The 71,673-nt window shown below is 45.2% G+C and overlaps 7 protein-coding genes across 7 annotated transcripts in view; 1 reads left to right on the top strand and 6 right to left on the bottom strand.

Moving 5' to 3' along the window:
* The window catches only part of rfx5 (regulatory factor X, 5), a 16,786-nt gene extending 9,558 nt beyond the window's left edge, over window positions 1-7,228 (bottom strand). Inside the window, exons 1-3 of the mRNA XM_034544540.1 lie at window positions 7,167-7,228; window positions 2,843-2,991; window positions 1,130-1,163 (exon numbers count right to left, since the gene is read on the bottom strand). Of these exons, the coding sequence (XP_034400431.1) occupies window positions 1,130-1,163; window positions 2,843-2,955 (147 nt within the window). The 5' untranslated portion in view covers window positions 2,956-2,991; window positions 7,167-7,228. The remainder of the gene's footprint in view (window positions 1-1,129; window positions 1,164-2,842; window positions 2,992-7,166) is intronic.
* A 603-nt stretch (window positions 7,229-7,831) lies between these two features.
* Window positions 7,832-10,861, bottom strand: psmb4 (proteasome 20S subunit beta 4). Its single transcript, XM_034545699.1, has 8 exons — window positions 10,699-10,861; window positions 9,508-9,634; window positions 9,346-9,425; window positions 9,102-9,248; window positions 8,540-8,621; window positions 8,327-8,443; window positions 8,165-8,253; window positions 7,832-8,000 (listed from the first exon to the last, which is right to left on the bottom strand). Exons 1-8 carry the CDS (start codon window positions 10,818-10,820, stop codon window positions 7,988-7,990), a joined length of 777 nt encoding a protein of 258 aa, XP_034401590.1. The 5' UTR covers window positions 10,821-10,861; the 3' UTR covers window positions 7,832-7,987.
* Window positions 10,862-16,888: 6,027 nt separating this feature from the next.
* Window positions 16,889-18,783, bottom strand: LOC117738602 (saxitoxin and tetrodotoxin-binding protein 1-like). The gene is made up of 6 exons (XM_034544539.1): window positions 18,664-18,783; window positions 18,068-18,213; window positions 17,803-17,882; window positions 17,605-17,730; window positions 17,407-17,526; window positions 16,889-16,956 (listed from the first exon to the last, which is right to left on the bottom strand). The coding sequence occupies exons 1-6, from the start codon at window positions 18,781-18,783 to the stop codon at window positions 16,889-16,891; spliced, it is 660 nt and encodes a 219-aa protein (XP_034400430.1).
* A 1,639-nt stretch (window positions 18,784-20,422) lies between these two features.
* Window positions 20,423-22,602, bottom strand: LOC117738601. Its single transcript, XM_034544538.1, has 6 exons — window positions 22,464-22,602; window positions 21,770-21,915; window positions 21,365-21,429; window positions 20,832-20,996; window positions 20,630-20,734; window positions 20,423-20,532 (listed from the first exon to the last, which is right to left on the bottom strand). Exons 1-6 carry the CDS (start codon window positions 22,578-22,580, stop codon window positions 20,423-20,425), a joined length of 708 nt encoding a protein of 235 aa, XP_034400429.1. The 5' UTR covers window positions 22,581-22,602.
* Window positions 22,603-29,786: 7,184 nt separating this feature from the next.
* LOC117739369 (cortexin-2-like) lies at window positions 29,787-39,610 on the bottom strand. The gene is made up of 2 exons (XM_034545733.1): window positions 39,595-39,610; window positions 29,787-30,093 (listed from the first exon to the last, which is right to left on the bottom strand). Exon 2 carries the CDS (start codon window positions 30,060-30,062, stop codon window positions 29,787-29,789), a length of 276 nt encoding a protein of 91 aa, XP_034401624.1. The 5' UTR covers window positions 30,063-30,093; window positions 39,595-39,610.
* A 7,740-nt stretch (window positions 39,611-47,350) lies between these two features.
* LOC117739315 (zinc finger protein 449-like) lies at window positions 47,351-60,658 on the bottom strand. Its single transcript, XM_034545645.1, has 5 exons — window positions 60,571-60,658; window positions 59,895-60,326; window positions 59,653-59,733; window positions 52,944-53,604; window positions 47,351-48,785 (listed from the first exon to the last, which is right to left on the bottom strand). The coding sequence occupies exons 4-5, from the start codon at window positions 53,572-53,574 to the stop codon at window positions 47,464-47,466; spliced, it is 1,953 nt and encodes a 650-aa protein (XP_034401536.1). The 5' UTR covers window positions 53,575-53,604; window positions 59,653-59,733; window positions 59,895-60,326; window positions 60,571-60,658; the 3' UTR covers window positions 47,351-47,463.
* Window positions 60,659-67,280: 6,622 nt separating this feature from the next.
* The window catches only part of LOC117739340 (zinc finger protein 771-like), a 7,236-nt gene continuing 2,843 nt past the window's right edge, over window positions 67,281-71,673 (top strand). Inside the window, exons 1-2 of the mRNA XM_034545693.1 lie at window positions 67,281-67,338; window positions 69,573-69,907. Of these exons, the coding sequence (XP_034401584.1) occupies window positions 69,598-69,907 (310 nt within the window). The 5' untranslated portion in view covers window positions 67,281-67,338; window positions 69,573-69,597. The remainder of the gene's footprint in view (window positions 67,339-69,572; window positions 69,908-71,673) is intronic.

The raw sequence follows: 71,673 nt of genomic DNA, 5'->3' as shown, positions 1-71,673 counted from the left end.
ACACACACACCTGAGCACTGAGCTGATACACACACACACACACACACCTGAGCACTGAGCTGATACACACACACACACACACACCTGAGCACTGAGCTGATACACACACACACACACACACACACCTGAGCACTGAGCTGATACACACACACACACCTGAGCACTGAGCTGATACACACACACACACACACCTGAGCACTGAGCTGATACACACACACACACACCTGAGCACTGAGCTGATACACACACACACACACCTGAGCACTGAGCTGATACACACACACACACACACACCTGAGCACTGAGCTGATACACACACACACACCTGAGCACTGAGCTGATACACACACACACACACACCTGAGCACTGAGCTGATACACACACACACACACCTGAGCACTGAGCTGATACACACACACACACACACACCTGAGCACTGAGCTGATACACACACACACACACACCTGAGCACTGAGCTGATACACACACACACACACACCTGAGCACTGAGCTGATACACACACACACACACACACACCTGAGCACTGAGCTGATACACACACACACACACACCTGAGCACTGAGCTGATACACACACACACACACCTGAGCACTGAGCTGATACACACACACACACACACCTGAGCACTGAGCTGATACACACACACACACCTGAGCACTGAGCTGATACACACACACACACACACACACCTGAGCACTGAGCTGATACACACACACACACACACACACACCTGAGCACTGAGCTGATACACACACACACACCTGAGCACTGAGCTGATACACACACACACACACACCTGAGCACTGAGCTGATACACACACACACACCTGAGCACTGAGCTGATACACACACACACACACACCTGAACACTGAGCTGATACACACACACACACACACACCTGAACACTGAGCTGATACACACACACACACACACCTGAACACTGAGCTGATACACACACACACACCTGAGCACTGAGCTGATACACACACACACACACACCTGAACACTGAGCTGATACACACACACACACACACCTGAACACTGAGCTGATACACACACACACACACACCTGAGCACTGAGCTGATACACACACACAGTTCTTACCAGGATCTGGTCCACTTTGGTCTGAACACTTTTCCTGCAACACAGAGAAAGACTTCATCACATATATGACACCCGCAGGGTGTCATATATGTGATGAATATATGTATATATATATATATATGTGTAACCCTAACCCTCTAACCGCAGGGTGTCCAAGACTGAGTTGAACCAGACGTCAGTAATCAGGATAGTTGAACCAGACTTCAGTAGTCAGGAGAGTTGAACCAGACTTCAGTAATCAGGATAGTTGAACCAGACTTCAGTAATCAGGATAGTTGAACCAGACTTCAGTAATCAGGATAGTTGAACCAGACTTCAGTAATCAGGAGAGTTGAACCAGACTTCAGTAATCAGGATAGTTGAACCAGACTTCAGTAGTCAGGAGAGTTGAACCAGACTTCAGTAATCAGGATAGTTGAACCAGACTTCAGTAATCAGGATAGTTGAACCAGACTTCAGTAATCAGGATAGTTGAACCAGACTTCAGTAATCAGGATAGTTGAACCAGACTTCAGTAATCAGGAGAGTTGAACCAGACTTCAGTCCTCAGGATAGTTGAACCAGACTTCAGTAATCAGGATAGTTGAATCAGACTTCAGTAATCAGGATAGTTGAACCAGACTTCAGTAATCAGGATAGTTGAACCAGACTTCAGTAATCAGGATAGTTGAACCAGACTTCAGTAATCAGGAGAGTTGAACCAGACTTCAGTCCTCAGGATAGTTGAACCAGACTTCAGTAATCAGGAGAGTTGAACCAGACTTCAGTAATCAGGATAGTTGAACCAGACTTCAGTAATCAGGATAGTTGAACCAGACTTCAGTAATCAGGATAGTTGAACCAGACTTCAGTAGTCAGGATAGTTGAACCAGACTTCAGTAATCAGGATAGTTGAACCAGACTTCAGTAATCAGGATAGTTGATCCAGACTTCAGTAGTCAGGATAGTTGAACCAGACTTCAGTAATCAGGATAGTTGAACCAGACTTCAGTCCTCAGGATAGTTGAACCAGACTTCAGTAGTCAGGATAGTTGAACCAGACTTCAGTCCTCAGGATAGTTGAACCAGACTTCAGTAATCAGGAGAGTTGAACCAGACTTCAGTAATCAGGATAGTTGATCCAGACTTCAGTAGTCAGGATAGTTGAACCAGACTTCAGTAATCAGGAGAGTTGAACCAGACTTCAGTAATCAGGATAGTTGAACCAGACTTCAGTAATCAGGATAGTTGAACCAGACTTCAGTAATCAGGATAGTTGAACCAGACTTCAGTAATCAGGATAGTTGAACCAGACTTCAGTAATCAGGATAGTTGAACCAGACGTCAGTAATCAGGATAGTTGAACCAGACTTCAGTAATCAGGAGAGTTGAACCAGACTTCAGTAATCAGGATAGTTGAACCAGACTTCAGTAATCAGGATAGTTGAACCAGACTTCAGTAATCAGGATAGTTGAACCAGACTTCAGTAATCAGGATAGTTGAACCAGACGTCAGTAATCAGGATAGTTGAACCAGACTTCAGTAATCAGGAGAGTTGAACCAGACTTCAGTAATCAGGAGAGTTGAACCAGACTTCAGTAATCAGGATAGTTGAACCAGACTTCAGTAATCAGGATAGTTGAACCAGTGTTTGTTTGTTTACAGTGTCCGTGTTTGTTTGTTTACATGTTTGTTTGTTTACAGTGTGTGGTGAAGAGTATCTCAGGACTTACGAGATGTTGCTCTTGAGTTTCTGCAGCAGCATGCTGGGCTCCGTGTCGCCCTCCCCCGCCTCCAGAGTGCCGTCCCCCCTCCGGGAGGCCTCGACCCGCTGGTCCTCCGACATCTGGACCGACTAACTGGTGCTGAGCAGTCGCGGCATCTGAGGAGGAGGAGCTGATTCTAATGACAAATATACTTTTATATATATATATATATACACATGCTACAATATCCTATATAAACTACACACAATCATTTACACATTTGATTATTTATCAACTCCTCAAACGCTGATTTTCTTCTGTCGTCATGAACTGAAAACATCGGAAGTCCAGTTACCCGTTAGTACTACTACTACTACTACTACTACTACTATACTACTACTACTACTACTACTACTACTACTACTATACTACTACTACTACTACTACTACTACTACTACTACTAACCAGGGGTGCCATTACCCGTTACTACTACTACTACTACTACTAGTCAGGGGTGCCATTACCCGTTACTACTACTACTACTAACCAGGGGCGCCATTACCCGTTACTACTACTACTACTACTACTACTACTACTACTACTACTAACCAGGGGTGCCATTACCCGTTACTACTACTACTACTACTACTAACCAGGGGTGCCATTACCCGTTACTACTACTACTACTACTACTAGTCAGGGGTGCCATTACCCGTTACTACTACTACTACTAACCAGGGGCGCCATTACCCGTTACTACTACTAGTCAGGGGCGCCATTACCCGTTACTACTACTAGTCAGGGGCGCCATTACCCGTTACTACTACTACTACTACTACTACTACTAGTCAGGGGTGCCATTACCCGTTACTACTACTACTACTACTACTACTACTACTAGTCAGGGGTGCCATTACCCGTTACTACTACTACTACTAACCAGGGGTGCCATTACCCGTTACTACTACTATTACTAACCAGGGGCGCCATTACCCGTTACTACTACTACTACTACTACTACTACTACTAGTCAGGGGTGCCATTACCCGTTACTACTACTACTACTAACCAGGGGTGCCATTACCCGTTACTACTACTATTACTAACCAGGGGCGCCATTACCCGTTACTACTACTACTACTACTACTACTACTACTAGCCAGGGGTGCCATTACTTGCTACTACTACTACTACTACTACTAGTCAGGGGTGCCATTACCCGTTACTACTACTACTACTACTACTACTACTACTAGTCAGGGGTGCCATTACCCGTTACTACTACTACTACTACTACTAGTCAGGGGTGCCATTACCCGTTACTACTACTACTACTAACCAGGGGCGCCATTACCCGTTACTACTACTACTACTACTACTACTACTACTAGCCAGGGGTGCCATTACTTGCTACTACTACTACTACTACTACTAGTCAGGGGTGCCATTACCCGTTACTACTACTACTACTACTACTACTACTACTACTAACCAGGGGCGCCATTACCCGTTACTACTACTACTACTACTAGTCAGGGGTGCCATTACCCGTTACTACTACTACTACTAGCCAGGGGAGCCATTACCCGTTACTACTACTACTACTACTAGCCAGGGGTGCCATTACTTGCTACTACTACTACTACTACTAGCCAGGGGGGCCATTACCCGTTACTACTACTACTACTAGTCAGGGGCGCCATTACCCGTTACTACTACTACTACTACTAGCCAGGGGTGCCATTACCCGTTACTACTACTACTACTACTACTACTAGCCAGGGGTGCCATTACTTGCTACTACTACTACTACTACTACTACTACTACTACTACTAGTCAGGGGTGCCATTACTTGTTACTACTACTACTACTACTACTACTAGTCAGGGGTGCCATTACTTGTTACTACTACTACTACTACTACTACTAGTCAGGGGTGCCATTACCCGTTACTACTACTACTACTACTAGCCAGGGGTGCCATTACTTGCTACTACTACTACTACTACTAGCCAGGGGGGCCATTACCCGTTACTACTACTACTACTAGTCAGGGGCGCCATTACCCGTTACTACTACTACTACTACTAGCCAGGGGTGCCATTACCCGTTACTACTACTACTACTACTACTACTAGCCAGGGGTGCCATTACTTGCTACTACTACTACTACTACTACTACTACTACTACTACTAGTCAGGGGTGCCATTACTTGTTACTACTACTACTACTATTACTACTACTACTACTAGCCAGGGGTGCCATTACTTGCTACTACTACTACTAGCCAGGGGTGCCATTACCTGTTACTACTACTACTACTACTACTAACCAGGGGCGCCATTACCCGTTACTACTACTACTACTAGTCAGGGGCGCCATTACCCGTTACTACTACTACTACTACTAGCCAGGGGTGCCATTACCCGTTACTACTACTACTACTACTACTACTACTAGCCAGGGGTGCCATTACTTGCTACTACTACTACTACTACTACTACTACTACTAGTCAGGGGTGCCATTACTTGTTACTACTACTACTACTACTACTACTACTAGTCAGGGGCGCCATTACCCGTTACTACTACTACTACTAGTCAGGGGTGCCATTACCCGTTACTACTACTACTACTAGCCAGGGGCGCCATTACCCGTTACTACTACTACTACTAGTCAGGGGTGCCATTACCCGTTACTACTACTACTACTACTACTAACCAGGGGTGCCATTACTTGCTACTACTACTACTACTACTACTAGTCAGGGGCGCCATTACCCGTTACTACTACTACTACTAACCAGGGGTGCCATTACTTGCTACTACTACTACTACTAGTCAGGGGGGCCATTACACGTTACTACTACTACTACTAGTCAGGGGCGCCATTACTTGCTACTACTACTACTACTACTACTAGTCAGGGGTGCCATTACCCGTTACTACTACTACTACTACTACTACTACTAGTCAGGGGCGCCATTACTTGCTACTACTACTACTACTACTACTAGTCAGGGGCGCCATTACCCGTTACTACTACTACTACTACTACTACTACTACTACTACTACTACTAGTCAGGGGCGCCATTACCCGTTACTACTACTACTACTACTACTACTACTAGTCAGGGGCGCCATTACTTGCTACTACTACTACTACTACTACTACTACTACTACTAGTCAGGGGTGCCATTACTTGCTACTACTACTACTACTACTAGTCAGGGGCGCCATTACCCGTTACTACTACTACTACTACTACTACTAGTCAGGGGTGCCATTACCCGTTACTACTACTACTACTACTACTAGCCAGGGGTGCCATTACTTGCTACTACTACTAGTCAGGGGCGCCATTACCCGTTACTACTACTACTACTACTACTACTAGTCAGGGGCGCCATTACCCGTTATTACTACTACTACTACTACTACTAGTCAGGGGCGCCATTACTTGCTACTACTACTACTACTACTACTACTACTAGTCAGGGGCGCCATTACCCGTTACTACTACTACTACTACAACTACTAGTCAGGGGTGCCATTACCCGTTACTACTACTAGTCAGGGGTGCCATTACTTGCTACTACTACTACTACTACTAGTCAGGGGTGCCATTACCCGTTACTACTACTACTACTACAACTACTAGTCAGGGGTGCCATTACCCGTTACTACTACTACTACTACTACTACTACTAGTCAGGGGAGCTACCTGTTACTATTTCTAACGGGGGCGGGCGTTACACCTTACTACCACTAACCGGTGGGGGGGGGGCCGTTACACGTTACTACTACTAACCGGGGGGAGGGCATGTTTTCTCGGGTGCGAAACACAACCTGCCGCCGGTCTCCCTCCGTAGCTACAGTTAGCTAGCGATGCAGACTTGACAGCCGCCCCCCTCCATGCCTCATGACTGGTTACAGCGAGGAGAGCCGGTGGTCATGTGTCACACACACACACACGCAACGACTGTCACACACACACACACACCAACATGTTACTGCCGAGCTAACTGGTTAGCCGACCGATCAACAGCGTTAGATCACCAAGGTTTTAATACGAACTGAGGTAACAACACCCGAAAGTCGTAGGAGCCGAGAATACTGTGTCTCGTGCAGTGAATACTGCTAACTGCTAGCTGCTAACCAGCTAACTAGTCTAGCTGGGCTGTTAGCGGCTAGCTTTAGCTAGCAGGCGCCATTAAACGTGTTTTACACGCTATTCTTGTTAGAAAAATATTTCCCGGTAATAGATTATTTATTCTGTTATTAACGAGTGATCGAGTCGGTGAGTCGCGTTTGAGTATTTATTTTTAAAAAGAAAAAGAAAGTACCTGAGCCAAGATACAGCAAAAATCCCCTTCAGATGTTTTTGTGATTGGCCGACTCCGTTATGTCTGCCTGACTACAAAGCCGACGTCTCTTCCGATTGGTCAGCCGTCGCAAATCTACCCGGATACCGAAAACAGGTGAAATTCCATTCGTCGAGCGGAATTATTTTTCTCACGGGGATTATTTTGATTGGACCCGGTTACCTGGTCTGCCCAGTTACAAAACAGATGAATCGATCTCGCGAAATCTGCCCAGCAACAGCCGCATGTTCTGACTGCGAAAGCGAAAAGTACATTTCATAAACACGTCTGTATGTTGAATATTAAGCATAATTCATATTTACTCTATAAATAAACATTTCTTAAACCATAAACTTCTGATATAACTTGTTTGTTAATTTAAACCAGACATGAAAACATTTATTGTAGATTGCAGTTAAATATTAACACAAATCATAATAGAATAATTTTACTACATGTTCTTTATGAAAACATGTTTAAAGCTATGAGACCTGTTAAACCTCGAGATTAACCACAGGATGTAGCTAGTATATAATGTACATCATTAATGTTTCTCGGAAAAAATACTTTTTCATTAACAGTTCAAGGATTTAAAGTGTTGACGACATTCATTTGTACAAAACAAATAAAACCAGAAAAATCACCCATTATTTGGATTTATCACATTTATTTTCCGTTATACAAAAGTTACAATGAGCATCAGAAAAAAAAAAAACTAGACTGAAAGATAAGTTGCAGCTGTCGTTGGAGATGCTGCTCGTCTTCATCAGCCGCTGCTCGTCTTCATCAGCTGCTGCTCGTCTTCATTCAAACCCGCTGCACAGAAACAAAAACACAAGGAGGAACTTAACATGATGATGCGTTCAAGCTCTGCTCAGTAGAAAAGAGTGTTGGGTTCGTAAATAAAAAAAGTAATGTGAACTGAAGCTCCACCTCCTTCACAGCTAAAGAAGCTCCGCCTCCAGTGACCTTTGACCTACCTGACCATGTGAGCTATGTCCCAGTTGGTTTCAGAGGACAGAGGACCAATGATCTCCACGCCCGCCTCCGTTACTATGGCGATCTCATGCTGAAATAAAATCTCAAAACTTTTAGTGTGTGTTTAATAATCATTCATGTTATTGATTATGTCATGGTAGTACCTTGTTGTAGGAGCGAGCGTCTCTGTAGTAGAGAACTTTAAGGCAGCGCTCCACCAGCTCACGGGCCTCCTGCTGAGTGATCTCCACCTTGTTCTCCACCACCTCCCTCATCAGAGGCTACACACACACACACACACACACACACACGAATCAGACCGAACTTAAAGAGTATTTTTTTAAACGGTAAAGATTTGGATCAACCGACGCGCTCACCTGAGCCAGGTATGCTCCAAAGCCCGTGGCCACGGTGGGCGCCTCATAGGCCACGCCCAGCTTGTCCACGTAACCCAGGAAACTAGAGGGAGGCAAGAAGACACACTGAATTGTAGCTTATGAACAGAAGAAAATTGCACTTTATTAATACAACACTTTTCCAAACAAACAAAATAAAACTCCCAAAATGAATAAAAACAAATAAATGGCATTAAAAATAAGAAACCGTTTAGAATTTTTTTATTTAAAGTATAAAAGCTCCTCTTGAGGTTTTGGAATGAAGCAGCGCTGGCGGGACCGTATATGTATGCAGAAGAACGATTGTTTTCTCAGACGGACGACTTCTGCTGTTTAATATACGTGATGTTTGTGTACATGTATATCTACACACAAGATTAGAGATATATATATATATATATATGTATGTATGAGATTTATTCAGCAAACATTTTGTTTTGTTATTGAAGCCGTTGTAAATAGATTATTTTAAATGACGACTCAAATGAAAAGGGGGCGCGGCCACTCAGACACAGGAGAAGAGGGAACAGGAAGCCACGCCCACCTCTTGCCGCTGTAGAAGCCTCCGATCACCACGGTGTTCCACAGAGGGTTCATCTTGCTGCGCCGGTTGTACATCACTCGGGTGAGCCAGGAGTGCACCGCCTTGGGGCTGTAGCTGTGGCCGTCGCCCAGCAGCTCCTCGTCGATGCTGCCGGACACAAAGACAACGTCGGCACGCAGCATTGATCACCGATCCACCATGACATGAACCCGTGTGTGTGCGGGCGGCGTTTCTGCCGGCTTACACCATCTGTTCGATGATATGCTTGAGGTGCTGGTAGTCGGCGTAGTCTCCCGAAGCTCCCAGGATGGTGTTGTCGTTCACCTGGGAGAGCAAACAAACGCTGTTAACAAACACATCCACGACAACACATGAACAACAACAACAAACACACGGCCCGCCTCACCTTCATGAGGCGCGACACGTTCCTGAAGCGAGCCAGCGAGCCGTAGGAGCCCAACATGTCCGCCGCGATGATGACACCACCGGTGAACTTCACGCCGAGCACCGAGGTCCCGGTTACCATGGGGTTCCTGTGCGGGGGAGGGTCACCGATTACAAGATCAATACGAAATATTAATAACCGGAAGACGGGTTGAGTGGATAATTAGTTTAGAAACCTCTGCCCTGTTTTACACGGATTGATCGCACATTACATAACATGACATGTCATTTAGCTGACGCTTACAATAAGTGCATTAAACCATGAGTCCAAACTCAGAACAACAAGAATCAAGAAAGTACAATTTCTTCAATAACGTTAAACTACAGAGTGCTATCAGTAAGAGACATTTAAGTGCTACTAAAGTGCTAACCAAAGTGCTATCGGTAAGAGACATTTAAGTGCTGCTAAAGTGTTAAACTACAAAGTGTTAAACTACAAAGTGCTATCGGTAAGGGACATTTAAGTGCTACTAAAGTGCTAAACTACAAAGTGCTATCGGTAAGGGACATTTAAGTGCTACTAAAGTGCTAAACTACAAAGTGCTATCGGTAAGGGACATTTAAGTGCTACTAAAGTGCTAACCAAAGTGCTATCGGTAAGAGACATTTAAGTGCTCTTACTGATGGCAATGGAGGTGACTTTCATTTCCATCCGTGTCAAATAAACAACGTTTATATTTTATGAATACATCAACTATTTTTCTGATGATCAACTAATCGATCAATTAGCAGGTACAGCTTCACAATGAGTGATTGATTACGTAACATTAAAATATTTTCATTAAAATTGGAGCCTTCAAAAATAGAGTCCGCTAACATTAATTCACTTTTAAATATATTATATTAAACTGGCGTTTAAGTAAATCTTTAACAATATACATCAATACATATGCTTATATATATATATCAATATGTACTTTGTTATTAATATAGATTATATATATTAGGTTGTATTACTCAAACATTAATAACCTGCTCTGTTGTTCTAATGTTTCAGAAACACATTTTAAAAGAGTTTCATCTGCAGTGACCCGGCAGTTAGCTTAGCAACAGTTAGCTCCTCCATGATGATGCAGCACAGAACGCGAACCGAAACCCGGTGGACCGGAAGACCCGGTCCGCTGACCCGGTTCCGTTGGTTCGGATGACTCACAGTGTGTGTTTGACCGGCTCGCATGATGTGCGCGGCCCGCTGCGGCCACCGGGGAACGAGTAGAACTGCCCGGGCTTTGGTCCGTTCTCCCAGAAACTCAGCTTCAAGCCGCTCGACTCCATGTTGGAAGATGCTTTGCCGGAAGTGACGCCACGGCATCTTCTTGTTCCGGTGAACCGGGCTGACGTCACAGAGCGGTGCTTCACCGCCGCCTGCTGGCCGACATACGTTACACACTAATGTTGTTTTAAAAAAGTAATTCATTTGAAAGTATCAAAAACATTATTTTATTATAACTCCCCCAGTATGTAATGGATACCAATACAACAGAGTAATATGTTGTATTAATATCCATTAATACGTAATATTAGTATCTATACTAATACCAACTATTACATTACATTTCATTTGCCCTGGTCCAGCCCCTAGATATGCTGCTATAGGCTTATAGCAGCAAATCCTGAGGTTCCTGAACGCATCACTCTCTCTTCCGGTAAGCGTATTGCATCACTTCCAGTTACCAGTTTAGCAGCTTGCGATGTCTCCCCCTCCCTCTTGCTCAGAGTGTCTCATGTAGAGCTATTCCTCTGCCTCCCTTAATGATAACGGTACATGCAACAAGTGTAGTTCATTTGCTGGTTGGAGGCAGTTCTAAGTGGGTTAGATGCACGGCTCCGCACCATTGAAGCTCAGACAGTTACGCTAGTTAGCCCGCCTCCCCCCATAGCCGGTGCGGAGCCTTTAGCATTAGCCTCTGTTAGCTGTCCACCGGCAGCCCCCGAGCAGCCGGATGGCTGGGTGACTGTTCCAAGGGGTTTTAAGTCTAAACAGAAGCCCACTGAGCACCGCCAACCTCTTCACGTTTCGAACCAGTTTTCCCCACTCAGCGACGCACCCGCTGAGAAACCCACTCTGGTTATAGGTAGCTCCATAGTCAGAAACGTGAAGATAGGGAAGCCAGGGACCAAAGTCATATGCATCCCGGGGGCCAGAGCGGGCGACATTGAATCTTGTTTAAAACTGCTGGCTAAAGATGAGCGTAGTTACAGTAAGATTATAATACACGCCGGCGGTAATGACTCCCGACTGCGGCGGTCGGAGGTCACTAAAATGAATGTGGAATCGGTGTGTACTTATGCCAAGACAATGTCGGACACCGTAGTTTTCTCTGGCCCTCTCCCCAATCTGATCAATGATGACATGTATAGCCGCATGTCGTCATTCAACCGCTGGTTGTCCAGGTGGTGCCCAGCAAACAATGTGGGCTACATAGATAACTGGAAGACTTTCTGGGGAAAGCCTGATCTGATGAGTCGAGACGGCATTCATCCCACTTGGGATGGAGCGCGTCTCATTTCTGTGAACATGGCCAAGTTGATTAACGGACTTAATCCATGACCCAGAGTTCAGATCAGGAAGCAGAAGCAGAGTTGTAGTCTTCCACCCTTCTCTGCACTTCCATTGGAGCAGTTACCCACCCTTAACCTTAACTCTATAGAGACTGTGTCTGTCCCACGGCCACTTAAATTAATTAAATCAAAAGTAACCAGAAGAGGAGTCTTACAAAATAACCTCATACAGGTTAACATCACTAAATATTAGATCTCTGTCATCTAAAGCTGTATTAGTAAATGATTTAATATCAGACAATCACATTGATTTATTGTGTCTTACTGAAACCTGGCTGAGCCATGAAGAATATGTCAGCCTAAATGAATCAACTCCTCCAAGTCATATTAATACTCACATTCCTCGAGGCACCGGCCGAGGAGGTGGAGTAGCAGCCATCTTTGACTCAAGCCTATTAATGAATCCTAAACCTAAACTAAACTACAACTCATTTGAAAGCCTTGTTCTTAGTCTTTCACATCCAACCCGGAAAACATTACAGCCAATCCTATTTGTTATACTGTACCGGCCACCAGGTCCATATTCAGAATTTATATCTGAATTTTCAGAGTGTTTATCAAGTTTAGTCCTTAAAACTGATAAGGTTATTATTGTAGGAGATTTTAATATTCATGTGGATATTGACAATGATTCCCTTAGTACTGCATTTATCTCATTGTTGGACTCGATTGGCTTCTGTCAGAGTACAGAAACCCACTCACTGCTTTGGCCACACCCTCCACCTTGTTCTTACATATGGCATTGACATTGAGCATTTGGAGGTCTTCCCACAGAACCCTCTTCTGTCAGACCATTACCTCATAACTTTTGAGTTTATACTCCCGGAGTGTACACCGTTAGTCAAAAGTTTCTACACCAGATGTCTAACTGACAGTGCTGTAGCTACATTTAAAGAAGAGATTCCTTCTGCATTTGATTCAATACCACGTCTCAATGTGACGGAGGACTCCTGTGCTAACTTTAGTCCGTCCCAGATTGATCATCTTGTCGATAGTGCTACAGGCTCACTGAGAATGACACTAGACTCGATAGCCCCACTGAAGAAAAAGACAGTGAGGCAAAGGAGGTTTGCTCCCTGGTAGAACCCTCAGACCCGCGACCTAAAGCAAACTTCACGAAAGCTTTAAAGCATATGGTGTTCCACCAATCTGGAAGAATCACGCTTAGTTTGGCGAGATAGTCTTAAAACATATTAAAAGGCTCTCCGTAATGCCAGAGCAGCCTATTACTCATCAGTAATAGAGAAAAATAAGAACAACCCCAGGGTTCTCTTTAGCACTGTAGCCAGGCTGACAGAGAGTCACAGCTCTGTGGAGCCGTGTATTCCTATAGACCTCAGTAGTAATGACTTCATGAACTTCTTCAATGAAAAGATTTGAACTATTAGAGGCAAGATTGATGATCTCTTGCCCTCAACTACTGCCGATCTGTCATCAAGAGGAGTGGCCTTGGAAACGGCTGTATGCCCTGGTGTATATTTGGATAGCTTTTCTCCCATTAACCTAGACCAATTGTCTTCAACGGTTTCTACTTCTAAACCGTCTACCTGTCTCTTAGACCCCATCCCAACGAGGCTGCTTAAAGACGTGTTGCCTTTAATTGGCACCTCTCTGCTGGATATTGTTAATGTGTCTTTGCTAACAGGCCATGTTCCACATTCCTTCAAAGTAGCTGTAATTAAACCTCTCCTGAAGAAGACCACTCTTAATCCAGAGGTGTTGGCTAACTACAGACCAATCTCTAACCTTCCCTTCCTCTCTAAGATCCTTGAGGAAGTAGTCGCAAATCAGTTGTGTGACTTTCTACATCAGAATAGTTTATTTGAGGAGTTTCAGTCAGGATTTAGAAAACACCACAGCACAGAGACAGCACTGGTGAAAATTACAAATGACCTCCTAATTGCATCAGATAAAGGACTCATCTCTGTACTGGTCTTGTTAGACCTTAGTGCTGATAAAGGACTCATCTCCGTACTGGTATTATTAGACCTTAGTGCTGCGTTCGACACCATTGATCATGACATCCTATTACAGAGACTGGATCAGTCGATTGGCATTTCAGGTACCGCACTAAGTTGGTTTAAATCCTATTTATCAGATCGATCTCAGTTTGTATTTGTAAATGATGAAGCCTCAATGACCACCAACGTTAATCACGGAGTTCCACAAGGTTCTGTGCTTGGACCAATTTTATTTACCTTATATATGCTTCCTTTGGGCAACATTATCAGGAAACACTCCATAAACTTTCATTGCTATGCAGACGATACTCAATTATATCTATGGATCAAACCAGAGGAGACCAGCCAGCTCGCTAAAATTCAAGAATGTCTTAAAGACATAAAAACACGGATGACCTGCAACTTCCTGATGTTAAACTCAGACAAAACTGAAGTTATTTTACTGGCCCTGAACACCTCAGAGATCAATTATCTGGTGATGTGGTTTCTGTAGATGGCATTTCCCTCGCATCCAACACCACTGTAAAGAATCTCTAGTTATCTTTGACCGAGACTTGTCCTTTAACTCTCACGTTAAGCAAATCTCAAGGATTGCATTTTTTCATCTACGTAACATTTCAAAAATCAGGCACATCTTGTCTCAAAAAGATGCAGAAAAGCTGGTTCACGCGTTTGTTACTTCCAGACTAGATTACTGCAACTCCTTATTATCAGGCTGCTCTAATAAGTCTCTTAAATCCCTCCAGTTGATCCAGAATGCTGCAGCTTGTGTACTCACAAAAACTAAGAAAAGAGATCACATGACTCCTGTATTAGCTGCTCCTCACCTACAAAGCCTTGATTGGTGATGCACCATCATATCTTAAGGAGCTTGTAGTACCATATTGCCCCACTAGAGAGCTGCGCTCACTAAATGCGGGGCTACTTGTGGTTCCTAGAGTCCTAAAAAGTAGGATGGGAGCAAGAGCCTTCAGTTATCAAGCTCCTCTTTTATGGAACCAGCTTCCACTTTCAGTCCTGGAGGCAGACACAGTCACCTCATTCAAGAATAGACTTAAGACTTTCCTCTTTAATAGTACTTATAGTTAGGGCTGAATCAGGTTTGCCCTGGTCCAGCCCCTTGATATGCTGCTATAGGCTTATAGGCTGCTGGGGGATGTTTTAGGATACACTGAGCACCTATCTCCTCTTCTCTCTCTCCTTATGGATGAATTTACATCCCTCCATTGCACCTTATTAACTCTGCTTCCTCCCCGGAGTCGTTGTGACTTCACGTCTCATAGGGTCCATTGGACCTGGAGGTGTCTGATGCTGGTGAGCCGGCCTCTCATTGGCCCTGCTGATGCCCCGCCCCCTCCTCTCTACCTCCTTCTGTTTCATGGATTGGAGTTCCATTCATACATTGTCATATTCATAGAATGTGTTGTAACTCTGTAACTCTGTTCATTCTGTACACATGACATCTATTGCATCTGTCCATCCGGGGAGAGGGATCCTCCTCTGTTGCTCTCCTGAAGGTTTCTTCCCCTTTTTCCCTGTGAAAGGTTATTTTTGGGGAGTTTTTCCTGATCCGATGTGAGGTCAAAGGTCAGGGATGTCGTATGGGTACAGATTGTAAAGCCCTCTGAGGCAAATTTGTAATTTGTGATATTGGGCTATACAAAATAAACTGAATTGAAGAGGCTACTGGGGGATGTTTTAGGATACACTGAGCACCTATCTCCTCTTCGCTCTCTCCTTATGGATGAATTTACATCTCTCCATTGCACCTTATTAACTCTGCTTCCTCCCCGGAGTCTTTGTGACTTCACGTCTCATAGGGTCCATTGGACCTGGCGGTGTCTGGATTCAGACCTCAGGATGTTGTGTAGCATGGACCTACAGGGTGTTGTGTAGCATGGACCTACAGGGTGTTGTGTAGCATGGACCTACAGGATGTTGTGTAGCATGGACCTACAGGATGTTGTGTAGCATGGACCTACAGGATGTTGTGTAGCATGGACCTAAAGGATGTTGTGTAGCATGGACCTACAGGATGTTGTGTAGCATGGACCTACAGGATGTTGTGTAGCATGGACCTACAGGGTGTTGTGTAGCATGGACCTACAGGGTGTTGTGTAGCATGGACCTACAGGATGTTGTGTAGCATGGACCTACAGGATGTTGTGTAGCATGGACCTACAGGATGTTGTGTAGCATGGACCTAAAGGATGTTGTGTAGCATGGACCTACAGGATGTTGTGTAGCATGGACCTACAGGATGTTGTGTAGCATGGACCTACAGGGTGTTGTGTAGCATGGACCTACAGGATGTTGTGTAGCATGGACCTACAGGATGTTGTGTAGCATGGACCTACAGGATGTTGTGTAGCATGGACCTACAGGGTGGTGTGTAGCATGGACCTACAGGATGTTGTGTAGCATGGACCTACAGGGTGGTGTGTAGCATGGACCTACAGGATGTTGTGTAGCATGGACGTAGCCATCTTGGTTTCCCACCATCTCCATCTTGTTTTTGGCTGCTGCCATTTTGTTTTTGTCTGTTACCATCTTGTTTTTGGCCATTGCCATCTTGTTAACATGTGTATTAATGAGTGTAAGTGCGAATGTGTGTGAGTAGAACATTTGATCTAGTTATTCATTCCATTTGTGTTGTCTGTGAAATTTGTGACCACAGATACCTTGTTTTTCAAACGTAATCTACCTTGAGTACACAAATGATACACACACAAACACATACATGCAGGTTTGCGTTGTTGCTGTTATTTTATTGGTTCTGATATTTGTTGACACTCTGTTGCTTTTGTCTGATGTCGTCACTCAGGAAAGAACTGGCTCCGCAGTCGCAGCGTTGTCCGCCTCCGGAGAGGATTTCCTGTGACAGAAATCTGAGGAGAGAGGACGTTTCATTTATCTGTAGTTGTAATGTACTTGCGGGGTACTTTTAATATACATGTGATGTATTTGTGGGGTAATTTTGATGTACTTGTGGTGTATTAGAGGGGTACTTGTGTACTAGTGGGGTATTAGTGGGGTACTTGAGTACTATTCGGGTTCTTGTGGGGTACTTGTGTACTAGTGAGGTATGAGTGTGGTACTTGTGTACCAGTGGGGTTCTTGTGGGGTACTTGAGTACTATTCGGGTTCTTGTGGGGTATTAGTGTGGTACTTGTGTACTAGTGGGGTTCTTGTGGTGTATTAGTGGGGTACTTGTGGTGTATTAGTGGGGTACTTATGTACTAGTGGGGTTCTTGTGGGGTATTAGTGGGGTACTTATGTACTTGTGGGGTATTAGTGGGGTACTTGTGTACTAGTGGGGTTCTTGTAGGAGAGCGGACCTGCAGCTCCGTCGTAGCTGAAGTGGCGGTCGTGAGGGATTCTCAGACACTCGGCCAGCTGCTTGTGGGTGTCGTGGTGTGACTTCATCTCCTCAACGTCGTGATGATGCCCCTCCCTCTCTGAAACACACACACACACACACTGATGTGACTCTGATGTGACGTGAAGAAGATGTGGACGCTGTGTTGTGAGCTTACTGTAGTTGAGCAGGTATCGGCCTGATGGGGATGAGTAGATCACCATCAGACACTCGGAGCAGCTCTCATAGAAATCTATCTGTATTGATTGGTTCAAGTCACTGACAAGGCCGGCCATCTCCACCGCTAAGACACAAACAACATATGTCAACAACAACAACAACAGTAACAATAATTGGAACAAGGAGATGGACTCACTGGCAGCGATGATGTCCAGCATGTGGTTTCCTGCTTCGGTGACCGTGAAGTTCATGATGTATTTGGAACACGACTTGTCGCTGAAAGACACAAACCAGTCAGACAAAATGAGACAAAGACACAACCAAGTTCTGCAACTATGGTTCCCATGAGGCTTTGAGGGACGTAAACAGGATTTTATGCACGTTTGTTCTAGATGGACATCAGAGACGTTGTCGTCTTCTGGAAGTCGGTCTAAGAATGTGTCTGTCAGGTGAGTTCTCACAGGTGCAAGTTCCTCTCCTTGAAAAGCACCGTGCGGTTGTCACGGTGAAGTCTGAATTCCACGTGTGAGCTGGAGATGTTCGGCAGCACATCCCAGCCCTCTGGATGGTCCGTGACAGACCAGACCAGCACCCAGTCCCCCACGATCTGGAGGAGGAAAGGGGGCAGAGTCGGACTGAGCTTAAGTTGACTTAAGGACACTGGAGACACTGAGGACACAAGGTCACAAGGAAACTGAGGACACTGAGGACACTGAGACACAGAGGACACAGAGGACACAGAGGACGCTGGAGACACTATTATTCTAATAGTATTTTTCCACTAATGTTTACATAACAAGTCAAATTCTTTGTGTGACTTGGCAAATTAATCTGATTCTGATCAGTTCATGGTCCACAGTTTGGTCCACTTTTTTTATTAAATATTACAATGCAAATGTAATCTGTCGAATGTAAAAATGTAACGAACCAAACAGAAAAGGTCCAATGTTGAAAGTTTCTAGTTTGAACAATTCAAAGCAGACCAAGAGCCACAGTTTGGACACACACTCGTTGTTAAAGTTGAATGAACCAGAATCCAGACCGGATCCAGACTCACCTTGTGCAAGTCCGACGTCGGCAGCTTCTTCAGACCGTGACAGTGCTCGGCGCCCGGGGCCGCCTTGGTGCCGATCGCCGCCACCAGCAGCAGCAGCACTGCTCTGTTCACAGAACTCATCCTTCTCAGAGACAGAAATCAAACGCACCCTCTGATGTGTGATTCGGGTCGGCTTATAAGGGGCCCCGCGGGACCTTTATCCGGTACAAAGTGTGTGTGTGCTCAGCGTGTTTTCGAACTCTGTATATTGAAACCTGTGACGCACTCGGTTCACGTCCTCTTTGTGGTAGTAAAGTGTAGACCAGAAGAAGAGCACGTCTCCCATCAGGTCTCTTTAGAACCCAGAGCCTGCAGACTGAAACAGTCTTTGGAGATTCTGGGATACTTTATATATATATATATATATATATATATATATATATATATATATATATATAAATGTGTGAGGCGTGTTTGTATCACAACTCTTGGTTTTTGCAACCAGAAGCAACCTGTTAATCACTTTGTGCCCTAAAGATGGTGTACTTGTGGTGTACTTGTCGTATCAACGAGATGGAAGGATAAGGCTCAGGCACATGAACAAAATCTTTACTGAGAACTCACAAGCAAAAAACACAGACTGGAGAGCGAAGATACGAGGAGGACAAACAACAATCTGGCAGAGGACAAGGGAAAGAATTGGAGTATATATAGGGGGGGGAGGAACCACAGGTGTAGGGCATGAGTCATTGAGGAGTGGCTGAGGGGAGGTGAAGGGAATGAGCGATTAGCAGACACTGGGGAGACAGACACAAAACTAACAGGGTCTTACATTACCCCCCCCCCCCCCCACCCCTCTAGAGCCGGCTCCAGACGGTCCGGGTGGCGCCGGTAGAAATCCCTGATGAGGGACTTAGCCAAAATGTTCCTTGAGGGAACCCAAGACCTCTCCTCTGGTCCGTATCCCTCCCAGTCGACCAGGAACTGGTGACCTCGGATCCCTGGGGTACAGACCGGACCTCCGTCAACGATCCTGGGCGGTGGAGGAGGCTTGGAGGCGGGAACCAGTGGGCTGGTCCTTACAGGCTTCACCTTGGAGACGTGGAATGTAGGGTGGACCCACATGGTCCTTGGAAGTTCTAACCGGACTGCCGCCAGGTTAATTACTCTGGAGATGGGGAACGGGCCAATGAACCTGGGCGCCAGCTTGCGAGTCTGTCCACGAAGGGTAAGATCCTTCGTGGACAACCAGACCCTCTGCCCCACCCGGTAGCGGCATGCAGGGGAGCTTCGAGAGGTACCAACCGTAGTTGGAGTTGCTCTGCCAGCCCCTGATCGATGAAGCTCTCATATGCTCCTGAATCGTCCAGGGAAACAGCAGGGGAAGACAGGAGATCGTGTGTCAGGGGTCTGGAAGGGCGTGAGGAAGAGGCTCGGCTCACCAGTAATCCTCCTACTGGCGAGCCTGATCTTTTGACGGGCACCTTGCCATGACCATCACCTCTGTTGCTCTCCTGAAGGTTTCTTAGCAGGGTTAATTGTATTTTGGCTGAATGACAGCTCTAGTTTTAAGGAGCTACATTATCTGTGATCCAAACGATGTAAAGTTTCCTGTTGTTGTTTATTTCTGAATGCACCTTTAGGCTCACACAGTATCTTTACCTCAACTCTCTCCATCCACACCTCCACAGGGAGGCGCTCCACAGTTTGAAAACATGTTTGTGTTTCATTAGATTATGAATAAAAAAGACATGTTTTTAGTCACTTTTTGTCTCTTTACTCAATAACAGATTGACATATCTAATGACTTTTGCTCTTCATCGATCATCTTCACATCATTGCCAGAGACATTTTTGTGTATCTTCAGCCCCTCGCCTTCAGCACAGAAATCTGCAGACAGAGAGACAAAAAGAAAGAAATCAGTTCAGTCTGTCATCACACGTCTTCATGTCATAGTTTAATCAGACAGGTCTAAAAGGTGAAGCACCGTTCTTGGGGTCGTAGATAAAGTCTGGTTCTCTGTTGAAGCCGAGGCAGCTCGCCTGCTTCCTGAAATGTTCCAGCTCAGAGTCCTTCAAGGTTGTTCCTCTTGCTGGAGACAAAACAACAAAACAGGATGAATGCTTCACATATGAAATGTGTTTTATTTATATTTAGACATGTTTTCTCTCAGGCTTGTTCCTTCTTACCAAACAGATGAAGACCACTCATGATGTGCTCCTCCGATGTAGCGTAAGCGGCGAGTCTCATCCTATGGTACATATTGTCCATGTTTCTGAAGGTGCGGTTGAAGCTATAGAGCAGACAGCCGTCACAGGTCGGCAACATGTGGTTCAGGGATGTGAAGTTGTCGACTGAGGACAGAAACTGTATATTAATCATCTCCACTGAAAATCTACCAATGTTCTTCTGGTAGACTTTCCAGAAACATATTTTGTGTTTGATATATTCCAGCGATGTCCTCAGACAGGACAGAGGTTCTCTTCACTTTCCCTGTGCTGCAGAGGTTGTGTTTGTTTTAATCAGTGATGATGGAAATTGAAAGAGTCCACAGCCATGCTATCAACTCTGTAGCATCTGAAGTCAGCAGGACGATATGTGTGATGAATCTGCAGCTTTTAATAATCAGAAACATGATCTCTCTGGCTGGATTCTCTGACTGACAGAACTAACACAACAAAGATGTAGAAACTCCAGCATGGTGTTGGATCAGGTAACTTACATTTCATTATTAGAGTATTGTCTTCAACGGTTGCGTTCATGTTTAAAGACAGGCAGGTTCCATTTCTGAGAAAGAGACAAGAGGAAGAGCTGAGTTCATCTTCGAACATCATGTATACCTTCTCCTCCATGTGAGCTTCAAAAGTTAAGATTCCTCCCACTGCTGAACACTGAGTGATCCGTTTGAAAGCTCTAAGTGGACATTGAGCTGGAATTGTTTCCTCAAACTACTTCTCAGGTCAATGTCCTTTTACTATTATTACAAATATTGCTCCTGGACTTTTTAGGGTGTCCTTCCAGTGGAGAAAACATGTCAATGCTAAACATGTTGAAAGTGTATTTTGATTGATCTATAATTTACAGAATGTGTACATTGTCTGTACATGTTAAATTGTTAACAACTCACAACTTGTTCTCCGTAGACACATTAAGTGCATTTGGGCCGAATGTTGACGGGATGACATTATTCCAGTAGCTCTCGATGTTCTTCATGAAGCCGTTGTAAACTTCATTATCAGTGTAACCAAAGAGGAAGTGTGACTTGCCGTATATCTGTACACAAACAGGAAGTCAGTTAGTGAAAGCAGACACAACCATCATTCAATAATGGGTTGAAAATTGGACTAATTCTCTAATATTGAATCTTTTAAAATGAATTACATTTGAACCTGTTTAGTGGAGCATAACACAAAGCCTTGAAGCAGAAGGAGACTAGGTCTTTATCAATATCGACTACCCCGAGTTTGGTCCTTTTCTCTGATATTCGAGCTTCACTACAACACAACCCTCAATTTCACCCCAATAACATTGATGGTTGCCTGTTGGAGAAACATTGATGGTAGCCTTGACCTGTTCCCAAGTTGCAGCACTGATCCAAACACATTAGCTAACTACCTGGAGCAGAAACAGTCACTTCTTGGCAAATGGTTGAAGTACTTTTTCATTGTGTTATTGTGTGTTCATCTTAGAAATGTTTGCTGCGCTCTGACTCAACGTAATGCCAACGCTAAAGGCATGAACTGAGGAGGAACTTCCCAAATAGCTGAATTCTGCTTCAGTGCTAATGCCTCATAGACAAACCCAGACAGATGAAGACTTACCATGGAGGGCGTCATAGACAAAGGCGTGATTAGAGGCCGGCATTCCTCAGGTGTCAGAGCCCAGCTGCTCAGAAACAGCCCCGCGACCAGGAAATGAGTGCTGAGCCACAGATTCATGATGCTACAGCTGTGAAGGAAAACACAGAGATCTCAGATGATAGCTGCTCGTCACAGAAGTAACAATGACTGAGGCTCATCCGAGCTGGTCAGCCTTTTAAGAAGCTGCTGGGGGCTTGGTTTGTTCCCCAGTATCTACAGACGAGGAAGCCTTCCCCAGAATTAGGTTGGACGTGTTTGCCAGCAGGTCCAAAGGGTACATCAGGTCGGGGTGTAGGATTTCATAATGACAATTCTGGGTTTGTGTATTAAGCAAATTATTTACTGATTTGTTGAATTGTCCTTATCTACCAACGCACACAAACACACTGAGTATACAAAGCAGCACATGACGGCTTCAATCCAGCTCAAACTGGCACGCAGCCTGACCTCAGACATACTGTCATAAGTGTGCACAGTGACTGCCAAGTGGGCACTCAGTAAGCATGCTATGGGCCCACAATGAACCCCAATGGAGACCCACTCTGATCAGTACCTCACCTGGACCCCAAAGGGTACGGTCCATTCATGCACCGCACTTCGCAATGATAACGTAGCACACAGTGAGCTGGGCTCCAAATCTCTGAACTCAATTTCACCCCAATAATATTGATGGTTGCCTGTTGGAGAAACATTGATGGTTGCCTGTTGGAGAAACATTGATGGTAGCCTGTTGGAGAAACATTGATGGTTGCCTGTTGGAGAAACATTGATGGTTGCCTGTTGGAGAAACATTGATGGTAGCGTGTTGGAGAAACATTGATGGTCGCCTGTTGGAGAAACATTGATGGTAGCGTGTTGGAGAAACATTGATGGTTGCCTGTTGGAGAAACATTGATGGTCGCCTGTTGGAGAAACATTGATGGTCGCCTGTTGGAGAAACATTGATGGTAGCCTGTTGGAGAAACATTGATGGTAGCGTGTTGGAGAAACATTGATGGTAGCCTGTTGGAGAAACATTGATGGTTGCCTGTTGGAGAAACATTGATGGTAGCCTGTTGGAGAAACATTGATGGTAGCCTGTTGGAGAAACATTGATGGTTGCCTGTTGGAGAAACATTGATGGTAGCCTGTTGGAGAAACATTGATGGTAGCCTGTTGGAGAAACATTGATGGTTGCCTGTTGGAGAAACATTGACGGTAGCCTGTTGGAGAAACATTGATGGAAGTCTGTTGGAGAAACATTCAGTTTTTTTTGTATAGCCTAAATTCACAAATTACAACCTCCCCTCAGAGGGCTTTACAATCTGTACACATACGACATCCCTGACCTTTGACCTCACATCGGATCAGGAAAAACTTCCCAAAAATAACCTTTGACAGGGATAAAAGGGAAGAAACCTTCAGGAGAGCAACAGAGGAGGATCCCTCTCCCCGGATGGACAGATGAATAGATGTCATGTGTACAGATAAACAGAGTTACAGAGTTACAACACCTTCAATGAATATGACAGAAATGTATGAATAATTAGTAGTTGGCATGGACCACGATCCAGACCTCCACAATCCACGAAACAGAAGGAGGTAGAGAGGAGGGGGGGTGGGGCATCAGCAGGGCCAATGGGAGGCCGGCTCACCAGCATCAGACACCTCCAGGTCCAATGGACCCTCTGAGACGTGAAGTCACAACGACTCCGGGGAGGAAGCAGAGTTAATGAGGTGCAATGGAGAGATGTAAATTCATCCATAAGGAGAGAGAGAAGAGGAGATAGGTGCTCAGTGTATCCTAAAACATCCCCCAGCAGCCTATAAGCCTATAGCAGCATATCAAGGGGCTGGACCAGGGCAAACCTGATTCAGCCCTAACTATAAGCACTATTAAAGAGGAAAGTCTTAAGTCTGTTCTTTATAGTGGTGTTGAGATCAAACTGAGATCGATCTGATAAATAGGATTTAAACCAACTTAGTGCGGTACCTGAAATGCCAATCGACTGATCCAGTCTCTGTAATAGGATGTCATGATCAATGGTGTCAAATGTGTTGAAGAATAATCATATGTAACTCTATGAATTGTGTGCACGTCTATTAAATTATTAGAGCACTTCCCAGCAAAATGAACCTAGCCCAAATATCAGTCAGATCTGTTAGACAAACATGTTATGATGTGAAATGACATTCAATGACCGGTCAACCTGATCTGGACAGGAGAGCAACGGCATGTGGTAGCAAGTATGTGGTAATGAAAGAAAGAGTTACATAAGCAAACATCCGCCCAGATATATCCGGGTTGACTGCTAAAATCTGATTAGTGGAAAAAGTGTTGTGAAGGGAAATATATAATTTGGACTTGCAGGGTCTGCTCGCGAGGAAATGTTGAACTTGTCAGAATAATTGTGTTCTTGAGCGAGCAATAAACGGCTCACCGCTGGTTGCAAGAAATCTGAACTCTCTCTCCATCCTCATTTGGCACAACATAATTGGCGTTGATCAATACCCTGAGGTGTATTTCTCCAGCTCAGGAGACTTTTGGTGCTGATGATAACAAATTCTGTAATGATGATATTTTAGCCTTGAGAGCTGGATAGGTGGGTTCTAATAGCAACCCCATAACGGCTCAAGAGAAGAAAAAAGTAACCTACCTAGTTATAAATATAATCAACTATAATAGGAGAGGATCGGACTGAGAGGTTTTCACACTAAAAGGGATTCGCAGTTACGTAATTCTATAAAGTACAATCAAAGTCACAATTAATTTAATTAATATACCAATGTTGTAGCCATCTATCCATCCATCCATTTTCAATACCGCTTATCCTCATTAGGGTCGCGGGGCGCTGGAGCCTATCCCAGCTGACATAGGGCGAAGGCAGGGGACACCCTGGACAGGCCGCCAGTCCATCGAGGGCACATGTAGGGACATACAACCATTCACTCTCACATTCACACCTATGGGACATTTAGAGATCAATTAACCTGCAGCATGTCTGTGGACTGTGGGAGGAAGCCGGAGAGCCCGGAGAGAACCCACGCTGCCACGGGGAGAACATGCAGACTCCACACAGAAAGACCGCTCCGACTGGGAATCGAACCCGCGGCCCTCTTGCTGTGAGGCGACAGTGCTAGCCACTACACCACCGTGCAGCCCCCCCACCGTGCAGCCCCCCAATGTTGTAGCCAATGAAGAATAATCAGTAACCTTATGAAATGTGTGCATGTCCGATAAATTATTAGAGCATTTCCCAGCAAACTGAAGTTAGCTCAAATATCAGTCAGATCTGTTAGACAAACATGTTATGATGTGCAAATGACATTCAATGACCGGTCAACCTGATCTGGACAGGAGAGCAACGGCATGTCGCAGTAACAAGGGGGTAGGTTTGCATATGGTCCATAGGGACTAGCCACAACCAACATTTGGGAAAGACACAATTCCCCCCCCCCCCCCCCCCCCCCATATTTTGTTAATTCGAATTTAATTCAATTATTTTGCACAATATTTTTGCAAACTCATTTGTATTATTATCTATACTATGTTTGTTGCCCAGAAGAGTGAAAAATACATTTCCAAGTTTTCCAATGCGCCCTCGATCCTGATGCTGTCATGTGATTGGTTGGAGTCAGAAACACTCTATGAATTGTGGAAATAATAAAGCCTCATATTAGTATTTCGTTTGGTCTCAGCATTGATATGTTGACCCTGTTGTGCTTTGTAGATAGAAAAATGACACCAAAAAAGAAAAGAGATATCCAAAGTGTGTTCACCACCCAGAGGGTCGTTGTTAGTTAACGTTAGCTAGTAGCACGCTAACACAGTGCAAACCAAGATTATTTTGAAATGCATTCAGGAAACTCAGAAGTCCAGTGCAGATGTAGTGCAGGTTGAGGAAGCAGCAGCTGGACCATCAGGGCTTCACGTGAGGTCTTACATTGATGATGCATTGAGGTGTATTATCATGGCTGACAGTGACATTGTCTACCTGTTTTAAGTGAATTATTATTATTATGTTAAACATGCATGTGCAGACTAGGATAAGTTCTCTTTGCTCTTTAGGGAACAGTCAGCTTGAGTGACAGTGACCGTCATGAAGTGAGTGTAGCAGTGTCCTCAGACATGAGGACTGAACCATACCATCCGGACCTGAAACTCATCAGAGCAGCAACTTCAGCACAAGAAGTTACGGTTTCAGGCAAAGTGGTGCAGTCAGTATCTGTGGCTGCATTGTAGCCCTACATTGAAAAAGGTACTTTGTTTTGAGTGTGTCAAAGCATAACCATCTCATAACACAGTGTGCATGCAGTGCCTCTCCCTTAGTGACGCATTGAAGTGGGTCACTGATCTGGGAACCAATCAGGTTCAAAGACAGAACCTCCAGCATTCACCCTGTTTGAGGGAAGATGGTGAAGAAAGAAGACACGTAGTCAAATAACAGAAAGTGATAGCAGTTGAAGTGTACTCGAACCACTGATTGAGGGAGGGAAGAAGAATCAAATAACAACAGCAGTGAAAGCAGTTGAAGCGTATGACGCTCGGACCCGACTAACAAAGCAAGGAAGCAATCATCCTAAAACAGAGTGTGTCCTTCTTTTAAAGTTGTGTTGACATCAGAAATAAAAGATGGAAGTCAAACATCACACTTTTCTTTTCTTCTTTTCACAATAATGTATCACTTCCAGGACATATTCAAAATAAAACCTGCACATGTCCTTAAATAGCGCTTTTTAGTAGCAGCTTGTTGTATTTTGTCTGCCCATCGAACATCTGACAGCCTTCATGTGCGATGACTCACACGGACGCATGCAGATTATGGAAATACAGGCGAATATTAAGATTTCCATACGTCCTCCGAACACAGAGACGGTTGGAAGAAGCTTTATGTCGAAACGCTGTGCGGCGGCTTATTCGTAATCTTCCTTTTGAAAGGTTGAATCTGCTGTTTCAACTTTGCACACGTTTGGAGAGAAAATGAAACTAAAATGACCTGAAACCAGCCGTTTAAATATGTCGGAAAACGTGTTGGAGCTCTTTTGGTGATGTAATAAATGATGCAATGGATAATGCCTGAAGAGTCCCTATTATCAAGAATGAATGGATGGCATGGAGGCCAGAATCCTCTCAAGAGTATCTTCTAACATCTGGAACAACAAATTGACATCTCATAAGGTTCTTATGGGATGGAAACAAGTGGTCCAGACACCTCATAGAACCTTCTGGCTCCGCTAGTACCAGGTAGCTAACGTTATGCTAACAAGATTCAAAGTCAATACCAATGCAAACGATTGAAAAACAATAAGATATGTTATTGTTTGTTTACTAACCTGAGTCGCTAGATATTTAGAAATGTCCTCGTCCCCAATATCAGTATTTTTACAAAATATTGATGAGCATAAAACTTGCAATAACCCAACGTCATGGTAGCAAGACTCAAAGTCAAGAGTATAATGTATAGTTGACAAACAGTAAAGAAAGATCAACATTATATTTACTAACAACAACAACAACAGCAGCATGTCACTGTCACAGAGAAGAGAAGCTATTATTGAGTTTTTATTGTTATTAAAAAATAAAAACTTCCTATTTCAAAGTGCAATTTAATACATTTCTGGGATATTTTTACAGATGATTTATCAATGAAGTCAAAAATGTATTAAAATGTAGATTTTTCTTTTGTCACATTCTCTTTCTGTGTTGGTATTATTAATACAACGCATCATATCTTAATTTCTTCATGGGAAGTTCATGTTATAGTGGAAAGAAAAGGTTTGAGTAGTTTGTACTTGGTCATGTGCGATAAAAATAAAATAAAATAAATTGTATTCCTTTACAAAACAAGAGTAGACCCATAAAAGAGCTCAGAAGAGAAATGTACACGACAACGTTCAACCACTTAGAACGTGAAGAAGAGCTCCGACCACACAACCTGCAGCATCCACACTGTTTTAAAATATTACATTTTTCATACTTTGAAATATGATATTTGGAAATATTTTGCATGGTGTTTTACAATTTAAGTTAATTTTTTTCTTATATGATGTGTTTTAACTGTCGTTTTCCAGTTTGTTTTGTTTTTGAGTGCAGAAACAAAAATAGAAAGACATTTTTCAGCAAGTGAAGACTTTGTCAAAAACCAAATAAATAAATAAAATGAGGACGTTTCTATGAAAAGACTTTTGGATTGTGGGGATTCCTGCTTAACAAAGATGTTGATTGTATTAAAATCCAAAGAATCCCATTTAAGTAAGTAGGCACATTTTGGGATAACTTGAAATGTTTGCGTAGTTTTTCTCATACAAATTTAAAACAAAAATAAACTTTAACATTTTAACTGAATATTAACTTTGAGGGACATTTTTAGTTAACATTTTTAAATGAATTCAAATTTGGTTAAAGGTTTCCCATCAGTGTTAAAATATGTATGAATAAAGAAAAAGATGTTCAGACAAGCTGCTCTTTTTTTGTCACATTGTTTTTTTTTACCATAATTGGCACATGATTTCAGCTATTTTAGGAACTGCTTTTTGGGCAATTATTGTAAAACTAAAAACTTTGACAAAATTGGCAGAAACTCCAAACAAACTCGGATGTTTTGAATCCAAGAACATTTTGTCCAAATTTTAAAAAGCTTGACTAAGTGGCTACTTGCAGGGAAACCTTTGAATTAAAATATGTGAGGAATGTAAACAACGAATGTTATTAAAAATGTTGATTTCTTTTGCTTAAAAATATTTCCGGCCACATAAAAAAAAAAGAACTGACAGAAACACAAAAGAAAAAAGCTCCGGTTGGAATGAAACTCACACAGACGACGAGCTGAAACTAAATCTGAGTCCTCGTGGAAATGAAACTCTTCAGGGATCCTCGGAGGAGCCAAATCCAGAAATTCTACCCAAAAAATAAAACATTCAATAATAAGAACAAAATGAAGAATCCATCTTCAGTCAGAAGAAGCTTCGACAGGAAGAGATCGACTCTCTCTCTCCGTCAGGCGGCGCTCTGGTCGCCCTCCCTGCAGACCCCTCCGGAGAGACTCTGGGGGGGGTCAGCTCGCGGTGACGAAGTCCGTCACAGAGGGTTGTTCAGCTGGTAAAAGACGTACAATACATATATATATATATATATATATATATATATATATAAAATATTTCTTTTAAAAACGATTGGAATTCTTTTTAGCCCAGATTTCTGCATGCCAGGCAGACTGAGGCGACAATCAGACAGGAAGCTGCTGCAGCATGAGCGTCGCCTCAGGTCAACCGCGGGGTTGTCGGGGTCACCGCCTCTCAGGCCTGTCAGGAAATCCGGTAGTTGAAGGCGTCCTTCTCCATGTAGTCCGTCCAGGTGGAGGACGGCATGCTGCGGTACGGATCCAGCAGGATCCGGAAGCAGCGCACGATCAGCAGGCCCAGGAAGATGAAGAGGATGAAGACGAAGATGAAGGCCGCCCGCTGCTCGAGCGCGAGGAAGGAGGTGGACACGGAGGCGGAGGACGAGGAAGAGGACGAGGAAGAGGACGAGGAAGAGGAGGAGGAAGAGGAGAAGGTGCTGCTGTAGAGGTCGTCGGCCATGTTGAAGAAACGGTTGTTAGAGGCGCGTCTTCTGCAGAGAAAACAAACGGAGAGATGTTTATTAAACATAAATGTTTACTCAACAGCAACAGAAACATCGTGACAATCGGACCCAAATCCAGAGCCCGCATGGTGGACTGAAGGCCTTCACTGGACGCTGCTTCAGGAAGCTGCATCAGGATGCTTTAGGGTTTTCGTAGTCAGATGCCCCTTTTGAATGTGCACAGGATTCACGTCTCTAAGTTGCTACAACCTGGAAAAGAAAGCTAAGCTCTATCATGATAAAAATGTCATGACCTTCAATCTGAACAAATTCAACACCATTTCCTGTTAAAAGGCCCTATCTAGAGTGTCTGTGCAAAATCTGGAGTCTGTGGGACCAAGTATGGAGATTTCATGGCTCGTTTTGCACTTCAAAAAAGACGAATAATTAAGGCTTTGAAGGCCCAATTTGACCCTTTGGGCCTGTTTTGAGTCCCTTAACCTGCAGCGATTGGCACCAAACGTTAGGGTATTCATATTCAGATGCCCCTCTTGGAATGGGAAAAGGTCTCTAGCTTCATTTAAAGTATTTATTTTAAATTAAAAGACTGGTTTTGGGGGAAAGGCCTTTCTCGACTAAAGTGTGATACTTCTGGGTGCAGTACAAACACGTTTTAAATGACTTGTTGACCAGAAGACTGGATATTCTTGGACGGCAGAGGATCCTCTACTCGGATTTGTTGGTTTTAACTAGCAAGCATGCTGCTAACAGAAGATAGCTTTCTAGAGGGTCTACAGAATTCCGCTTATACTATGTTGTTCAGCTCATCCAGGGCAATGTTCCCATCAAGTCTCAAGCCGTTTGGGCCTTTTTCTGAGGACTTATGGCTAAAAAAGCTAAGCTCTGGCATGTTCAGAACAAAAAAAGCCCAAATCAGCCCAAACCCTCGACATGGTCTCAGGGTTGTTAAGCCGTACAGCCCAAGGCCCAAATTGACCCTTTGACCCTGTTTTTGGGGCCCTTAACTTGCAGCGATTGGTCCCAAAATTTAGGCTATTCATATTCAGATGCCCCTCTTGGAATGTGCAAAGGATCCAGGTCTCTAAGTTGCTTTAAAGTATCAAATTTGAACTAAAAGACTGTTTTTTAAAGATTTTGTATAGGATTTCTGGGGGAAGTTGGCACTGAGACAATTCCTGTTCTGAAGGTTTTGGAGGGGATTTCACACCATTTCCTGTTAATAGACCCTGTCTAGAGTGTCTGTGCAAATTCTGGAGTCTCTGGTACTAAGAATGGGACATTGGCCTAAATGGACTAGGAATCGCTCCAATCTACAGAACAAAAATACATACAACCAGAAATGTGCCCAATCTGGCACTATATCTCCATATATAATACCAGAGCTACCAGCTAACTTATAGCCATGGTTTGTGTGAATATCGGAACACCAGCTATGTTATAGCCCAATAGTCGGAATAAATATCAGAATACCTGCTAACATACAGCCCTATAGTAGTATAAATATCAGAACATTATCTAACTTATAGCCATGGTCTGTGTTAATATCAGAACACCAGCCAAGTTATAGCCCGATAGTTAGTATAAATATCAGAACATCAGCTAACGTACAGCCATGGGCTTTGGTAATATCAAAACACCAGCTAAAATATAACCTAAGTTTGTATTAATATCAGCAAACCAGCTAAGTTAAACAGTTTTGATAGGAAGTTCTTTGATTAAATGGGTTCCGTCATGGATTTTATGAAAACTTATTTGATGGCATAACAGTCTGATTACATGAAAGTGCACAAACTATAATAATATCTATGAAATATTGAGTTCATGTGATATACACACTTTTACACACTTTGTCAGGAAACGGTTCACACCGGGGCAACGACACACACCGCCATACCCCCTATGACCACTAGGGTCCAGTTTAAAAAAAATAAAAAAATTGCACCAGGCATATCAGCAGGCTGTTTTCTATTGATTGCAATGCTCTTGGGAAAAATTGGTTCCCACGGGGTGAGTGATATGTCAGGTGGTGGACCCCACTGTGATAAAAACACACACACTTGGACACACACACCTGAACACACACACACACTTGGACACACACACACACCTGGACACACACACACACTTGGACACACACACACACCTGGACACACACACAATTGGCCAGACACACACGCACGTGGACACACACACACACACCTGGACACAGACACACCTGAACACACACACACACTTGGACACACACCTGAACACACACTCGCTCGCTCGCACACAAACACACACGCACACACACAAGCTTGGAAGTGAGGACCAAGACAGTTCACATTGGGAGTGAGGTCCACCCTTTCTGCTGTACTTAGAAAAGATTAATGCTGCATTTGAGCTCTAAAAGGCTACCTGACTCAAGTTCACACCTCAGATTCTTTACAAAAACAAAGAAAAAAAATATATATTTGCGATGGTCCTCACTTTGATGGCCATGCAAACACACACACACACACCTGGACACACACACACCTGGACACATGCCTGGACACACCGGAGAGGGTGGGACTTCGCATATGTCACGTTATTATTTGATGATTATATTTGTTAATTGATTCTAGTGGACGTCAAAGGAACTGAGCTGACGATGCCTTCACTGACGCCTTGTTTACTTGGACGCTGACTCTGATAGTATATATATTTATACGTATATATATACATATATATATATACACATATATATTAATATATATTCACTCTTTTAAGTGTGGACAGTCGTGGGTTGATGGATGGAGCAATTATGTCAGGTGCAGCGTCGCCATGGTGACGGCAGCCAGCATCCACATATCAGGCGGAGAGAAACTTGGGTAACCATGGTATCAAACTCGCGTCTTCTGACCCTTTACCCCTCACATGGTTCTTCCTCGTTTTCCAAATTCCCAGTTTGGCCCGTCCTGAAAGGAAGTTCATTACTGTGTGTACACGCTTCTTTTTAGCAGAGTAATTCAGACTATAAATAAAAAGACGGGAAGAAAACCGTTCTCCTAAGCCCTGAAACCACGCCTGCAGGCGGCTGAAGAGTCTCACCAGTCTGGAGCACTCTACAAACAGATGATGGATGGTTTCTGTCTGAGAGCAGAAAGGACAGCCGTCCCCTGCGCCAGGATCGAGGTCCACCAGATACCTTTTCGTAGCTATGGCCCCATGTACAATCCTCCATTGGAGGTCTCCTGTCCGTTTGTCTACAGGGGGTTTGTACAGGGACCGCCAAAAGACTCGGTCCACCTCGACACCCTCACCCCTGCCAGAGACCGCAAGTTAGAGACCTTCACACTGACCTGGTACGTTGCTTTACTCCCCAGATTCTCAAAGGGGTGTCTTTAGAGACAGCCGGATGTCCTCCTCCTCCTTCCTGTTGGACAGACAACCAGGGGTGGGAAGACATACTCACACTCATCGTCCCATTGGTCAGATACTGTGGGGTCCCCAACAAACGCTCTGAGGGCTTCTGGCAGAGAAGCACAGACGTCCTCCACCAGTCTGAGCAGCAGCCTGCTGGACTGGATGTTGGTCACTTCCTCTAGCTGAGGGATGGAGGACTTCATTAGATGACCCAGCTTCACACAGCCGGCCTCTCTCAGGCTGGATCTCAGGCTGGCCGACGTCAGGACCTCTCAAAGAGCCACATCCCTGGTGTCATCACAGCTCTCCGGTGAACAGTAAACACCTGCCACGCCTGTAGGACGGACTGGTAGAACGGTGTCAGACCAGTTAAGTCTAATGACTGGGGCTGAAGTAGAAACAGGTGCTTGTCATACCCTAACCGTCCAGCCTTCCTCAGCAGCACACAGGCAGTGTCAGTCCATGGCAGGCCGAAGCTGTACAGCAGCCTCTGAGCCGTCTGCAGTCTGAAGGCTGTTATGCGGGATGCAATGGCCACCAGGCCCTGTCCTCCCTCCTGGACCGGCAGGTACAGCACCGCAGACCTCAGCCAGTGAAGCCCGGACCAGAAGAAGTCCACAACTGTCCTCTGGATTCCTTCAATCGGGTCTCTGCTGCATGAAAAGCTCTCCCAGCTGCACGTGCCCGACTCCACCTGCAAATGGATCACAGACTTCCTGTCTGACAGGAAGCAGCACGTGAGGCTGGGAAAGCACATCTCATCCACTCGGACCATCAGCACCGGATCCCCTCAAGGCTGCGTTCTTTCCCCTCTAATCTTCTCCCTGTGTATCAACAGCTGCAGTTCCAGTCACCAGTCCGTCAAGCTCCTGAAGTTCACGGGTGGCACCACCCTCATTGGTCTCATCTCTGGTGGGGATGAGTCCGCCTACAGGTGGGAGACTGACCATCTGGTGACCTGGTGCAGCCAGAACAACCTGGTGCTCAACGCCCTAAAGACAGTGGAGATGGTTGTGGACTTCAGGAAGAACGCAGCCCCACCCGCCCCCCTCACCCTGTGTGACTCCCCCGTCAACTTGGTGGAGTCCTTCCGCTTCCTGAGCTCCACCATATCCCAGGACCTCAAGTGGGAGCTGAACATCAGCTCCATCACCAAAAAGGCGCATCAGAGGATGTACCGCCTGAGGCAGCTGAAGAAATTCAACCTGCCAAAGACAATGATGGCACACTTTTACACGGCCATCATTGAGTCCATCCTCTGCTCCTCCATCACCGTCTGGCACGCTGCAGCCAAGGACAAGGACAAGGCCCGACTGCAGCGCACCGTTCGCTCTGCAGAGAGGGTGATTGGCTGCAATCTGCCGTCCCTCCTGGACCTGTTTGCCTCAAGGTCCCTGAAGCGGGCAAGAAAGATTGCAGCCGACCGCTCTCACCCTGGACACGAGCTGTTGGAGTCCCTTCCATCTGGCAGGAGGCTAGTCCACCAAGTCCTAGACGCACGCCACTCAAACAGCTTCTTCCCGTCAGCAGTCAGCCTCATCAACGGAGCCCGGACCCCCCACTGACTTTATAGGCTTTATTACATCAGGCTGCTCAGGAAAGCCAGTCTGAACCGTCGCCCTCTCACCCTAGAGAGGACTGGTAGAGAGCATCCTCGCCGCAGGCATCACTGTCTGGTATGGAACACCACACAGGCAGAGAGGAAGGCTCTGCAGAGAGGATCACAGGGACAACACTTCCTTCCATGGACTCCATATATGTGCAGCGCTGTCGTAAAAGAGCAGAGGGAATCATCAGAGACTCACTCCACCCATATATAAATAATTTATATGTATAGATCACCACTTCTGTACATTGTTCTCTTTTATATATATCTTGTATTTATATTTTATATCTTGTATTTTTCTCTTTTCTCTTTTATATCTTGTATTTTGAAATGCTGACTCGGAGAGCCCTGCATAAGAATTCCAATGTGTGTGGACTGTTGGTCCAGGCACAAATGGCAAATAAAAATCTTGAATCTTGAATCTTGACTGACTCTTTCATCCCTTGGTCTATTTTCCACCGGTCACTCCTCTGCACATACCAGCACACTTAAATTATACACATGTCACTTTAACTTAAACTGTAACATTCCATACACTTTACATTTGCACTTTATCCTACACTGTACATTTTACATTTTACTCTGTCTCGTCTGCACTTTGTTGATTGTTTATTTGTTGTCTATTGTTGTTGCTTGTTGTTGTTTGTTATGTCCTATGTTGCACCAACCACCACGTTAAGTTCCTTGTAGGTGTAAACCTACTTGGCTAATAAAAGTTTCTGATTCTGATTCTGTGGTGGAGGTAGGACTACAAGTCTGTGCCAAAGGGTCGAGGCAACCAAGTTATTGACAATTAGGACCCTCCCCCTGTAAGAGAGGTAGCAGCCATTTCCACTTAGACAGTCTGGTACACACTCTCTCCATAGCACCTCCCAGTTCTGTCTCTGTTCCCAAGAAAACACCCAAAACCTTCAAGCCCTGCCTTCCCCATCTAATGCTTCCTGGTAGTTTTGGTGTTCCTTTGCTTAACCACTGCCCAACCTGCAAAGCTTCACTCTTCCCCCAGTTTATCTTTGCTGAAGATGCCCTCTCAAACAAAGCTAAACTGCTCCCTAGAACATCTACATCCCTCTGGTCTTTGACCAACACATTAACATCATCAGCATATGCCGACACCAGCAGCGAGGGCCCCTGAGTCCTGACAGACGGGATCTCAACCTGTGTAGAAGAGGTTCAAAGGCAATAGACTATAGCTGTCCAGAGATAGGACATCCCTGTCTCAGGCCTCTCTGGACCTGGACTGGACAGCTCAGCGCAGCTGTCTGTGAACACTCCTGCAGCACCTCCCACAGGTCGGCTCCCAAACACTTCCAGAAGTGCTTATAGAAATCTGCAGGCAGCCTGTCCAGTCTAGGAGCTCTCCCAGCAGCCATCTGACCCACAGCAGTGGTCAGCTCCTCCAGGACAGCTCTGTCCTCGGGACCCAGCTGAGGAAGGTCTTGAAGCAGCTCGTCAACACTCTCCCTGTGGTTGTCCTCCTTCCTGAAGAGGGCGCTGTAGAAGCTAACGGCATCTTATCTCATTTCAACCGGGTCAGTCGTCATAACACCATCAGGGAGGTGGAGAGACACCATCTGTTTGGTCCGAGAGACGGACTTCTCCAGATTGAAGAAATAAGAAGTTGGAGCATCCATGTCCCTAACACTGGTGAAGCCTGTGAGTGTCTGTCCTGGTGTGAGTGACTGTGCTCCAAATCCCTGACCTCATTCCCTAGATTCTCAATGAGCCGTTTGACTCTTACTGTGGAGTGACTTGTGTATTGTTGAACAAAGACACGTATGTGTGTCTTTCCTACTTCCCACCACTGACTCAAATTGCTTTTCTTTCCCCCAGAAAGCCTCAAACTTTTGACAGAAATCACTGTCCTGAAGCACCTGAATGTTAAAGTGCCAGTGAGAGCTTTCCTTGGTTGTTGCCAGGCCCGGGGTGGGTAATCGGGAGAGTTCCCGGTGGGCCGCTTCAGAATTTTATTAGTTGACATTTGTCACATTAGTTCATCTTCTCTTAAAGTGGGCTACACACGTTCCGCATTCTGACACCGCAGCCTCTGCATGGGTTGTACCATGCAAGGAAGTTCTCCCCTCCCAAAAAGAGTTGGTTCGGTCCGTAGCCCGTCTTTTCCAAACAGTTTTCTCTAGGCTACCGATAGCTGGGCCGGCCCGACCGCAGCGATACGCGTCAGGGAGGACGGACGGGAGGAAGAGGGCAGGAGGGGCTGAAAAAGCCAGGTTGAAAAAAAGACAAAAACCAAGATGATTACGGACAAAAAACAAAATGAAACAGCCAAAAACTAAGATGATGACGACGAATCAATGCAATTTAATCTGAATATATGATAATAATGAATCATAATTTAGTTGTGTAATAATATTTTAGATTGTATACATATACACACACGTACTAAAATACTATCATTTAGGTACAGCAGTCGCTGTAGTGCTGAAGGAATAATTACGAAGTACAACTTGCTTGTCATGAGTGTTTGTGTGTCTGCCTCCATTTGATTATCCCTGTAATGGACAACAGCACAATCTAAATATGAAAGCAGTTCAAACCGACTGTGTGGATATAAATACTCTGACAGCTCTGTCTGAGTCTCAGGTTCCTACTGAGCGCGTGCAGTCCGCCTCCGTCTACGTGTCTCTCCTCCTGTATACAGCCGCCTCGTCTTCACACCTTCACCTCCGAAGGTGTGAAGGAATATAAATGTGCTCCTCCTTCTTCGTGTGATCTGAAGTACGTTTTACTTCACAAGCAACAGATTCAGGATCAGTTCTAGTATCTGGACCAGCTGATGAAACCTGAACCTGGAGAATGTTGCTTTCTAGGAATATTCTCATTCCCTTCCTTTCCAGCAGTGAGACCAGGAGATGGAAACCAAGCACACACCAAAACCCCTGAAGATCACAAATGAACACTTCACATCGAGCAGCAGGAAGTGACCTCATGGAGTTTCACAACGCTGGAGGACAACAAGTAGTTACAGCTCACTCGCTCCCAAATGTTCAAGTGACAGTTTGTGTTTCTTCATTTCAGTATCTTTGTGGTTGTTATGTGTATCTTTGTGGTTGTTTTCAGTATCTTTGTGGTTGTGTTGTGTATATTTTTGGTTGTCTTCAGTATCTTTGTGGTTGTTATGTGTATATTTTTGGTTGTCTTCAGTATCTTTGTGGTTGTGTTGTGTATATTTGTGGTTGTCTTCAGTCTTTTTGTGGTTGTTATGTGTATCTTTGTGGTTGTTTTCAGTATCTTTGTGGTTGTGTTGTGTATATTTGTGGTTGTTTTCAGTATCTTTGTGGTTGTGTTGTGTATATTTGTGGTTGTCTTCAGTATCTTTGTGGTTGTGTTGTGTATATTTGTGGTTGTTTTCAGTATATTTGTGGTTGTTATGTGTATCTTTGTGGTTGTCTTCAGTCTCTTTGTGGTTGTTATGTGTATCTTTGTGGATGTTTTCAGTATATTTGTGGTTGTTTTCAGTATATTTGTGGTTGTCTTCAGTCTCTTTGTGGTTGTTATGTGTATCTTTGTGGTTGTTTTCAGTATATTTGTGGTTGTTTTCAGTATATTTGTGGTTGTCTTCAGTCTCTTTGTGGTTGTTATGTGTATCTTTGTGGTTGTTTTCAGTATATTTGTGGTTGTCTTCAGTCTCTTTGTGGTTGTTATGTGTATCTTTGTGGTTGTTTTCAGTATCTTTGTGGTTGTGTTGTGTATATTTGTGGTTGTTTTCAGTATCTTTGTGGTTGTGTTGTGTATATTTGTGGTTGTCTTCAGTATCTTTGTGGTTGTGTTGTGTATATTTGTGGTTGTCTTCAGTATCTTTGTGGTTGTCTTCAGTATCTTTGTGGTTGTTATGTGTATCTTTGTGGTTGTTTTCAGTATATTTGTGGTTGTCTTCAGTCTCTTTGTGGTTGTTATGTGTATCTTTGTGGTTGTTTTCAGTATATTTGTGGTTGTCTTCAGTCTCTTTGTGGTTGTTATGTGTATCTTTGTGGTTGTTTTCAGTATATTTGTGGTTGTCTTCAGTCTCTTTGTGGTTGTTATGTGTATCTTTGTGGTTGTTTTCAGTATATTTGTGGTTGTCTTCAGTCTCTTTGTGGTTGTTATGTGTATCTTTGTGGTTGTTTTCAGTATATTTGTGGTTGTGTTCAGTCTCTTTGTGGTTGTTTTGTGTATTTGTTGTTTTATGGATCTCTTTGTGGTCGTTTTGCAGCTCTTAAGAGGTCGGGGTGAACTGGATGACTCTAGATGCTTCTCAGATCATCGGACTGGATCTCTGCATTCATTTGGTTTGTTTTAATGACACTAAACACATCGAACTACGTTCCTCAGAGAGTTTTCATGCAGAGACGAAAGAAGAAAGGCATCGCAGTTTCCTGCGTGTTCGGCCCTCGAGATGCCAAAAACACTGCGAGGTCTACGACACAACGCTCCCCGGTCTGGACCCACAACCTGGACCCCGGTCTGGTCCCACAGGGGTCCAGCCAGGATTCAGATGAAACACACCCACTGACATTAGAAGGGAAGTTGGGACTGACCTCTCAGCAGTTTGGGTGGTGGTCTTGGTGGCGGTCTGGGTGGCGGTCTGGGTGGCGGTCTGGGTGGCGGTCTTGGTGGCGGTCTGGGTGGCGGTCTGGGTGGTTCAGCACCTACACCCCGGCACAGCCGAGCACTGAAGCAACACTTTCCAGAGAGAACAAGTTGTCAGCATCCTCTCGTACTCCTGTCTCCTCTCCGGAGACTCCAGCCGTCCAAATGGATGCTTTTTATTTGTATTTCTTTATTTCTTCCTCTTCCTCTGACGCCTCCTCTCCTCTCTCCTCTCTGCTTCGACAACAACTGAAAGGACGACTATGCTGGCTGTGCCTCGTCGCCCATGGCAACCAGTTACTATAGTGATGGACCCGAGCTCATTGGGAGACGGAGGTGATGATGGCGTGTGCGTGCGTTTTTAGGTTGTTTGGCTCGTATCTGTTTTTAAAGCACAATACAGTAGTAGTACTTTATAATAAATATTAATTATTACAAACACCAGACTGGAAGAGACACAAAGATGTTTGTTAATTTTTTTGTTTCTTTTTGGTCATTATTTAATCTCTTTGTGTTTGTCTTACGTATCTTTTAGTTTTTTTGAGTCTGCTGTGGATGCTGTATGTCTCTTTGTATCTCTGTGTCTCGTTGTGTCTCTTTGTGTCTCTGTGTGTCTTTCTATCTCTTTGAATCTCTTTGTATCTTTGTGTCTCTGTGTGTCTTTCTGTCTCTTTGTATCTCTTTGTGTCTCTGTGTGTCTTCATGTATTGTTGTATCTCTGTGTCTCGTTGTGTCTCGTTGTGTGTCTTTGTGTCTCTGTGTGTCTTTCTGTCTCTTTGTATCTCTGTGTCTCGTTGTGTCTCTTTGTATCTCTGTGTCTCGTTGTGTCTCTTTGTATCTCTGTGTCTCGTTGTGTCTCTTTGTATCTCTTTGTGTCTCTTTGTGTCTTTATGTATTGTTGTGTCTCTGTGTCTCGTTGTGTCTCGTTGTGTCTCTGTGTGTCTTTCTGTCTCTTTGAATCCCTTTGTATCTTTGTGTCTCTGTGTGTCTTCATGTATTGTTGTGTCTCTGTGTCTCGTTGTGTCTCGTTGTGTGTCTTTGTGTCTCTGTGTGTCTTTCTGTCTCTTTGTATCTCTTTGTATCTTTGTGTCTCTGTGTGTCTTCATGTATTGTTGTGTCTCTGTGTCTCGTTGTGTCTTGTTGTGTGTCTTTATGTCTCTGTGTGTCTTTCTGTCTCTTTGTATCTCTGTGTCTCTTTGTATCTCTTTGTATCTTTGTGTCTCTGTGTGTCTTTATGTATTGTTGTGTCTCTGTGTCTCGTTGTGTCTCGTTGTGTGTCTTTGTGTCTCTGTGTGTCTTCATGTATTGTTGTGTCTCTGTGTCTCGTTGTGTGTCTTTGTGTCTCTGTGTGTCTTTCTGTCTCTTTGTATCTCTTTGTATCTTTGTGTCTCTGTGTGTCTTTCTGTCTCTTTGCATCTCTTTGTATCTTTGTGTCTCTGTGTGTCTTTGTGTCTCTTTGTATCTCTTTGTATCTTTGTGTCTCTGTGTGTCTTCATGTATTGTTGTGTCTCTGTGTCTCGTTGTGTCTCGTTGTGTGTCTTTGTGTCTCTGTGTGTCTTTCTGTCTCTTTGTATCTCTTTGTATCTTTGTGTCTCTGTGTGTCTTCATGTATTGTTGTGTCTCTGTGTCTCGTTGTGTTTCGTTGTGTGTCTTTGTGTCTCTGTGTGTCTCTTTGTGGTCATTGTGCGTCTCTTAATTGATTTTCCTAAATGTTTCCAGTGACTTCAGACCGAGTCTCTTTGACTCTTTCCTCCACACAAATGAAGCTTGTCTGCAGCACGATGACGAGAATTTAAACAAACACACACACATTTAGTTTCATTACCAATCACTCAGGAAATAAAGACGTGTGTGTTTGTGTGTGTGTGTGTGTGTGTGTGTGTTTTATTGAAGCTCTAAGACACTCTTTGATTGGGCTCATTTTCTGATTTGGAGTATTTGGGACATTTTACCGTGTAGAAACCAACTCATTCACGCCCTCTGGTGGACAAACTGAAACATGTTTCTGAAATGGGACAATGTATATTTAGGTATTTTATTCAAATTTTATATATATTATAATAAGAACAATACTGTTTGTCCTCCGTTTCTGTCTTCTACCTGTATCTGTGTGTGTGTGTGTGTGTGTTGAAAAAACACTTTTTCTTCGACAAAACGACACCGTTCATCAGACAGAAGCTGTACAAAACCGTCATTATTATCAGATTGTTATAATGTTCAGTCCCTGAACTCAAATGTAACATGCTCTATTGTTTCCACTTGTCCACAAGTCACATTTGCCTGTATCATGTAGAGCCCAGTGTGACCCAAAAGTCTTGATATCACTCTTTTCTCCATCTTTCCTGTACACTCTGTAAACCATCATCCTTTTCTATCCTCCCATTGCTTCTGCCACCTTTCCTTCAACCTCTTTTGAATAATACTTTTTACTGAAGCTGACTGCAAAATGTTTGCAGCTTCTTTTGTAGCTTTATCTGCCGTTTCCTTCCCTTTGACACAACATGTGCTGGTGCCCATCATTATGTATAATGTGTGCTGTATGAGGAAGTCTGAATGTCCTGTAAGCGGCTCATGAGTCCCGTGTCCTCTGTCGTGTTAACACTACTCCCATCTTGTCCCCTGATCATCACTCCGGGATCATTTGACCTGTTTTGATATTCAGTTCTGGATCAATGCTCCTCCTACCTTGGTCACTGAAGTAAACTTGGACATAACTGTGGTACCTGTCAATGTGTGTCTGTATGCAAACCTCAACATACCTCCTCTCTCCGTGTTCTTCTTTAATAACACAACTTCTCCTGCTGCATCAGGAAGTGTCCACTGGAACTGTTGGACTGAAGTTGAATGTGTTGACTTCTGTTGCTTTCTGTGCTCCAGTCCATCCAAAGCTTCTGGTCTCCTCGTCTCCTCGTCTCCTTCACTAGCTGTGTTGGACGCTCCTCCTGTGTTCCTGTAGATTAGAGCAATAACTACTTCGTACTTCTAAAGTTTCCAGCTGTAGTGCAGCCGTTGGGTTGTCATGGCGGGTAAAACATTAGACAATAACAATAACAATACAAATAGAGACATATTACATTTAAAATAGAATATAGAAGAATATAAAATACAGTACTTCTATTCATGAGGGTCAGTGTGGACCCGGGCTCTGTTCATTAGCGGCAGTGGGGGACCACGATCCAGACCTCAACAATCCATGAAACAGAAGGAGGTAGAGAGGAGGGGGGGCGGGGCATCAGCAGGGCCAATGGGAGGCCGGCTCACCAGGCATCAGACACCTCCAGGTCCAATGGACCCTATGAGACGTGAAGTCACAACGACTCCGGGGAGGAAGCAGAGTTAATAAGGTGCAATGGAGAGATGTAAATTCATCCATAAGGAGAGAGAGAAGAGGAGATAGGTGCTCAGTGTATCCTAAAACATCCCCAGCAGCCTATAAGCCTATAGCAGCATATCAAGGGGCTGGACCAGGGCAAACCTGATTCAGCCCTAACTATAAGGGCTATTAAAGAGGAAAGTCTTAAGTCTATTCTTGAATGAGGTGACTGTGTCTGCCTCCAGGACTGAAAGTGGAAGCTGGTTCCATAAAAGAGGAGCTTGATAACTGAAGGCTCTGGCTCCCATCCTACTTTTTAGGACTCTAGGAACCACAAGTAGCCCCGCATTTAGTGAGCAGCTCTCTAGTGGGGCAATATGGTACTACAAGCTCCTTAAGATATGATGGTGCATCACCAATCAAGGCTTTGTAGGTGAGGAGAAGAATTTTAAATGTGATTCTTGATTTTACAGGGAGCCAGTGCAGAGCAGCTAATACAGGAGTCATGTGATCTCTTTTCTTAGTTTTTGTGAGTACACGAGCTGCAGCATTCTGGATCAACTGGAGGGATTTAAGAGACTTATTAGAGCAGCCTGATAATAAGGAGTTGCAGTAATCTAGTCTGGAAGTAACAAACGCGTGAACCAGCTTTTCTGCATCTTTTTGAGACAAGATGTGTCTGATTTTTGAAATGTTACGTAGATGAAAAAATGCAGTCCTTGAGATTTGCTTAACGTGGAGTTAAAGGACAAGTCTGGGTCAAAGATAACTAGAGATTCTTTACAGTGGTGTTGGATGCCAGGGCAATGCCATCTACAGAAACCACATCACCAGATAATTGATCTCTGAGGTGTTCAGTCCAGTAAAATAACTTCAGTTTTGTCTGAGTTTAACATCAGGAAGTTGCAGGTCATCCATGTTTTTATGTCTTTAAGACATTCTTGAATTTTAGCGAGCTGGTTGGTCTCCTCTGGTTTGATCCATAGATATAATTGAGTATCGTCTGCATAGCAATGAAAGTTTATGGAGTGTTTCCTGATAATATTGCCCAAAGGAAGCATATATAAGGTAAATAAAATTGGTCCAAGCACAGAACCTTGTGGAACTCCGTGATTAACGTTGGTGGTCATTGAGGCTTCATCGTCTACAAATACAAACTGAGATCGATCTGATAAATAGGATTTAAACCAACTTAGTGCGGTACCTGAAATGCCAATCGACTGATCCAGTCTCTGTAATAGGATGTCATGATCAATGGTGTCGAACGCAGCACTAAGGTCTAACAAGACCAGTACAGAGATGAGTCCTTTATCAGCACTAAGGTCTAACAAGACCAGTACAGAGATGAGTCCTACTTTCTCAAGGATCTTAGAGAGGAAGGGAAGGTTAGAGATCGGTCTGTAGTTAGCCAACACCTCTGGATTAAGAGTGGTCTTCTTCAGGAGAGGTTTAATTACAGCTACTTTGAAGGAATGTGGTACATGGCCTGTTAGCAAAGACACATTAACAATATCCAGCAGAGAGGTGCCAACTAAAGGCAACACGTCTTTAAGCAGCCTCGTTGGGATGGGGTCTAAGAGACAGGTAGACGGTTTAGAAGTAGAAACCATTGAGGACAATTGGTCTAGGTTAATGGGAGAAAAGCTATCCAAATATACACCAGGGCATACAGCCGTTTCCAAGGCCACTCCTCTTGATGACAGATCGGCAGTAGTTGAGGGCAAGAGATCATCAATCTTGCCTCTAATAGTTAAAATCTTTTCCTTGAAGAAGTTCATGAAGTCATTACTACTGAGGTCTATAGGAATACACGGCTCCACAGAGCTGTGACTCTCTGTCAGCCTGGCTACAGTGCTAAAGAGAACCCTGGGGTTGTTCTTATTTTTCTCTATTACTGATGAGTAATAGGCTGCTCTGGCATTACGGAGAGCCTTTTTATATGTTTTAAGACTATCTCGCCAAACTAAGCGTGATTCTTCCAGATTGGTGGAACGCCATATACTTTAAAGCTTTGGTGAAGTTTGCTTTAGGTCGCGGGTCTGAGGGTTCTACCAGGGAGCAAACCTCCTTTGCCTCACTGTCTTTTTCTTCAGTGGGGCTATCGAGTCTAGTGTCATTCTCAGTGAGCCTGTAGCACTATCGACAAGATGATCAATCTGGGACGGACTAAAGTTAGCACAGGAGTCCTCCGTCACATTGAGACGTGGTATTGAATCAAATGCAGAAGGAATCTCTTCTTTAAATGTAGCTACAGCACTGTCAGTTAGACATCTGGTGTAGAAACTTTTGACTAACGGTGTATACTCCGGGAGTATGAACTCAAAAGTTATGAGGTAATGGTCTGACAGAAGAGGGTTCTGTGGGAAGACCTCCAAATGATCAATGTCAATGCCATATGTAAGAACAAGGTGGAGGGTGTGGCCAAAGCAGTGAGTGGGTTTCTGTACTCTGACAGAAGCCAATCGAGTCCAACAATGAGATAAATGCAGTACTAAGGGAATCATTGTCAATATCCACATGAATATTAAAATCTCCTACAATAATAACCTTATCAGTTTTAAGGACTAAACTTAATAAAAACTCTGAAAATTCAGATTTCTGAATATGGACCTGGTGGCCGGTACAGTATAACAAATAGAATATGATCAACCTGTTTTAGTTACACGGCAATTTGATGCTTTAAACCTCTTTCAAATTGTAGCTGAGCCAACCAGACTTAATTTGAAATCAGCGTCATCTGCCACACTGATCAATATTATTCTCACTAACACTCCATCAAACTACCGATCTGGAGTCTTCAGTCAAGACTTGAGTGACCACTGTGCGTTCGCTCCGGCCTCTCTGTCAAACGTCCACCGGTGATTGTGACCAAGCGCTCACTGAAAAACTTTGACAATCAGGCCTTCCTGCAAGATGTTGCAGCTGCGTCTTGGAAATAATCAATCTTATCCCCTCAGTGGAAGATGTCTGGTCTTATTTCAAAAACACCTTTAGCCTAATCTGAGAAACACGCCCCATTGAAACGATTCCAGACAAAGAATCGCTACAGCCCCTGGTTTAGTCATGATTTGGCGGTTCTGATCCGCCTAAAAAAAGGTCTCCTCAGTCTGCTGCCGACTGGCTGGCCTTCAGACAATGCAGGAACAAAACAACACAGGCGATCAGGAAAACTAAAATCAGGTTGCTAGGGAACAGCTAGCAGAAGCTACGTCTGGTTGGTAGGGAACAGCTAGTGGTTAGGCTTAGCTGCAGAGGGGAATGGAGGAGTGCTCAGGGAACGGTGCCAGGTGGAGGCCTAATTGGCCTCAGCTGGGGCTAATGATGATTTGCTCTCCATTAAACGACAGTAAGAGCGAAGAAGAGGGACGAGATGTACGCTGCCGTCAGCGGAGCAGAGAGACGGCCACAGGAGGGCGCTCATGGACGAGGCCGAGAGCTAACTAACGGAGCTAACGTCTGAGCTTCGATGGGGCGGAGCCGTGCATCTAACCCACTTAGAACTGCCTCCAACCAGCAAATGAACTACACTTGTTGCATGTACCGTTATCATTAAGGGAGGCAGAGGAATAGCTCTACATGAGACACTCTGAGCAAGAGGGAGGGGGAGGGGGAGAAGAAAACATCGCGAGCTGCTAAGCAACCGGAAGTGATGCAATACGCTTACCGGAAGAGAGAGATGATGCGTTCAGGAGCAGCAGGACAATGTATACAGACTATCGGCCTACAACCTACCTGGTGTTGGACCTCTTCTTACCTCCCAGGAGCAAACACCTGCCAATGAATCAAATAATAAATACTATTTAAAGTACATGTTGCCGAGAATGAAGAAGTGCATATATTATATATCATATATATGGTATATCATACAGTAACAATCACCACTTCTTACCAAAGACCCTTTAACTGATCTGACCCTGAGTACTAAACAGTCTGCTGAACCTGTATCAAGTAAACATGTACGCGTGTTTACTTGATACAGGCATTATGAACAATATCACTTTCATGATGTTTTAGAAGACTGAAGCTGCTCTGTCATCATTTAGTCTTTTGGGAGAACATTTCCTACATGATATGAGGATATAAGCTCAACTGGACGCCACTGGTTTAATCAATACAAATGTATTGTGATTAAATATCACACACTATGTTTTTAAGGTAAAAACATAGTATGAAAAATAGGTATGAAACAATAGTATGACTATAGATGCAATTTAAGTGAAGCACAATGGTTCTCTCCATCTGAAGCTCAATGACCCTCTGAGTGTTGTTGGTTCTCTTCCAGTAAAACCAGTGAGCAGTCTTGATGTAAAACAGATTGTAAAGTTAATTCATCCAATGAGCTCTACTCAGTGTATATATTATAGATAACACTCAACAAGCTTGATATTATTCAATAATTATTTTAATGACATGCACAATTAAAAGACAAATGAGAGCTTGTAAACTGCTGTGAAGCTTATTATCCAGCTGCCAGTGTTTCCTTCAGTCCTTCATTTCTGCTGCTCTAACCAACACACTTGTGATGTTTTACATAACAGAGCCGAGTGAATCTTTTGTTGCAAACTGTACAACTAAGTGGTTTCTCCCCCGTGTGGACAGTCAAGTGTCGCTCCAGATCTCCTTTTTGGGTGAATTTTTTACTACAATATGAACAACTGAATGGTTTCTCCCCTGTGTGGACAGTCGAGTGTCGTCTCAGATGTCCCTTTTGGGCAAATGTTTTACTACAAACTAAACAACTAAACGGTTTCTCCCCCGTGTGAGTGGCCACATGTCGCCTCAGATTTTGCTTCAGTGTGAATGTTTTACTACAAACTGAACAACTAAATGGTTTCTCCCCGGAGTGGACAGTCAAGTGTCGTCTCAGAACACTTTGCCGAGCAAATCTTTTGCCACAAACTGAACAAAGAAATAGTTTCTCTCCGGTTTTGGATTCAGAGCGTCTCTCCAGACGTCTCTTGTGGTCAATGCTTGCAGCACATTCAGAGGAGCTGATTGATGTTGCTCCAGTGCTACGGTCCACTTCAGTTCCGGGTACTTCACTGTGTTGCAGAGGGTTTGAATCCTCCCAATCCCTACTGTCATCAGTCTCAGGTTCAGAGCAGTGTAAAGGCTCATGGGTATCTGGTTGTGAAGGACTACCTCCATCTGATTTCCTGGCTGGTTTGGATCCCCCACAGTCCTCTCCATCAGCTTCTGTTTTCAAATGATCCGCCTCTCTGTTCTCCGCAGATTGTCTTCCATAAAGCTGTGAGAACATAGCTTCATCATCTTCTTCTTCGTCATCATCTTCATCTTCACTCTTCACAGAGACAGTAGTGAATGTGAACCTGATACCAGCCTCCTCCAGACCTTGAAGCTGCTCTCCCTCCTGACTGGTCCAGAGTTCCTCCTGTTCCTCTTTAATGTGTGGGGACTCTGGGTCCTCCTGGTCCTCATTAATGTGTGGGGGGTCTGGGTCCTCCTGGTCCTCTTTAATGTGTGGGGACTCTGGGTCCTCCTGGTCCTCATTAATGTGTGGGGGGTCTGGGTCCTCCTGGTCCTCTTTAATGTGTGGGGGCTCTGGGTCCTCCTGTTCCTCTTTAATGTGTGGGGACTCTGGGTCCTCCTGGTCCTCATTAATGTGTGGGGGCTCTGGGTCCTCCTGTTCCTCTTTAATATGTGGGGACTCTGGGTCCTCCTGGTCCTCATTAATGTGTGGGGGGTCTGGGTCCTCCTGGTCCTCTTTAATATGTGAGGGCTCTGGGTCCTCCTGGTCCAGACTGGAGGTCCAGTCCTGCTGCTCAGGGGGGCCCATCTCTCTTCTCATCAACAGCTGCTGGAGGTCTGTGGAGGATAATGAAAAACAGACACCTTCACGCGTATTCATTAGTTAAAAAATAAGCTCCACCCACAACAGTCAAGTCCTTATTTTACATTAAAGCATCGGTAATCATAATCTGATGACCTAATGGTTAATACTGATGACCTAATGGTTAATATTGATGACCTAATGGTTAATACTAAAACAGTCAGAGAGCTGAGTCCCGTCCTTTGGCCAGCATCGAACCCCCGGCTTGGTTAGTGTGTGTCGACCTCAGGTAAGGTATGAATTATGAATGAGACGCCTTGCATGGTAGCATCAGTGTATGAACGGGTGTTAATGGATGTTTTTCTATGTTTAACCTTTATGTAACCAGGTGAGTCCCATCGAGCAGCAACATGAGAACCACGGAACAAGAGACAGAACCGAGTTCTTTTTGGGAACCGGCCTCCATTTAAAACCAGTGGAATCAGTTCTTTGAGTTTCAAATCATTCTGCAACATATTCCAGGTTGAAGGTGCAGAGGACACAAAAGACCACCACATGGTAAAGAAGACCACCATAGTCCACCACAGGTAAAGAAGACTACCATAGTCCACCACAGGTAAAGAAGACCACCATAGTCCACCACATGGTAAAGAAGACCACCATAGTCCACCACAGGTAAAGAAGACCACCATAGTCCACCACATGGTAAAGAAGACCACCATAGTCTACCACATGGTAAAGAAGACTACCATAGTCTACCACATGGTAAAGAAGACTACCATAGTCTACCACAGGTAAAGAAGACTACCATAGTCTACCACATGGTAAAGAAGACTACCATAGTCTACCACAGGTAAAGAAGACTACCATAGTCCACCACATGGTAAAGAAGACCACCACAGATAAAGAAGACCACCATAGTCCAACACAGGTAAAGAAGACCACCATAGTCCACCACATGGTAAAGAAGACCACCATAGTCCACCACATGGTAAAGAAGACTACCATAGTCCACCACAGGTAAAGAAGACCACCATAGTCCACCACATGGTAAAGAAGACCACCATAGTCCACCACATGGTAAAGAAGACCACCATAGTCCACCACATGGTAAAGAAGACCACCATAGTCCACCACATGGTAAAGAAGACTACCATAGTCTACCACATGGTAAAGAAGACCACCATAGTCCACCACAGGTAAATAGTCCACCACAGATAAAGAAGACCACCATAGTCCAACACAGGTAAAGAAGACCACCATAGTCCACCACAGGTAAAGAAGATCACCATAGTCCACCACAGGTAAAGAAGACCACCATAGTCCACCACAGGTAAAGAAGACCACCATAGTCCACCACAGGTAAAGAAGACCACCATAGTCCACCACAGGTAAAGAAGATCACCATAGTCCATCACAGGTAAAGAAGATCACCATAGTCCACCACAGGTAAAGAAGACCACCATAGTCCACCACAGGTAAAGAAGACCACCATAGTCCACCACAGGTAAATAGTCCACCACAGGTAAAGAAGACCACCATAGTCCACCACAAGTAAAGAAGATCACCATAGTCCACCACAAGTAAAGAAGATCACCATAGTCCACCACATGGTAAAGAAGACCACCATAGTCCACCACAGGTAAAGAAGACCACCATAGTCCACCACAGGTAAAGAAGACCACCATAGTCCACCACAGGTAAAGAAGATCACCATAGTCCACCACAGGTAAAGAAGACCACCATAGTCCAACACAGGTAAAGAAGACCACCATAGTCCACCACAGGTAAAGAAGACCACCATAGTCCACCACAGGTAAAGAAGACCACCATAGTCCACCACAGGTAAAGAAGACCACCATAGTCCAACACAGGTAAAGAAGTAGCAGCAACTAATCACGTGTTTACATTAGTTGAAAAGCAGCTTATTTCTAAAATAAAAACCCAGTTTTAACCTCAACTTGTTCACCAGCTCCTGCACATGTCTTAACAGTGAGGGAGTCATCAATCAAAATACCCAGATTTGTATAAGAGTGAACCACCTCTATTCCACTTCCTTCAAGAGTGACCACCGAAGGGATATTCTGTGGCCGACTCCAACAGTTTGAAAACAACGTACGTTTTGTCTTATCTGTATTTAGAGTTTCAGTTGAAATAGAGTGTTTTGAACAACATTACAAGCTTAAAGTGTTAAAGCGCTTTGAGTGGTTGCTAGAAGTAACCACTCAAATATATATACACACTGAGGTCCAGTAATATCACCGGGGACTATAGTCCATACAAGGACTGGGTAACATAACTATATCACCAGGACTATAACCCATACAAGGACTGGGTAACATAACTATATCACCAGGACTATAACCCATACAAGGACTGGGTAACATAACTATATCACCAGGGGACTATAACCCATACAAGGACTGGGTAACATAACTATATCACCAGGACTATAATCCATACAAGGACTGGGTAACATAACTATATCACCAGGACTATAACCCATACAAGGACTGGGTAACATAACTATATCACCAGGACTATAACCCATACAAGGACTGGGTAACATAACTATATCACCAGAGGACTATAACCCATACAAGGACTGGGTAACATAACTATATCACCAGGACTATAACCCATACAAGGACTGGGTAACATAACTATATCACCAGGGGACTATAACCCATACAAGGACTGGGTAACATAACTATATCACCAGGACTATAACCCATACAAGGACTGGGTAACATAACTATATCACCAGGGGACTATAACCCATACAAGGACTGGGTAACATAACTATATCACCAGAGGACTATAACCCATACAAGGACTGGGTAACATAACTATATCACCAGGACTATAATCCATACAAGGACTGGGTAACATAACTATATCACCAGGACTATAACCCATACAAGGACTGGGTAACATAACTATATCACCAGGACTATAATCCATACAAGGACTGGGTAACATAACTATATCACCAGGACTATAACCCATACAAGGACTGGGTAACATAACTATATCACCAGGACTATAACCCATACAAGGACTGGGTAACATAACTATATCACCAGGACTATAACCCATACAAGGACTGGGTAACATAACTATATCACCAGGACTATAACCCATACAAGGACTGGATAAATGCATTGAATAAAACAACTGGATGTTATCAATATAGTTGTTGACGGTTATTATAGTTCCTAGTCCACTAAACAGACCCTCAGATCTTATTCCTAGATATTTAAAACTAACATGGCACCTTACCAAGAGCCAACAGGTCCATTAGAGGAAAGCTGCCATTAACTGAAGCAACTGATGGCTGCATTCTGCCAAGAGGGTCCCGGTCGAGTGAAGTCATGAGTGGGGGCAGAGTGGACGTCAGGAAGGTCGGCAGTGAGACAATGTGGATCAATGCGTTTACAGCTCCGGTGTTGCACTAGACCACTGTGGGGAAATGGGAGCTTAGCTCGCAAGCGAGGTCTGAGTCCTCCGACACGATCCCCATGGGTTTCCTCCACCCTTTCATCCCCCGGGCTAAAGTTCTGGTGCAACCGGTATGGAAGAGGGCAACCATTAAGTCCGCTTCGAATACCATTGGGGGGGGTAACTCCCATCACCTTGCCCACTGAATGTCTATTCTGCGAGTCCTCAGAAAGGACACCCGGCCTTCGGTATGCTTCGGAGCAGGAAAGTAGAACTTTGTGTGCTGCTCAGCTGGCCAAACAGTAACCGGATGACTCCAACGTACTCGGCTAGAGAACCTTCTCCTGCAACTCGCCAACAGTTCCCTCGAGGTACTGGAACTTTGCGGTGTCTCATTTTATCTGAGCCCACATAAGTACTCTTAACCTTCTGAACCCTAAAGCCGTTTTGGGTCATTTTTCTCTATGTGGTCTTGATTTTTCTCTCCTTCATGTACCGTTGGCTAGTTTAATCTACAGCGTTGCCGTGAGAACCATGTGTCTCTATAAAGTATAAATACACAACCGGATCCACCAAAACGAGTTGAGTTGCATGAATGTTTTTTTTGGGGAAGTTGCTCCTGATTCGATGTGAGGTCCTGGGACAGGGATGTCGTACATGTACAGATTGTAAAGCCCTCTGAGGGGAGTTTGTAACTTGTTATATTGGGCTATACAAAATAAACTGAATTGAATTGAAATGAAAACACTCACGTGAAGAACCGGTGTTTCTGCGCCAGGCCGCGGTTTGTACGTGTAAGGCTCGACTGCGTCCTGCCGCCTCCACCTTCTGACGTGCTCGGTGCCGTGCCATGTCCTGTCGGTGCAAAACCTGGCGACGCCCTGCCGCCTCCGGCGTTTGTCGCGCTCGGTGCCGCGCCATCGCCTGGCGGTGCAGCGCCCTGCGGCGCCCTGCCGCCTCCGGCGACTCCTGCGCTCGGTGCTCCACTATCACCCGTCTGTGAAGAGCTTGACCGAGTTCCGCCGCCTTCTGCTGCGCTCGCCGCTGGGCCATCGCTAGTCTGTGCGATTCTTTGCGGCGCTTTGCAGCCTCCGGCGTCTCATTCGCTAGTTGCTGCCGTTTCTTTAGTATGTAAAGTGCCCGTCGGTACTCGGTCTGTTGCTGCGTTTCGGTCTCGCGAGCTCCTTTCCTTCGATCCAACTCCTTTCTTCTGCGACGCTCCGCTTGTTGCAGCGTTTCCATCATGCGACTTTTTTTCTTTCTCTCCGCGTCCTTTTTTCTGCGACTCTCTCTTTGTTGCAGCGTTTCCATCATTCGACTTCTTTTCTTTCTCTCTGCGTCCTTTTTTCTGCGCTTGTCCGGATTTGATTTATAGCGCGGCATCGTGATGGCAAAAAGTGGTGGTCACCAAACCTGGAGAGGAACGGTGATACATTAAAGTGCACATGTGTTATTGTTTTCAACAAGAGAAAAATAAGCACTCAAAAACAAATGCAAACTCATAAGGGGTGAAAAAGGTGACACCGAGGTGCAGTTGGATTTTATTAGACAAACTTCACCACATCCACTTTGTTTGATGAAACCTCAAGCTTTCATACGGTCCTTTGATTGTTCTGACATTCTAAAGCTTTCCTTCATTGTCTGCAATGCAGATAAAGTATTTCCAGATTTCACTTTTGGCATCTTTGTCTCCTACACTTGACGCCACGTCTCCTACACTTGACGCCACGTCTCCTACACTTGATGCCACGTCTCCTACACTTGATGCCACGTCTCCTACACTTGATGCCACGTCTCCTACACTTGATGCCACGTCTCCTTCACTTGATGCCACGTCTCCTACACTTGATGCCACGTCTCCTACACTTGATGCCACGTCTCCTACACTTGATGCCACGTCTCCTACACTTGATGCCACGTCTCCTACACTTGATGCCACGTCTCCTTCACTTGATGCCACGTCTCCTACACTTGATGCCACGTCTCCTTCACTTGATGCCACGTCTCCTACACTAGATGCCACATCTCCTTCACTTGATGCCACGTCTCCTACACTTGATGCCACGTCTCCTTCACTTGACGCCACGTCTCCTTCACTTGACGCCACGTCTCCTTCACTTGACGCCACGTCTCCTTCACTTGACGCCACGTCTCCTTCACTTGAAGCCACGTCTCCTACACTTGACGCCACGTCTCCTACACTTGAAGTCACGTCTCCTTCACTTGATGCCACGTCTCCTTCACTTGACGCCACGTCTCCTTCACTTGACGCCACGTCTCCTTCACTTGACGCCACGTCTCCTTCACTTGACGCCACGTCTCCTACACTTGACGCCACGTCTCCTTCACTTGATGCCACGTCTCCTTCACTTGATGCCACGTCTCCTTCACTAGATGCCACGTCTCCTTCACTTGACGCCACGTCTCCTTCACTTGACGCCACGTCTCCTTCACTTGACGCCACGTCTCCTTCACTAGACGCCACGTCTCCTACACTTGACGCAACGTCTCCTACACTTGACGCCACGTCTCCTTCACTTGACGCCACGTCTCCTTCACTTGAAGCCACGTCTCCTTCACTTGATGCCACGTCTCCTACACTTGATGCCACGTCTCCTACACTTGATGCCACGTCTCCTTCACTAGACGCCACGTCTCCTACACTTGATGTCACGTCTCCTTCACTTGATGCCACGTCTCCTTCACTTGATGCCACGTCTCCTTCACTAGATGCCACGTCTCCTACACTTGATGCCACGTCTCCTACACTTGACGCCACGTCTCCTACACTTGATGTCACGTCTCCTTCACTTGATGCCACGTCTCCTTCACTAGACGCCACGTCTCCTACACTTGATGTCACGTCTCCTTCACTTGATGCCACGTCTCCTTCACTTGATGCCACGTCTCCTTCACTAGATGCCATGTCTCCTACACTTGATGCCACGTCTCCTACACTTGACGCCACGTCTCCTACAATTGACGCCACGTCTCCTTCACTTGACGCCACGTCTCCTTCACTTGACGCCACGTCTCCTACACTTGACGCCACGTCTCCTTCACTTGACGCCACGTCTCCTACACTTGACGCCACGTCTCCTTCACTTGACGCCATGTCTCCTACACTTGATGCCACGTCTCCTTCACTTGACGCCACGTCTCCTTCACTTGACGCCATGTCTCCTACACTTGATGCCACGTCTCCTTCACTTGATGCCACGTCTCCTACACTTGATGCCACGTCTCCTTCACTTGATGCCACGTCTCCTTCACTTGACGCCACGTCTCCTTCACTTGAAGCCACGTCTCCTTCACTTGACGCCACGTCTCCTACACTTGATGCCACGTCTCCTTCACTTGACGCCACGTCTCCTTCACTTGATGCCACGTCTCCTTCACTTGACGCCACGTCTCCTTCACTTGATGCCACGTCTCCTTCACTTGACGCCACGTCTCCTTCACTTGATGCCACGTCTCCTTCACTTGATGCCACGTCTCCTTCACTTGATGCCACGTCTCCTTCACTTGATGCCACGTCTCCTTCACTTGACGCCACGTCTCCTTCACTTGACGCCACGTCTCCTTCACTTGATGCCACGTCTCCTTCACTTGATGCCACGTCTCCTACACTTGATGCCACGTCTCCTTCACTTGATGCCACGTCTCCTACACTAGATGCCACATCTCCTTCACTTGACGCCACGTCTCCTTCACTTGACGCCACGTCTCCTTCACTTGACGCCACGTCTCCTACACTTGACGCCACGTCTCCTTCACTTGACGCCATGTCTCCTACACTTGACGCCACGTCTCCTTCACTTGACGCCATGTCTCCTACACTTGATGCCACGTCTCCTTCACTTGACGCCACGTCTCCTTCACTTGACGCCATGTCTCCTACACTTGATGCCACGTCTCCTTCACTTGATGTCACGTCTCCTTCACTTGATGCCACGTCTCCTTCACTTGATGCCACGTCTCCTTCACTAGATGCCATGTCTCCTACACTTGATGCCACGTCTCCTACACTTGACGCCACGTCTCCTACAATTGACGCCACGTCTCCTACACTTGACGCCACGTCTCCTACACTTGACGCCACGTCTCCTACAATTGACGCCACGTCTCCTTCACTTGACGCCACGTCTCCTACAATTGACGCCACGTCTCCTTCACTTGACGCCATGTCTCCTACACTTGATGCCACGTCTCCTTCACTTGATGCCACGTCTCCTACACTAGATGCCACATCTCCTTCACTTGATGCCACGTCTCCTTCACTTGATGCCACGTCTCCTACACTTGATGCCACGTCTCCTACACTTGATGCCACGTCTCCTACACTTGATGCCACGTCTCCTACACTTGATGCCACGTCTCCTACACTTGATGCCACGTCTCCTTCACTTGATGCCACGTCTCCTACACTTGATGCCACGTCTCCTTCACTTGATGCCACGTCTCCTACACTAGATGCCACATCTCCTTCACTTGATGCCACGTCTCCTACACTTGATGCCACGTCTCCTTCACTTGACGCCACGTCTCCTTCACTTGACGCCACGTCTCCTTCACTTGACGCCACGTCTCCTTCACTTGACGCCACGTCTCCTGCACTTGACGCCACGTCTCCTACACTTGACGCCACGTCTCCTACACTTGATGTCACGTCTCCTTCACTCGATGCCACGTCTCCTTCACTTGACGCCACGTCTCCTTCACTTGACGCCACGTCTCCTTCACTTGACGCCACGTCTCCTTCACTTGACGCCACGTCTCCTACACTTGACGCCACGTCTCCTTCACTAGATGCCACGTCTCCTTCACTTGATGCCACGTCTCCTTCACTAGATGCCACGTCTCCTTCACTTGACGCCACGTCTCCTTCACTTGACGCCACGTCTCCTTCACTTGACGCCACGTCTCCTTCACTAGACGCCACGTCTCCTACACTTGACGCAACGTCTCCTACACTTGACGCCACGTCTCCTTCACTTGACGCCACGTCTCCTTCACTTGAAGCCACGTCTCCTTCACTTGATGCCACGTCTCCTACACTTGATGCCACGTCTCCTACACTTGATGCCACGTCTCCTTCACTAGACGCCACGTCTCCTACACTTGATGTCACGTCTCCTTCACTTGATGCCACGTCTCCTTCACTTGATGCCACGTCTCCTTCACTAGATGCCATGTCTCCTACACTTGATGCCACGTCTCCTACACTTGACGCCACGTCTCCTACACTTGATGTCACGTCTCCTTCACTTGATGCCACGTCTCCTTCACTAGACGCCACGTCTCCTACACTTGATGTCACGTCTCCTTCACTTGATGCCACGTCTCCTTCACTTGATGCCACGTCTCCTTCACTAGATGCCATGTCTCCTACACTTGATGCCACGTCTCCTACACTTGACGCCACGTCTCCTACAATTGACGCCACGTCTCCTTCACTTGACGCCACGTCTCCTTCACTTGACGCCACGTCTCCTACACTTGACGCCACGTCTCCTTCACTTGACGCCATGTCTCCTACACTTGACGCCACGTCTCCTTCACTTGACGCCATGTCTCCTACACTTGATGCCACGTCTCCTTCACTTGACGCCACGTCTCCTTCACTTGACGCCACGTCTCCTACACTTGATGCCACGTCTCCTTCACTTGATGCCACGTCTCCTACACTTGATGCCACGTCTCCTTCACTTGATGCCACGTCTCCTTCACTTGACGCCACGTCTCCTTCACTTGACGCCACGTCTCCTTCACTTGATGCCACGTCTCCTACACTTGATGCCACGTCTCCTTCACTTGACGCCACGTCTCCTTCACTTGATGCCACGTCTCCTTCACTTGACGCCACGTCTCCTTCACTTGATGCCACGTCTCCTTCACTTGACGCCACGTCTCCTTCACTTGATGCCACGTCTCCTTCACTTGATGCCACGTCTCCTTCACTTGATGCCACGTCTCCTTCACTTGATGCCACGTCTCCTTCACTTGACGCCACGTCTCCTTCACTTGACGCCACGTCTCCTTCACTTGATGCCACGTCTCCTTCACTTGATGCCACGTCTCCTACACTTGATGCCACGTCTCCTTCACTTGATGCCACGTCTCCTACACTAGATGCCACATCTCCTTCACTTGACGCCACGTCTCCTTCACTTGACGCCACGTCTCCTTCACTTGACGCCACGTCTCCTACACTTGACGCCACGTCTCCTTCACTTGACGCCATGTCTCCTACACTTGACGCCACGTCTCCTTCACTTGACGCCATGTCTCCTACACTTGATGCCACGTCTCCTTCACTTGACGCCACGTCTCCTTCACTTGACGCCATGTCTCCTACACTTGATGCCACGTCTCCTTCACTTGATGCCACGTCTCCTACACTTGATGCCACGTCTCCTTCACTTGATGCCACGTCTCCTTCACTTGACGCCACGTCTCCTTCACTTGACGCCACGTCTCCTTCACTTGATGCCACGTCTCCTACACTTGATGCCACGTCTCCTTCACTTGACGCCACGTCTCCTTCACTTGATGCCACGTCTCCTTCACTTGACGCCACGTCTCCTTCACTTGATGCCACGTCTCCTTCACTTGACGCCACGTCTCCTTCACTTGATGCCACGTCTCCTTCACTTGATGCCACGTCTCCTTCACTTGATGCCACGTCTCCTTCACTTGATGCCACGTCTCCTTCACTTGACGCCACGTCTCCTTCACTTGACGCCACGTCTCCTTCACTTGATGCCACGTCTCCTTCACTTGATGCCACGTCTCCTACACTTGATGCCACGTCTCCTTCACTTGATGCCACGTCTCCTACACTAGATGCCACATCTCCTTCACTTGACGCCACGTCTCCTTCACTTGACGCCACGTCTCCTTCACTTGACGCCACGTCTCCTTCACTTGACGCCACGTCTCCTGCACTTGACGCCACGTCTCCTACACTTGACGCCACGTCTCCTACACTTGATGTCACGTCTCCTTCACTCGATGCCACGTCTCCTTCACTTGATGCCACGTCTCCTTCACTAGATGCCATGTCTCCTACACTTGATGCCACGTCTCCTACACTTGACGCCACGTCTCCTACACTTGACGCCACGTCTCCTACACTTGATGTCACGTCTCCTTCACTCGATGCCACGTCTCCTTCACTTGATGCCACGTCTCCTTCACTAGATGCCATGTCTCCTACACTTGATGCCACGTCTCCTACACTTGACGCCACGTCTCCTACACTTGATGCCACGTCTCCTTCACTTGATGCCACGTCTCCTTCACTTGACGCCACGTCTCCTTCACTTAATGCCACGTCTCCTTCACTTGACGCCACGTCTCCTTCACTTGACGCCACGTCTCCTTCACTTGATGCCACGTCTCCTTCACTTGTTGATTGGCCAACACGTCACATCAAAGATGTTTTATTGAGAAGATCACCTTTTCTCCTCGTCTCACTCCCGGCGTCGTTGCATTCAGTCCAGACTCACTGTGTTCACCGGGAAGTGAGAAACAGGTTTACTATGGGAGAGTGAGAAGATATGAGAGGAGTGGTCACGGGGCGCGATTTTGTAGTTTGAAATGTGTACATAGATAGATAGATAGAGGAGCGAGAGAGAGAGAGAGAGAGAGAGAGAGAGAATACAAATGTATATATATATATATAGATAATAAAACAAAACCTGCTCTTTGTATCGGGACTTCCGGGTTGAAAAGCCCAAATCTCTCTTCAGCCGCTGTCACTCAACAGAATGTGGACGTGTTTCCCGATCCGGGCCTTAGGGCCCAGAATCCCGCTCCGGGTCCGTGGAGGTCCCGTCTCTCTCCGCGTTCAGAGTCTGGAGCATGCGCACTCAGTCCGCTTCGAGGAGCGGGTCATCGCTCCGGGTGCAGCGGGCCCAGCGGGCAGGAAGCCCGGGTTGAACCCTGTTGTGACTCCGCTCGGATCAGAAGAACCGGTCGGAAACAATGCTTCCGGTCTTTCTTCTTCTTCTTTTTAATTTACGGCAGTTGTCGCCCACGGGGTCGCAGTGCTGCCAGCTTCCGGGTTTGTTCTCCCCGTTTATAGTTCTTCTTCCGGTTAATGAGTCCACATAAACCTTTTGAACCACTTCCTATAATAATACATAATAATACATTTAATTTGTGTATTGACAAGGTACTTAAGAAGCAATACAAATACAAACAAGGTGACGTAACTACGTTATAGCGTCACTCTCATGTCCTTTGATGTATTCTTGTGTACATTTACTGTAATATGTCAATAAATATGTATTTCCATCTGAGCCATCGCGATGATCCTCCGTTACAATCGTTGTTCTAGTAAATATAGATTCAAAAAGAATTGTTGTCACTTACATTTTTAATCCTTCGATGTGTGAACATTAAACATAGAAGTTAGGTTTGTTAATAATAATACAATAAAACTCACAAAGGGAAAAATACTAATAAAATAAATACAATGTATCTATAATATAGTTATTTTTGTATTAAAGTCAATGAACAGAAACTATTTGCTAAATACACAAGATTCTCTTTCCATCAGAATAATTTGAGGCGTTGAATAATTAACGAGTTAACCCGTGGCTAAGCCCCGCCCCCATGGCGACTACGTCAAGCTGTCAGAGCTAAGTTACCATGGAAACCTCACCGACATTCCCACATATATATATATATATATATATATATATATATATATATATATATATATATATATATACACACACATACTGTACATATACACATGTATATATATATACACACACAAACACACATGTATATATATATATGTCTATATATATAAGACATTCCTTTGAGCGTCAAAGTGAAGCGAGTAGGAATCTTAAATATTTGCTTTATCTTCATATCATCATTCAGATGCAGAACGTGACCATTTAAATGAAGATAAACATGACGTGCACACGTTTGATTGACACCAACACAGAAAACATGTGTGAGGAACATGTTAATGAAAGTGAAAAACTTTATTGATTCAGCACAACTGTGACAATACACGTCAATCAATCAATCACACTCTTCCTGGTATTGTATATCCTGGTCCACCACATACAGTAAGGAGCTGCTGTAGACCAGCACCACGTGGACTAGATAGACCTCTTACTGGTATTGTATATCCTGGTCCACCACATACAGTAAGGAGCTGCTGTAGACCAGCACCACATGGACTAGATAGACCTCTTACTGGTATTGTATATCCTGGTCCACCACATACAGTAAGGAGCTGCTGTAGACCAGCACCACGTGGACTAGATAGACCTCTTACTGGTATTGTATATCCTGGTCCACCACATACAGTAAGGAGCTGCTGTAGACCAGCACCACGTGGACTAGATAGACCTCTTACTGGTATTGTATATCCTGGTCCACCACATACAGTAAGGAGCTGCTGTAGACCAGCACCACGTGGACTAGATAGACCTCTTACTGGTATTGTATATCCTGGTCCACCACATACAGTAAGGAGCTGCTGTAGACCAGCACCACGTGGACTAGATAGACCTCTTACTGGTATTGTATATCCTGGTCCACCACATACAGTAAGGAGCTGCTGTAGACCAGCACCACGTGGACTAGATAGACCTCTTACTGGTATTGTATATCCTGGTCCACCACATACAGTAAGGAGCTGCTGTAGACCAGCACCACGTGGACTAGATAGACCTCTTACTGGTATTGTATATCCTGGTCCACCACATACAGTAAGGAGCTGCTGTAGACCAGCACCACGTGGACTAGATAGACCTCTTACTGGTATTGTATATCCTGGTCCACCACATACAGTAAGGAGCTGCTGTAGACCAGCACCACGTGGACTAGATAGACCTCTTACTGGTATTGTATATCCTGGTCCACCACATACAGTAAGGAGCTGCTGTAGACCAGCACCACGTGGACTAGATAGACCTCTTACTGGTATTGTATATCCTGGTCCACCACATACAGTAAGGAGCTGCTGTAGACCAGCACCAGACCAGGTCTGATGTAGAGACTCCATTGTTCTTAATGATTGTGAAATCAAGGAGCTTCATTGTATTTTGTTATTCTGCACACAAAAGAAACATTTGAGTTTTCTCGTCGTCTTGGTTCTGTTTCCAGAGAAGAGACGTCAAGAAGAAGAGGGAGTGACTAAACCAGAGGAGTCGCCCCCTGTGGTCAGTAGAGAGAATGCAGCTTTAACACATGAAGCATAGACTTCTATACAACCAGAGGAGTGGCCCCCTGGTGGTCAGGAGAGAGAATGCAGCTTTAACACATGAAGCATAGACTTCTATACAACCAGAGGAGTCGCCCCCTGGTGGTCAAGAGAGAGAATGCAGCTTTAACACATGAAGCATAGACTTCTATACAACCAGAGGAGTCGCCCCCTGTGGTCAGTAGAGAGAATGCAGCTTTAACACATGAAGCATAGACTTCTATACAACCAGAGGAGTGGCCCCCTGGTGGTCAGGAGAGAGAATGCAGCTTTAACACATGAAGCATAGACTTCTATACAACCAGAGGAGTGGCCCCCTGGTGGTCAGGAGAGAGAATGCAGCTTTAACACATGAAGCATAGACTTCTATACAACCAGAGGAGTCGCCCCCTGGTGGTCAAGAGAGAGAATGCAGCTTTAACACATGAAGCATAGACTTCTATACAACCAGAGGAGTCGCCCCCTGGTGGTCAGGAGAGAGAATGCAGCTTTAACACATGAAGCATAGACTTCTATACAACCAGAGGAATCACCCCCTGGTGGTCAGGAGAGAGAATGCAGCTTTAACACATGAAGCATAGACTTCTATACAACCAGGAGTCGCCCCCTGTGGTCAGTAGAGAGAATGCAGCTTTAACACATGAAGCATAGACTTCTATACAACCAGGAGTCGCCCCCTGTGGTCAGTAGAGAGAATGCAGCTTTAACACATGAAGCATAGACTTCTATACAACCAGGAGTCGCCCCCTGTGGTCAGTAGAGAGAATGCAGCTTTAACACATGAAGCATATACTTCTATACAACCAGGAGTCGCCCCCTGTGGTCAGTAGAGAGAATGCAGCTTTAACACATGAAGCATAGACTTCTATACAACCAGGAGTCGCCCCCTGTGGTCAGTAGAGAGAATGCAGCTTTAACACATAGACTTTTCAATACTCAAGATTGACACCTGTGAGGTAGTGTGTGTGTTTAATCAGCTCAAAAGTTCCTATACTTTCTTAAAGCTCTACCCCAAGAAAGGGCCTGTTAGGGGGTTCAAATGTCATTTAGACCTGCGATCGAAACACATGAGTCCCTCAAAAACATTCCTAGTCCCTGAACTCTCCATCCATAAACGATTACAGCAGTTCAGAGGTCCACCACAAGGGGCGCCAGTATCCGCCGTGTGAGCTCAGTCCTGGAAGCCGAAGCTCTGGTTCCTACACTTGTGGTTTTTGACCTGCGAGGACCAAGTGAACCTCTTGTCACAAACGCTGCAGCTGAACGGTTTCTCCTCCGAGTGCACGACCACGTGCGCGGTCAGATTGGTCTTCTTTGAGAACCTCCTGCTGCAAACTGAGCAGCTGAAGGGTTTCTCCCCCGTGTGGACCCTCATGTGGTGCACCAAGGTGCTGCGCAGCGAGAAGCTGGCGGTGCAGACGGAGCAGGCGAACGGCTTCTCCCCCGTGTGGACTCTCAAGTGACGCGTCAGATTAGAGCGCTTCGTAAAGGTTTTACCGCAGAACTGGCAGGTGAAGGTTCCATCCCCCGTGTGGCGGTTCCTGTGGTTCTGCAGGCGGTCCGTGCCGACCGGCGCTTCACACTCGGAGCAGCTGGAGGGTTTGTCGGCTGCGTCGCGGACCTCACTGTTTCCCAGAGCATTGAAACCGGACCCGGTTCCCCTGAAGAGCTTCAACCATCATCACTGTCTTTGGTCTCAGAGGAGTGTGACGTTTTATCTGGTCCTGGAGGTCTATGTGGATCTGAGTTCCTGTCTGGTTCTGGTCCTCCACAGTCCTCTCCATCAGCTTCTGTTTCCATGTGTTCAGTTTGTCTTTGATGAAGATGAGAGGACTGAGCTTCCTCTTCATCATCTTCACTCTTCACAGTAGTGAATGAGAACTTGATACCAGCCTCCTCCAGACCTTGAAGCTGCTCTCCATCCTGACTGGTCCAGAGTTCCTCCTGTTCCTCTTTAATGTGTGGGGACTCTGGGTCCTCCTGGTCCAGACTGGAGCTCCAGTCCTGCTGCTCAGGGGGAACCTCTTCTTGAACCACCTGAAACTTCTTGAGGTTTGCAGGAAACACTGAAAAACACAGAACACTGAATGTAACACGGTCACATGACTTCATGTCTATAGAGGAACTCCATCACGGTCACATGACTTCATGTCTATAGAGGAACTCCATCACGGTCACATGACTTCATGTCTATAGAGGAACTCCATCACGGTCACATGACTTCATGTTAGTCTATAGAGGAACTCCATCATGGTCACATGACTTCATGTCTATAGAGGAACTCCACCACGGTCACATGACTTCATGTCTATAGAGGAACTCCATCACGGTCACATGACTTCATGTCTATAGAGGAACTCCATCACGGTCACATGACTTCATGTCTATAGAGGAACTCCATCACGGTCACATGACTTCATGTCTATAGAGGAACTCCATCACGGTCACATGACTTCATGTCTATAGAGGAACTCCATCACGGACACATGACTTCATGTCTATAGAGGAACTCCATCACGGTCACATGACTTCATGTCTATAGAGGAACTCCATCACGGTCACATGACTTCATGTCTATAGAGGAACTCCATCACGGTCACATGACTTCATGTCTATAGAGGAACTCCATCACGGTCACATGACTTCATGTCTATAGAGGAACTCCACCACGGTCACATGACTTCATGTTAGTCTATAGAGGAACTCCATCACGGTCACATGACTTCATGTTAGTCTATAGAGGAACTCCATCACGGTCACATGACTTCATGTTAGTCTATAGAGGAACTCCATCACGGTCACATGACTTCATGTTAGTCGATAGAGGAACTCCATCACGGTCACATGACTTCATGTTAGTCTATAGAGGAACTCCATCATGGTCACATGACTTCATGTTAGTCTATAGAGGAACTCCATCACGGTCACATGACTTCATGTTAGTCTATAGAGGAACTCCATCACGGTCACATGACTTCATGTTAGTCTATAGAGGAACTCCATCACAGTCACATGACTTCATGTCTATAGAGGAACTCCACCACGGTCACATGACTTCATGTCTATAGAGGAACTCCATCACGGTCACATGACTTCATGTTAGTCTATAGAGGAACTCCATCACGGTCACATGACTTCATGTCTATAGAGGAACTCCATCACGGTCACATGACTTCATGTCTGTAGAGGAACTCCATCATGGTCACATGACTTCATGTTAGTCTATAGAGGAACTCCATCACAGTCACATGACTTCATGTCTATAGAGGAACTCCATCACGGTCACATGACTTCATGTCTATAGAGGAACTCCATCACGGTCACATGACTTCATGTTAGTCTATAGAGGAACTCCATCACAGTCACATGACTTCATGTCTATAGAGGAACTCCATCACGGTCACATGACTTCATGTCTATAGAGGAACTCCACCACGGTCACATGACTTCATGTCTATAGAGGAACTCCATCACGGTCACATGACTTCATGTCTATAGAGGAACTCCATCACGGTCACATGACTTCATGTTAGTCTATAGAGGAACTCCATCACGGTCACATGACTTCATGTCTATAGAGGAACTCCATCACGGTCACATGACTTCATGTCTATAGAGGAACTCCATCACGGTCACATGACTTCATGTCTATAGAGGAACTCCATCACGGTCACATGACTTCATGTCTATAGAGGAACTCCATCACGGTCACATGACTTCATGTCTATAGAGGAACTCCATCACGGTCACATGACTTCATGTCTATAGAGGAACTCCACCACGGTCACATGACTTCATGTTAGTCTATAGAAGCACCATTCATGTTTAAAATATGTTATTGCAGACAAGACTGCGCATGCGCACAGCGGAGAAACAAAACAGAAAACATTTTTTTACCGAGTTCCAGGCGTCCTGGTCCGGGTCTCCTGGTCTCGGCGTCCGGCCCGCGGTGGAACCCGATCTCCTCCTCGTACTCTGCTATGGTTCTTTCAAACAGCCCAAAGATCTCCTCCACAGCCGCAGTTAGTCGCTGGTTGACTAAACATCTGAGCTTCTGGACTCTAGACATCTTTATATGATCACTCTTTAAATGATCACTCTTTATATGAACACTCTTTAAATGATCACTCTTTATATGATCACTCTTTAAATGATCACTCTTTATATGATCACTCTTTAAATGATCACTCTTTAAATGATCACTCTTTATATGATCACTCTTTAAATGATCACTCTTTATATGATCACTCTTTAAATGATCACTCTTTAAATGATCACTCTTTATATGATCACTCTTTAAATGATCACTCTTTATATGATCACTCTTTATATGATCACTCTTCCCGTTGACTCTGAGAGGACAGTTCGGCGTTTAAAGGGACTCACGACGCCATGTTGTCCGAACGGAGTGATCAAGTACTTCCGGGTCGCGGTGTGAACCTTCAAAATAAGACTCTCTTCATTGTCTTTACAGGTTTATTTACAGTATTCACATTTTATTCCCGTAGCCACACATCACGGATTACTGCGGCGGGGGTTGAACTGCAGGTTTGTCCTCGCAGAAGAGTTTTTTTAAATAGTTGTATAGTTATTGTTACTAAAAGGAACAAGAACTACTGTGAATAAACACAACGTGTTATATAATACATTCATCTGAGAATTACCTTTAAGTACATTTACTAATTAAACGACCTCCCAGTACATAAAGTAGTAAAATATATAAAATATATAATCGGTCACTTTTTGTCTCCCGGAACCTTTGATTGTCAGATATTGTTTTCGGCCAGAGACGCAAACCGGAAGAGGAAGAGGTCGGTCTGAGGAGCTCCATCACAACGAAAGGCGGCGCGTATGAGCCTCAAGGCGCTCCGTCCATTTGTGTGAAACGGAGCGGACTACAAAGATGGCGGCGGGTCGGTATCTGCTTTATGTTTCAGAGGCTTGAGACTCAAAGTCTCCTGCACAGTAAACTACAGGAGGAACATTTATATTCTGTGACAACATTACTTTAAAAGGAAAGAGTGCAATACACTAGTTTTTAATTCATTCTTGAATTGTGCGCATAATGCGATTAATCGATTAATTTTGTTCATCTTTGCCCAGCACTAATTTTAATATAATATATATTATTATATTAATATTAATATATATTTCCATATAATATAGAACATATATATTATATTAATATATATATATATATATATATATATATATATATATATATATATATATATATATTTAGGAGGGGGGTCCCTGCTCTTAATAGCAGTCTAGGTGGTAAAAACTCAGGATGAAACTTCATAAAGAGATCGCGGCTCTTTTTGAGATGAATTTATGAATAATAATAATAATAATGCATTTTATTTGTAACGCACTTTTCAGTCAACAGAATCTCAGACTGCCAGTTTAAAATCAACTTTATTGCTTTTGAGTATAAAATACATAAAAACATTGAACATGTATTAGTTTGATGTGAATAATTTCTCATCCTGTTTGGATCCAAACTAAAGTGGATCCAGCTCCATCAAGTGGAACCAGAACCAGAACCAGAACCAGAACCAGAACCAGAACGTTGTGATAACGACGTTCAGACGTGAACCGTGACGACTATCAGGCGCTCACATTAAACTGCAATACACTAAAGAACACGCAGAGACTTCATGGATATTAACTGTAAATATTATATGTTTGTCAGTTGACGCCTGGATTCAGTCGTATCTTCTCTGTCTGGTTGTTACACTGTTATAACATGAGAAAAGGCTGCTACTGGTGGTAATAAGGTCACTTCATACATGTGGCACAACTCCCACTGTTGTTGACAAATATGAGTCCATGAAGTGCAGGACTCCGTCCACAGGGAGGCGCTGCAACAGGAAGCAGGAACATTTACACTGATGATGTCATGAACACAGCTCATCTGACACTATAGGGTCAGAACACATGAAGGGGCCAAAGGACTAAACTAAGTCCAGGTCTACTGAAGATCCTCTGATCAGGTCCAGAGGATCACAGATGGTGGACTCACTTCCATCTGAGGAGAGAAGAAGAAGAGATGGATCATCAGCACATCAGCAGAAGGAGCCTCCGGCCTTCAGAGTGAACACTCGGAGCTCTCACTCCTGCAGACACTCTGGACATCAGGTCTGCTCACTCAGTACACAGTGGACATAAAGAGCTGAGGGCCCTGAACGCATCATGAGAAACAGAGAGGCGTTCACTGCTCACTGTAGTGATGGATTCACTGCTGTTAGGGCTCAGAGCTGATAAAAACCACAGTCTCAGTGACATGTGAATGTCTCATCTCCTTATGAAATATCATCAGATTGATGAATGAGGACTTCTGTCTCTGGACATGTTGAAATGCTGTCAGCTGGTAAACAGCCTTATTTCCTGCAGACTTGAACACAACAACAGTCGTCTTCTCATCAACACACACTCACACACACGTGACAAACATACAAAGACACACACACACACACACTCACACACACACACGTGACAAACATACAAAGACACACACACACTCACACACACACACGTGACAAACATACAAAGACACACACACACTCACACACACACACGTGACAAACATACAAAGACACACACACTCACACATACACACACACACGTGACAAACATACAAAGACACACACACACACTCACACACACTCACATGTGACAAACATACAAAGACACACACACACACGTGACAAACATACAAAGACACACACACACACACTCACACACACACACATGTGACAAACATACAAAGACACACACACTCACACACACACACACACGTGACAAACATACAAAGACACACACACACACACTCACACACACACACACGTGACAAACATACAAAGACACACACACACACTCACACACACACACGTGACAAACATACAAAGACACACACACACACACACTCACACACACACACGTGACAAACATACAAAGACACACACACTCACACACACACACACACACACACACTCCACGGCAGTATATGTATATATATATATATATATATATATATATATATGTATAATCTTCCTTGTAAACTGACCTTTGTGACCTTATCGCTGAAACGCTGCTGACCTCCAGTCCAGCAGGTGGCGACAAATCCTCCCGTCTCACCCAACAGGTCACCACTGAAAAGCTCACCGAGCATGCGCAGCGCCTCTAACCCGGAAGTGCCAGGAGTAAACAACCCACCACGACGTCCGGAGAGCCAACTGGTCCCGTTTTGTCCGCCAGCCCGCCGCACACACGCCGCCCGCATGTCTAAGATCGAGATGCTGCGGCTGCTCATCACGCAGCGGCTCACCGCCGCCGCGGAGGAGATCTTCGGGGTGTTCGGGAGGACTCTGGCCGAGTACGAGGACGAGATCTGCCGCTCCAAGCTGGAGATCTCTCGCCAGCGCCGGCTGCTGGACCTCTGCAGGAAGCCGCAGGTGTGTCTGCAGGTGGACAGCTCAGGTGAGTCGGGATGGAGGCCTGAGGGGCCGGGCCGGCCAGCACCGGTACCGAGATCCGGTCTAACGCCACGTTAACCGGTGTTACGGTTTAAGAAGCGACCGTGTTAACTGAAGACTTTGAACCGACGCGTCCGTTGTTGTCTAGTTACAGACCGCTGTTGACAAGAGGAGAGAACACGGAGCGGTACCTGTCTGACGTTCACCTGTTTACCAACAACAGTACCTGTCTCTCTGACGTTAACCTGTTTACCAACAACAGTACCTGTCTCTCTGACGTTAACCTGTTTACCAACAACAGTACCTGTCTCTCTGACGTTAACCTGTTTACCAACAACAGTACCTGTCTCTCTGACGTTAACCTGTTTACCAACAACAGTACCTGTCTCTCTGACATTAACCTGTTTACCAACAACAGTACCTGTCTCTCTGACGTTAACCTGTTTACCAACAACAGTACCTGTCTCTCTGACGTTAACCTGTTTACCAACAACACTACCTGTCTCTCTGACGTTAACCTGTTTACCAACAACAGTACCAACCTGTTGACCAACAACAGTACCTGTCTCTCTGACGTTAACCTGTTTACCAACAACACTACCAACCTGTTGACCAACAACACTACCTGTCTCTCTGACGTTAACCTGTTTACCAACAACAGTACCTGTCTCTCTGACGTTAACCTGTTTACCAACAACACTACCTGTCTCTCTGACGTTAACCTGTTTACCAACAACAGTACCAACCTGTTGACCAACAACAGTACCTGTCTCTCTGACGTTAACCTGTTTACCAACAACACTACCTGTCTCTCTGACGTTAACCTGTTTACCAACAACAGTACCAACCTGTTTACCAACAACAGTACCTGTCTCTCTGACGTTAACCTGTTTACCAACAACACTACCTGTCTCTCTGACGTTAACCTGTTTACCAACAACAGTACCTGTCTCTCTGACGTTAACCTGTTGACCAACAACACTACCTGTCTCTCTGACGTTAACCTGTTTACCAACAACAGTACCTGTCTCTCTGACATTAACCTGTTTACCAACAACAGTACCTGTCTCTCTGACGTTAACCTGTTTACCAACAACACTACCTGTCTCTCTGACGTTAACCTGTTTACCAACAACACTACCAACCTGTTGACCAACAACAGTACCTGTCTCTCTGACGTTAACCTGTTTACCAACAACACTACCAACCTGTTTACCAACAACACTACCTGTCTCTCTGACGTTAACCTGTTGACCAACAACAGTACCTGTCTCTCTGACGTTAACCTGTTGACCAACAACACTACCTGTCTCTCTGACGTTAACCTGTTGACCAACAACACTACCTGTCTCTCTGACGTTAACCTGTTTACCAACAACACTACCAACCTGTTGACCAACAACAGTACCTGTCTCTCTGACGTTAACCTGTTTACCAACAACACTACCTGTCTCTCTGACGTTAACCTGTTTACCAACAACAGTACCTGTCTCTCTGACGTTAACCTGTTTACCAACAACAGTACCTGTCTCTCTGACGTTAACCTGTTTACCAACAACAGTACCTGTCTCTCTGACGTTAACCTGTTTACCAACAACAGTACCTGTCTCTCTGACGTTAACCTGTTTACCAACAACAGTACCTGTCTCTCTGACGTTAACCTGTTTACCAACAACACTACCAACCTGTTGACCAACAACAGTACCTGTCTCTCTGACGTTAACCTGTTTACCAACAACACTACCTGTCTCTCTGACGTTAACCTGTTTA

The sequence above is a fragment of the Cyclopterus lumpus genome, chromosome 11, assembly GCF_009769545.1.
Source record: "Cyclopterus lumpus isolate fCycLum1 chromosome 11, fCycLum1.pri, whole genome shotgun sequence".
Lineage (NCBI taxonomy): Eukaryota > Metazoa > Chordata > Actinopteri > Perciformes > Cyclopteridae > Cyclopterus > Cyclopterus lumpus.
Note: the sequence above shows the minus strand (reverse complement) of the source record. Positions and strands in the feature narration are given on the sequence as shown.

Bases quoted from the DNA above. Each gene is read 5' to 3' on its own strand.
- psmb4 (XM_034545699.1), bottom strand. From the start codon at position 10,820: ATGGAGTCGAGCGGCTTGAAGCTGAGTTTCTGGGAGAACGGACCAAAG. The intron at 8,622-9,101 runs GTGGGCGTGGCT...GCCTCCCTCTAG, and splicing joins GGCTTCTACAGCGGCAAGAG to TTTCCTGGGTTACGTGGACA. The intron at 8,254-8,326 runs GTACTACCATGA...ATTTTATTTCAG, and splicing joins ACGCTCGCTCCTACAACAAG to CATGAGATCGCCATAGTAAC.
- LOC117739315 (XM_034545645.1), bottom strand. From the start codon at position 53,574: ATGCCGCGCTATAAATCAAATCCGGACAAGCGCAGAAAAAAGGACGCA. The intron at 48,786-52,943 runs GTGAGTGTTTTC...TATCCTCCACAG, and splicing joins CAGAAACACCGGTTCTTCAC to ACCTCCAGCAGCTGTTGATG.
- LOC117738602 (XM_034544539.1), bottom strand. From the start codon at position 18,783: ATGAGTTCTGTGAACAGAGCAGTGCTGCTGCTGCTGGTGGCGGCGATC. The intron at 18,214-18,663 runs GTGAGTCTGGAT...TTCCTCCTCCAG, and splicing joins CGACGTCGGACTTGCACAAG to ATCGTGGGGGACTGGGTGCT. The intron at 17,731-17,802 runs GTGAGTCCATCT...TTTGTGTCTTAG, and splicing joins GCTGGACATCATCGCTGCCA to CGGTGGAGATGGCCGGCCTT.
- LOC117739369 (XM_034545733.1), bottom strand. From the start codon at position 30,062: ATGGCCGACGACCTCTACAGCAGCACCTTCTCCTCTTCCTCCTCCTCT.
- LOC117738601 (XM_034544538.1), bottom strand. From the start codon at position 22,580: ATGAATCTGTGGCTCAGCACTCATTTCCTGGTCGCGGGGCTGTTTCTG. The intron at 21,916-22,463 runs GTAAGTCTTCAT...GTTTGTGTACAG, and splicing joins TGTCTATGACGCCCTCCATG to ATATACGGCAAGTCACACTT. The intron at 20,735-20,831 runs GTAAGAAGGAAC...TTTTGTCTCCAG, and splicing joins GAGTGGTCTTCATCTGTTTG to CAAGAGGAACAACCTTGAAG.